The sequence below is a fragment of the Saccostrea cucullata genome, unplaced genomic scaffold, assembly GCF_032062105.1.
Source record: "Saccostrea cucullata isolate Sc308-1 unplaced genomic scaffold, CSIRO_AGI_Scuc_v1 ctg1596, whole genome shotgun sequence".
Classification (NCBI taxonomy): domain Eukaryota; kingdom Metazoa; phylum Mollusca; class Bivalvia; order Ostreida; family Ostreidae; genus Saccostrea; species Saccostrea cuccullata.
The window spans coordinates 50,910-122,998 of record NW_026918332.1 but is presented as its reverse complement, the minus strand read 5'-3'; the positions used below and the strand labels follow the sequence as shown (position 1 = coordinate 122,998).

Below are 72,089 nucleotides of genomic sequence, written 5' to 3'. Positions count from 1 at the left end.
AAGATAATTTTATGCATACATTAAAATTGGAACACAATGAGTATGGGCAAATTACAAATACCGTAAAACCTATTTCAAATTCTGTAGACTAAGCTTTGACTGACTTTCTTTGCAATTGATTTAAAATATCTATAGTTTCTTACGTCAATAGATAGAGCCCCTTTTACATGTTTATATACATTATTAACCTATTCATTTTCTCTTAGTACATAAAGGTTTTCCTATAGTGGTCAAAGCGTTTATTTTTCATTAAGTTCTAAACGCATAATGTGCTTCTATTTATTTATAAAGTTTAAAGTACTTTTATCAAATTCAAATGAATAGAGACATTAATGATAAAAATATTTTATTAACATTTAATGGACAAGGGTACATATTTCTTATATATACATACAGTATATATGTTAATTATATTTACCTTTATATAAGCGGTAATATCATATTTTACGAAATGATAACATCTGTTACACGACAGTTATCTAAAATAAATAAGTTGTGAAAAAATGTACTGATAAATATTTGTGAATGGGGCGACATCCGACAAGATTTTTTTAAAAATGTTAATAATCCAGTACTGCAAATAATGTAAATCCAATTGCACAATGTGTATAGTCGTAAAGCATTAAAGTTGCACATTACTACATGTACAGTGTATATACAAGACAAAGCAAGGTCATTCAGAAATGTTTTAAAGAAAAAAGGTATCGAATGAATAAATAACTCACTCTTTAAAAAATGAATTATTTGTGTACCCACGCCTTGATTGCTTCATTTTTTTTTTCTAAAAAGAATTAAACACGACATGAATTATGTAATATTCGTATGTTTTCTGTAGTGCCGACTAGTGCTTTTCTTTCTCCTTTTTTTACCATAGTTAAAAGCCTTTTAAACGCGTACGAAATTAAACATGAATGTATGTTAAAAGAGCTTTTCCTACAAGTGAAGTTTACACAGGAAATAGCTGACATCGGAAAATATACAATGTAAAAATGTACGGATAATATTAACCACTGTTTTTTTGTTATTCTATACATTTCATTTGTATACTTCGTGGCAACATGATTCCAGATAAAATTCATTTTGGAAATTGTAATCAAAAGATGGTAAGAAAAATATCTGCAAAGTAGCTTGGGATCTAGAGAAAAAAAGTGTATCTTTATGAAGTTAAATATTCTTTATTTTTTTCCATTTCGCGTTTTGAAACCTTTTCATATGATTTCATGTACATGTATGATAAACATAAACTCTATTAAATCAAAAATCTCGAATATTACCGACAAGTTCGAAATGCATGTACATAGAATTTACATGTTTATAAAATTCCACAAAATGAAGTCGCTTCCTACATTTATTTATTAAAGTAATGGATAAACGGGGTAAAGGTCTCTTCTCTTTAGTACATATTACTGTAGATCACTAAGTTTTCGCGACACCTATTTTCGAGAGATAGTCTTTGACTCTTGATAAGAGAGAAAAAAAAAATCACGAATTGTTGCTATTCCCCTATATAATCGTAAGGAATTCCATTACTAGTATACGCGAGAATTAAATTCTTTTCAATGAAGTTAAATTACATTGAAAATGGATTATGTCTCTTTCTAGCTGCATTTATACAGGTTAGGACAAATTGCCACTCTCCATAACCTGAAATGCATGAGCTATGGACATGCAGGAAGGGAGTAGCTAAATCCAAGGTCCCTGGTATATCTTTACATTCAATGAAGTTAAATTACATTGAAAATGGATTATGTCTCTTTCTGGTTCCATTTATACAGGTTGGGTAACATCGCCACTCCCCATAACCTGAAATGCGTGAGCTGTTGACATGTAGGAAGGGACTAACTAAATCCAAAGAGGGGGTGGTTAGCAAACTGAAGTGTTATTTTGATTGATTGATTGATTGATTGATTGATTGATTGTATGTTGTTTATATAATGTCTCTTTCTCTGCATTTATAATTTTTCACTCATATGGAGACGCCATGCAGGATACTTGCCGGTGGATATCTGAAGTTAAATTACAAATTTTGTCTCTTTCTAGCTGCATTTATACTGGGCTCTCAGAGCCATTGAGCAGGAGTTATCTTTTATCTTTACTTCAATGCATAAAATGGACTCTTTCTGCGATTTACGGGACCTCGGTAACCTGAAATGCATGAGCTATGGACATGCAGGAAGGGAGTAGCTAAATCCAAGGGAGAGTAGCAAACTGAAGGAGCGGTCTCCACGTCCCACAGTGGGATTCGAACCCGTGACGTATGGGTCAACTCTTTACTTCGCGACTCTAGAGCAGACGCTTTAACCACTGCGCAACGCGGGCGACGAATGTTATTTTGAGGAATAAAGGTTATTTTGAGGAATAAAGGAACATTCACTTTGCTTGGTCGAGACCAGGGAATGATTTCCCAGGGTCTTAAAACCTCTCACAGACAATAAGCAAACAATGATCCTGGAGTTAAAAATCCCAACTAAACAATTACAAAACAATAACGAATTTTATTTTTTTAATGAAAAAATAATGAAAAAGGGCTGTCATAGACGCCAAGATAATACATTTGAGGATGTTTTCCGCTTGTCGGAAAGACTGAAGTACATACATGTAGTTGTACTGTTTTTATGTGGATACGCGTAACATAAGACTAAGTCGCCTATATGGAGCAGTGGTTAGAGTGCCTGCTCCAGAGTCGCGGGTTTGAATCCAATGAGGGACCAGGAGACCGTGGTCCTTTGGATGAGACCGTATAAACCAAAGTCACGTGTCGCAGTAAGTGCTGGCGCGAAAATTATCCCTCACTGTTTAATGACTCTGAGTGTTGAGTATATGATAAAATTTATTGCTCTCCATACGCAAGTGGTGGCGACTCCATTTAAGTGTTAAATTCCTTTATGGGGCATGAACAACATACCAAAACACTGAAAGTGAACAAAAAATAACGAAATAAAAAATCGGACTTAATAGCGAGCTCTTAGATAAGTAATAAATAAAACGTTCTTTATTAAAGTCAGCACAGTTTATGCTTTTGTTTGGTAATGCAACTTACATTCGACATAATTTAACGTCAGAGTCTATACGTGCGGTTTGACGAGCCCGATCTAAATAAAAACTGAATAAGTAACTATGCTCGCACTAACGGTCGAACTGTCAACATATACTACATGTATCATTTTTTTTTTCAGATGAAGTCTTGTCTAATTCCAACTTCATCGTCCGTATCAGTCGTTTAGATGACAGTGTACGCGTAACCGGAAGTAGCACGTTTCATTGGACGGAAGTGCAAGACACTAGTAATTTATTACTGCAGCGGTTGTCTAACAACAAACCCTGCCTCAGTATTCAACGTTATCTCCCAGACACGAATACAAATTCTACGAAACATGAACTAAAATCAGTGATCAGTTACACGGGGGATCTGAATTCCAAAAATACAAAAATAATGGAACCGAACACCGAACCTAAAGTGGGACAAGACAACGTAGGATATTCATCCGATGACGAAGCAAGGAATCCAGATCCAGTGCCCGATGATATTACGGTTAATATCGAGGTTGAGGAAAAGGACAAGACGTCAGATGAGGACATTAGACCTGAACCTCAATTGCAATATGACGATTCTTCAGAGATTAAGATTTCAATCGAAGATGAAAAAAAGAATGGTAATAACAATACCGAAAAACAGGCCGAGCGCAAGAAAAGCATAGCAGTGCAGTAAGTATTCTCTCTCTCTCTCTCTCTCTCTCTCTCTCTCTCTCTCTCTCAAAAGAACCTCTAGTCAATAAATTAACTTTTTTAAAAAATGAAATAAAGAAAATAATTTTTTATCAAATCTTCTACACAGTGGGCATATTAATCATTTTTCTCTTTTAACGTTCAATAATTACTCCTGTACATTGTATACAATTGATTAAATAGCTCCTATCCGATGACAATTTTTATATTTGTCCATAAAAAGAACATTTTGACCGTTAAAAATTTGATACAACTCTTATTACTTTGAAAATGCATACTTTTCGAAAAAAAAATCTTTTTTAAAACAAAGTTTTTTAATGTATCAGTTTTAATTGATGATAAATTAAAAGTTATCAAAAATAAACACTTTCAAGGCACATGTTTTGTAGATAAAAGATTGCATGATATTTAGTGTTCATCCACGGACCGATTTGTCATATAGACAAATTTATGACAAGTGAGTTTTAACGGATTTAATTTGAACCCTATTTCATTTGAAATTTACGAACATGTGTTGTATGAGTGTATAAACTTGAAGATCGATACCAAAAAGGATTCAGAAACAAGTTTGAAGCTCACTTTAATTCTTATTTTGATAATCTGTTGATATTACCCAAATCTTTATCGGGTACAAGAAGTGCAGAAATAGTGCTCTTGAAATAATAATAATAATGATAATAGAATTTTAAATTCAACATGGACTGATTGATATACATGTAACCATCATAAAAAATAAATAATAATAAAACATTCATACGTGTGTATGTGTACAAAGCAGTTTATACAGAGAAAGCATGGATTTCTATCTCTGTTGCACAAATCGCTTTATGATGAAATAAAACGTATACATTTAATTCCTTTTTTATTTCTTAAAGACGTTCAAAATTGAAAATATATTATATTACGTTACACTTACACAATATTCATTTCATGTAATTTATATCATTGGTAAAGGACTCCCTTTTATGAATTCTTCTGTTTGTACCACGACAAAAGGTAAGGCGAGCTCATTTACTCCCACCCCATATACAGTAGTTTATTTGGGTTAAAATACTAATAAACAGTGGCGTATCAAGGAATTTTGAAAAAAAGGGCGGGACAGTTTGGGGTCGGGGTAAGGTCCACAGCCACACCAAAAAGTTGATTTATTAAATCTTATGTATATTTTGGATACAGACGGGGGTGGCCTGGCCCCCTGCTCCTTCAAAAATCCGCCAGTGTAAAAAGTGTATATACCTTGAATGTAAAAATAATTAGTTATTTTCCTCTTTACTTTCCCCTTGTTTAATATATAAAAAAATAACACCCCACCCCTTAATCAACCCACTAACGCAGGTTAGATAGAACCCGTAATTCATAACACCTATATAGAAAAGAATTCTTAGAGATTCGTATATTCCATCATTGAAACATACGTGTACCATGATACATATAAGGTCAATCATAAATATATATGAAAAATTAAAAATTATAAATGCGGAAATATTGCACCCATCTATTGGAGAAAAATACATGAATTACAAAATCTACCTACGTTAGTAACGTATCTTTTGGTGTTTTCAAAGAAATGGAGCGTATTATGCATTTATTGCATGATAATGAGGGAAATATGAAGGCTTATTCAGCCAAGAAAAATCATATATAATAATATGATATTTCTTGGCTTAATAAGTCTTCATGTTTCCCGGACATTCATGCAATGAATTGTTTATTATACCGAAACAAGCAAAACCTTTGAAATAAACATAAACTTTCAAATTCGGCACCGCTCTCAAATTCACTTTCACTTTCATTTTTTACCCCGCCAAAACATGGCTGAAAGATTGCCGACTTGGCGTTAAACAATATTCAATCAATCATTTTTTTACGTAAAGTTACTATCAAACCCTTTGGTCAACACATTATCATCAGTTTTGTGACTTAAACCAGGCTATTGTGACGTATACATCTCTCGGGAGTTTTCGTTCAACGAACGAGAGCTATATTGCGGGAAAATACACTAGGTTTTCCGAAGAGGTGGAATATGATGAAAAGCGTGCCGACGGCCGGGAAATATGAAGTTTTACGGCCCGATCACGTGATAAAATAGAACCAATCAGATAACGCGTTGTTTAGAATATTTATAATGAGGTATAATAATATTGCATGTAAATCTCGCATTATAAGAACTTTTTTTTGTACATATAACTTTTCACTCCACCTTTCCCAGAGTACATGTACGTGCGATGGTTGATCCCAAAGTTCATGGAATTTTATCATTTCGCGTATGTTACATGTACTTCAAAGGCTACTTCAAGGACATATGCTTTTATATTGCTATTAAAATAGAAGTCTCTTAGAAAAGGACAAACCTGTTAAATCAAGAGATTAGGATATTGACAAGTAGTTTTGAATGATATGCCTTATATTGTATTCAAAATAAACACAATTTTACCATAAGAAAATTATCGCTTTATTATGAAAATCGAAAAAAAAACCCTCATGTATTCATGTACACATATGGTTTGCAGAAAAGGAAGGAAAAGTAGGATGGAATATTTATAAAACAAATAAATGAGTTTAATTTTACTGTCTTAAACCACAAAATTCTAGATCAATATAGCAATGGTAACATAACTTTTCAAATATATTCCTTGCAAGACCTTCGTATGAACCGATATACAATGTATTTTGATACTGATATAGAAACTGTAAATTTATTTATTTATTTTCCAAAAGCATTGTATTCGGGTATATAATTAATGATCTTAGAACCTTGGAACGACCTTTGACCCTACTAAAATGTCACTGAACTCCTTAATGTATTTTATACCCCAAACCCCCTCCATCACCTTAAATGAATCAGATTACATGCATGTATCTAAAACCAGTAGTACATATGTGAAATGAGATCTTTCAACTTAATGGAGATGATATTACAATAATATACATATACGGACATTGTATGTACCGAGTTAATTGTTTATAGAAAATAAGTTAAGTGAAAAACGTATATAAAGATAAATATAAACTTAAACAACAAAGAACATGGGTGAGCAAGACGGGCGAAGTGCCTATAAAAAGGCTATAATGCGACAGCATGAAGTGAAAAATTAATCATCAATTCTATCATTTTTTTAATGATATTTCATCTACAATTTTAAGCATACTTTATATAATGTCTCTACAGATTAAACGAATCTCACACAGCTTGAAATTATTTGACAATGAAATAAGATAGACACACTTATAAGGAGGGAAAAAAGGATCATTTTCTTATACTTAATTCACATATTGAATATAATTATTTTAGTATCTGAATATTTCCATTTCTAATTTTGTTCTCTGTGATAACTCTTTGAAAGTTAGCGAAGTTGATTTCTTGATAATATTACCGGAATGTAAATTAGGCAGGTCAGTAGGTCAGGAGCTAAGGAGACCTAATGTGCATGCAAATCTCGTGCACATCTGTCTCTGTGTCTGACGCTAAGGAGGCCAAATATGCATGTAAATCTCTTGCGGCTGCCTTTGTGTTTGACGTCAGTGGGTGAGGACTATTGAAATCGGCATGGGAGTCCTCGTGTAATTTAAATCTATATCTACATTTTCAAAGTCTAAATCTACAATTTTATTTCACAATGAAATGGAAATATAAGGAATCACTGTCTTGTAAGTATAGTATGCAGAGGACATCAACGATAGTGGGAAACATAGGATAATTTATGCAAATTATCCCATGTTTCCCACTATCGTTGATGCTCTGGCATACTATACTAACTAGACAGTGATTCCTTAAATTAAGCTATAGGCATTATGCACGTCGTATTCGCCCATCTTCTCTCTAATGATAACGAAGATATATGTATGCTAGTATTAATTAAATCAAGGTATTTTGATTGAAGCTATAGTACAAAACGCACTTATATTCAATACTAAATCAAAAAAAAAATTGTATATGATATTTCGTTTTTATGGCCTGCAGAATACTAATACATTTTACAAGAAATGATTTAGCGGACAATCTTTTTGCAGGCTATTCCAGGTAAATGAATGTGATACTCTGAATACGTTATATGCATGTATGTTGTCTTTAGTGTATTTCATATTGTTTATCTATTCATACATGTACAGAAGGACTCTTCATTGTATCACCTAAAAATGTTTTCTTTTGTTGATAGTACAAGAATTAATATCGCAACTGTTACAGAAAAAATTAACCCGCTAACACATAACCCCCATAAGCTGGTTATGTAATATTTTTCTGCAATAGTTTCTTTAATTCCCGTACAAAGAAGAAAGAACACTTTATTGTTTATATTTACATCTGTATATGCAAAAAACCACATTCAAAGTAAAATTAAATATTGGTAAATATTGTATTACAGACGTATATGTAATTGTATGCACAAATGATGGAACAGCCATTGTTCAAGACGTCTTTGCAGGTGGCTTGTTATGCGTCGTTTATGGACTGTTGAACGATAATAGTCTTCATAAGAAATAAAGGAAGTAATAATAACCAGTGAATATTACACGATAATGTATACAATTATTATCGTGTTGTATATGACAGAACTTTTGAAATCTCATAGAATTTATTAATGTAGTCAAATAAATAAACACATCCATGTATATATAAAAATATTTTTTTTAAAAATGCTGAAGTTTAAAATATTAAGATTATTTTTTCTTTAAAAACAAGCATTGTGTTTAAACAATATTAAAATTTATCATTTTAGAAAACATTTTGAAAATAACTTGAATTTCCTGTTTCAGAAAGTTAACTGGATTTTGTTTAAAACAACAGACCGAAATATGTTTCATTGATGAAATAAATTTAATTTCTGTGTAGTTCATAAATGATGAGTTTGATTTTTCAATAATACAGATACTTTAAATCTCGGTAAGGATTTTCAACTGAGCCTGAATGCTTTGTAGCATGCGCTAGCGATAAAATGGCTCTTAATGATAGAAATTTCATTAAGCGTTGCAACGCTTATTGTAATAAATTACTGCATTTGTTGACATTCCTAACCGCGTAATGAAATATCTATTTCATTTAGCGGCGATTTAGCATTAGCGGTCAACTATATTTATGCAATTATTTTTAGCTTTACGTGTATACAGTGCAGTTGCAGCGTTTAAATGGCATTTCTATCATTAAGCCGGGTTTTATCATTAGCATTGGAATGCTTTGCTTCTAAAAATGCAGCACATGTTAGACGGTTTACCTTCATCTTTCTTCCCAATATAAACAGAGTTATGTATCTTGAAATTTTTCTAGATCGCTATGAAATGTTGTATTTAGAATAGTATTCACTTTACAGGAATGCATATTGCTTTTAGGCTTGATTAAGTGTTACACATTTTAAAATGGGGTTTTTGTAGTTTTTATAATCAGACACAATCATTAATTGTTATACGATGTAATGTATTCTTTTTCTTTTTTCTTTTTTCCTTTCACAATTTGAGATATCTATTTTTTACATATAAATATAATGCCTGTGTTCATATTTGGTGAAAAGAGAATTTACAATCATTTGTTTGCGCCCAAACTAGTTGATGTAGTTTTGCTTTTAATATCAAGTTGCTATTTTTTTTTTTATTAAATTGTGGTTTGATTGCTTTTACGTAAAGGTTCTCTTTGCTTATTTACACATGATTTGACTGTTTAATAGACCTCAACGGGAAAAAAATAAATCTAATACATGTACATGTATTTTTTTTCTTTTTTTTTTCATTTTTTGTACAACAAAAGTTATATTGATATTTTGAGGCATAAACATTTTCTGTTGAAGTATTATTTATCTATTAATCGAAAGTACCCAAGACAGTTTACAACAATATAACTTTCAAAGAACACAGATCTTTTCCTTGCATTATATATTTGTGTCATCAATACACTGTACAATATGATTTATTTTTCTATACATGTATAAGAATTACCTCACTTTTTCTTTATGTACACAGAATAACGGACAATTATAAAAAAAATCTTTGATCAGTTCATGTTTGATAGAAGAGAGAACCAAGAAAAATTTTATATTACATAAAGACTTGTCTTTTATTTAATGAAAGAGACCTAGACTTATACTTCAGATTATTGATATCAATTTTCAAAGAAAGTCTTCAGGCTCTAATAATATACCCTCATTGCACTCTTTAATTTCATTTTTATTCCGTGATGCAAAAATCATCGTCTTTTGTAAATGTCAAACAATAATCACCTGTTTTGAAACAAACTGATTCTACCTTTTTATATGAAAAAAAGATTTTCACAAAAATCATGCACTGACTTACTTGAAAGCGACATTGGCATTTCCTGGTTTAAAATCAGTATTATTAAAGACAACCAACCATTATTACTACTCTTAGCAGTTAGACGTTTTATAAGAAAGACGACGAAGAATTAAAAACAGTAATATTAAAGACAACCAACCATTATTACTGCTCTTAGAGGTTAGACGTATTATTAGAAAGATGATGAAGATTTAAAATCAGTCATATTAAAGACAGCCAGCGGTTTTCACTGCTTTTAGAAGTAGGGCTGATGATTAGATAGACGATGAAGATACAATATAGTTACTTCATGTCTAGGGACGAGGAACAGAAATGGCTGTCATGGATGGAGATCCAGTTTAAGAAGATTGCTGGCGACGATGGCGAGATTAACCTTGAGGAGTTCAAGGACGCACTCGGGGTCAAAAGGGTAAGTCAGAGTCTGCTCTATTCTCTACTCTTTAAAAATGTGCCAAAAATGCTTCATATACATGGAAGTACATGTAGCAATCTTTTTTCCAACCACAATAAATTATAGATAACCGAAAACTCTGCCAATAATAATTGCCCAAAGCTGCAGAACTGTAGCTCTCCTGTTAAGAAAATTCGGACAGAACAAGCTCGATCCGGTTTGTCAGTCTGAATTTTTGCAATAGGAGTACTATGGCTGTACGTTGTTCAATATTTGCGTGAAATTTATTTGTTTGTAGTCCTTCTTTGCGGAGCGATTCTTTAATTTATTTGACACGGATAAAAGCGGAAGTATTGAGTGTGGAGAGCTAATGGACGGCCTCCGGATGTTAACAAAGGGCAAGCCTGCGCAGAAACTCAAGTTCCTGTTTAACGTTTATGATGTAGATGGTCAGTTGAAATACTATAATGCGTTAAATTATCACATAATGTTTATACAAATTATGGACAAGGGAAAAGTTCCACACATTTTTTGAATGATATGCTGTGTATTACATGTATTAACAACAAATGTTCATGTATCTGTACTTCAACTACAAAATATTTGTGGGGCTAAGAAGTTAAATTGAAATACATTGAAATAGATTTCTTTTTATTAATTTATATACTTAACAAATCTTTGATTCCTGATTGAATTGATAGTTGCAAACATGCCCAAAAGTCCAGTTAAAGAATACACATTATGGCAGTGGAAACACGGACTGTATTTTGATGGATTTTCAAGATTTGAAACGGGTTTCCTTTCTTTATTATCGGTTATATTTTTTAAGGATCGGGTTCAATTGATCGAGACGAATTGAAAACTGTACTACGATCCTGTATGGAAGAGAGCTCGCTGTCTCTGGGGGAAGACGACCTGGATGACCTTACAGACGTACTATTTGATGCCGCGGATGAAGACAACAGCGGAAGCATAACGTTTGAGGAGTTAAAGGCTGAGCTAGAGAAACATCCGGGGGTGATAGAAAATTTAACAATTAGGTATACAAAAATCATTTTAAAATGAAAAAGTAGTCCAAAATTGATTTGTTTTTCAAAATCTACACGCAAACTAGCCAAAAAAGGAATACCAAAGTCAATTTACATAACTTTTAGCAAGAATTTCGAAAAAGTTTTGCGGGGTTTTTTGTAGTGCCGCCCAATGGCTGAAACCACCAGCAGCCAGTAAGAAGAAGCAGAAAGGATGGACAGAAAAGTTTACATTGAAGTATATGCGTAACAACCTAAGAAAAGTAATCTTCCTTCTTTTCTATGTCCTTATCAACTTAGGTTTGACAGCGTACACAGTGTACAAATACAGAGAATCAAATGGCTTTGTAATAGGTAAGAAATCAGTCTATTTGAGTTAAAAGTTTTTTTATCTGAAGAATTACCTTTATAATTCTCTAATTTTGAGATTAAACTACATTTCTTCAATTTGCCATTTCTTAAAATATATGTACAAGTAGCTAAAAGAAAAGTGACTTGCTCTGGAAAAAAAAAAGAAAGTTTACACTTTAATTCACATTCACTTTTCCAGTCGCCCATATCAGAAGAATGAATCAAATTTTTAACTGTATTTTTACTTTTTTCAGTCGCCCGTATCGGAGGAATGAATCTCAATTTTAACTGCATGTTCGTCCTCGTTCTGATGTTGAGGAAATGCCTGACCTACTTACGAGCCACGCCATTGGCTGGCTTTCTCCCCTTAGATCAGAACATCCAATTTCATAAAATGGTTGGCGGCATGATTGCATTCTTCGCAATCATCCACACGTTAGCACATATAGGAAATGCTAGTAAGTTTCAAAGCTTCATATGAAATATAGTTAATATTCGTTACCTCGAACTATGATATCTTGGAATAATGTCGAATTCATCTTTTTCGTTTTTTTTTATCCAAATATCTCGAATTTCCAGATACCCTAGTTTCCTCTCTATTCGATGGTGTTCGATTGAAAAGTTTTTACTACAGACCACATTTTAATGAAAGTTGTTACCCTTACAAAAATACAACGTTTTTTTTTTTTTTTTTTGCCCAAGTAAAATTTAGTATTGTTCATAAAAGGCTTGTTAACATATTTTGAGTAGATATTCATTTTCAATCAACACATAATTCTCTTCTACGAAAAAGGTCGGACTGCTTATCTTCAAGAACGGAACGTGTGGTTATACTTTGTAAACAAATACATAATTTTCTGTTGTAGTTTACATTGAATTTTTGACGCCAGAGAAGAACTTAACCACCATAGATATCCTATTTACAACTAAAGCAGGGATTGGTTGGGTTGAGGCCTCAGCATACATTACGGGATGGCCTATCCTGGTCATTCTGATTATTATGGTGATTTGTTCACTTCCGTTTGTAAGAAGAGGTGGCCATTTTCAGGTATTTCAACATCACTGGTTAAACATATTAATCCCTTGCCAGTAAAAGATTCACAAAATGGCAAAAATTATTTCTACTATGATAATGTCAAAGGAACTTGATTCGTATGCGATACCTAACTTGATCTCAGACACTTCAAATTCGTAATATATTTATTTATCAAGCATAACTCACCAGTCTTTAAACAAAACATATCAAGTCGCTTCGAATTATTGTTTTTCCTCCATAATGAATCATTCCAGACGCCTGACTTCAAGGCCATTAATTGTAAACCATTCATGTATTACTAAAAAAAGATGTCTGAAGACGTTATAAGACACAAGAATCCATCAACATTTGATAAGGCATATGGTGTTAGGCTTACGACCTCCCCATTCGGAAGTCTCTAGTTTTATTACTGTTTGTTATCTTAAAATCTTATGAAACATATGGAGGTAACGAACAGTATTCAAGATAAAAAGTGCACAAAACAAGAGCAGAGCACACAAACACCTCCAAAATATCAGAAGTTTGATCAGGTGTCATGGAGGAGTGAGCATCCCCTGCCGATATGGTATTATCGACCTTTCTCAGATTTAAAGATTTCTTTCCTTTTGCAGATATTTTATTGGACCCACATGCTGTACATACCTTTCTGGATTCTCCTGATTATTCATGGACCGATTTTTTGGATGTTTTTTGTTGCACCAGGTGCTTTGTTTATACTGGAGAAGATCTTCAGATCAAAGCTTATTAAAAGGGCACGATATGGCAATACTCATATAACAGAGGTTCATCTCCTACCATCTGGGGTAATAATAAATAACACATTAATTGGAAATAACTTATTGCATTTTCCTTTATAAGTTTTGATTATGAATTGGACAAAATAATCATTAAAATTTAGAATCTATGATTCTGCAGTATAAATGATCTGTTTCCCTCTTATGTGTACAGTATTCACATTTGTACATGATCTCAAATGGAGATAACCAATATAGGCCCCTAGCCTGCTGTTCAATCCATATTCATTGTAGACTGTGAAAACAAAAATTTTATGGGGGTTTAAATCTCGCTGTTTTCGAGGTATGGAGAGACCCACGAATTTATGACCACCATGAAATGTAAATTTTCTTACGCATCATTACAAAATATTTTCCAACCACGAAATTAAATCCCAACAAACCAATAATTTTTTCTCAAACCTCGAAAATTTTACCTCACGAAAATATGTGATTTTACATTATTTATTTGTATATTATGAATAAAATACTTCTTAAACAAATATATATTTCCCCAATTTTCAGGTTTGCCATTTAGTCATTTCAAGACCTGACAATTTTAAGTACCAGCCTGGGGACTACATCTTCATACAGATCCCAGTCATTGCAGCAAACGAATGGCATCCATTTACAATAAGCAGCGCCCCAGAAATGAAAGGTAAAGATTGTCTTCATGATATTGGCAGGAGCTATCTCACCTATCTGTCAGCAAGTTTTAAAATGAAACAGTCATCTATAATTAAAAGTCGAGGAGGATATTGTTTGATGTCTAGACATCTTTATTGCTATTAATATGAATGTCAGGAAACACTCACAATAGGAAATATTCATGGCCTGAAAGATTGTCAAATTGTTTTTACATATCTTAAGCATCCAGTTTCTATCGATATTTTTATATACTCAGATAACTTTATGTTTTTTGTTCCACAAGAATACGGTGTTATTTACATGTATACAGTTTATCTAAAGAAAGTGGGCGCTTTAGATGGCGATTCGGCAGGAAAATTGGCTCATAAAAAGAATAAAATAATATCATTGATTTTAAAAAAAAACTTCAAAACCTAGACATTGACTGTGTTGTACGTGAATGTAAAATGGGCAAATATTCTGTTGAATATGTTTGATTTTATTTGAATATTGATCAAAATATAGCTGTTCGAATCAAATGATGCAAAAATCGACTCTTTTATAGCCGTTTTTCATTAATTTTGTTGTTTCTGGGTCTCCTCTCCATGAATTTTAGATGCAATATCGGTATACTTTTAACCGTAAAATTTATTCCAATTGTTTAAAAAATGGAGAGACGACCCAGAAATACCAAAATCTAAACTTTTCGCATTTATTTTCTGGCAGAAAATTCACTAAGTCCAATTGTACAGGTCTTTGGCTTTAAATAATGATTTAAAAACCCACTAAATATATAGTTTCCCGTTAGCTACATTGGTTTGTCTCTGCATTCGAGCGACGTCGTAGCCGCATTTTAGGTTCGAATACAGTGATTTTTAAAGTTTATTTTTTTTCTTTTTGCTTGAAAATTTTGATTTGGAGTAAAAAATTACTCCTTGAATCAAGTTTCAAAGAATTTTTTATAAATTAATTTACATTGTTTTATTTTTAATGCGTTCACATTTTGTCATTTATAGTGCTAACGTTCCCAAATAGAAGTAAACATACAAGACTTTGTAACTACAGAATTTCACGTGATGAAAAAAAAAATGAATATATATAAAAGAAAATAGCAACGTCGACCGTTCTCTTACATTCAATAATATTTTCAGTGCATTTGAAAACTGAGCACAAAAATTATTTAGTGTTAGACTTCTATTATATTTTATTAAATGTATCCAGCATAGATGATTTATCTTTCTTGACACCTTTTAATTGAAAAAAATAATATTCACAAATAAAGAAACACAAGACAGAAATGAATATCCATTTCCATGAAGTATCTAGGTTCATTGTACAAGACAGGTTAATAGCATGGTGCTTGGACATTTAAATCTAAATTGTTTCGTGTCAAATCATTCCTGCCGACTGCCTATCTAATGCGCCCACTTTCAAATTTTAATCTAAAGAAATCCTGGATTTTTAAAAAAAGATATACTTTTTAGCTGTTGTATTCAAAGAAATCGAATTTATTATTTTTTAATTGGGGAGGGGGGTAAATACTTATGAACAAGTTTTTTTTTTTACAGAAACACTTATTACATATATGTAACAAGTTTTTCAGAAATCAGTTGCTTTTGGTTAAAAGAAACTGTGCAACAATGAAATAAATCTTCCACATCATGCAAATTATATCTTGTTTCCGACTATTATGGACGCCATGGCATACCAAGCAAACTAGACAGTGAATCCTAAAATTATTCTTGTATATACTTCTTTACAGGTCATATTTGGTTACATGTGCGGTCAGCGGGCCATTGGACAAACAAGTTATATGAGTATTTTTCAGAGTTAGATCCGATTAATTTGGGTAAGCCCGAGGTAGTCCTTCAAAAAAGGCGCTCTACAAAATCACCTGCACTACTTAATTTCAAAGGTATTTTCATTTCTACTATCATTTAGTTTTCTTTTTCTTTTTCTTTTTTACATTATGACACGGTTACTGGAACTTTATTTACTAAAATAAGTAATGCAGTTTGATTTTCTTATAATCTGCAATTGAACAAATAAACATTTATATGAAAGGAATAAGGGGTGTGGATACAGATCTAGAGGGTAAGAAAGCACAAGGTGTATTTTTAAGTTGCTGTATTATTGCTTTTTTCATACTCTAATTTTTCCATTAAAATACCTTGGCATAGTTACAATTCAGTTTAGTTTTTGTTGAGTAGCGTGAAAGAATTTTTTTTATATCTACTAGTATTTAGCAAAATCAAACATGCACTTATGTTCATACACTGTCTGAGAAATTAATAAATTGTATTAAGATTACAGACATTGAAGTTCATTATATGTTGTGAGGTCAAAAAAAATTAATAACCTTGTTTCCTGATAACAGCTTTAAAAAATAGGGTACATGTAGGTAGGTAGGAAAATTATTTGTTTTTTTTTACATTATTTATTTTTTCCAAAGGTTATTTTTTATATGAACTACTACAAAACCAAATAAAACATATCATACCTAGGTCAATATTATTTTCTCAAGTAAAATTCCATGTCTTTTGATGCACAACTCAAGTAATATTTTATGAAAGTCCATATTTTAAACATATATTTCATGAAATTCAATATGAATATACGTAAATTTTTTTTTTGCATTTGGAACATAAGTTTCCTTTAATTTCCTTTTTCCCCCAAAAAGCCAAAAGAATTTTAGGGTTGGTGCAAAAAAGTGGGGTAGGTCAGGTAGCAGGAAACAGGACTTTTTTTGGCCTGAGAACATACACTCACGTATTTGATGTTATAAATGTATTCCAGAATTACTGTGTTGCATACATGTTATGGAAAGCCAACGGGTTCAACATTCCAACTCTGTAATTCTTAAAATGTAAACATGTAAACCTGAATTTGTAAATTGTAAATCTTAATTTCATAATTTGTCAATTGTTCTTTCACAGTTTGTTAATTGTACATGTAATTGTAATTGTCACTTCAAATAATTTTTAATTTAATTTTTCCGTATAAACAAACTAATGTGTACTTTACAAAGACATGAATGAGTCTGTCAATATATGTATATTTTAAAAATGAGGGGGAGCTTCATGTCCACTAAAAAGTCATTCAAACGAAAAAAAAAATCGTGTGTGTGTGTGTTTGTGCGGGGATGGGGGTTGGTGAGATAATGGAGAATTCTTGTTGATAAGCTGTTTCAAAATAATATTTATATGACTCTTCTACTTATTTACGAGAGGTTCATAACTCCTGAAAAGTGGGGTGGGGGGTCCAATGATATTTCTTAATCGTTTTATTGTATAAAATCCATGAATAAAAATCCGAGGGGGTCGATCCTGGCGTCTATAACCCAACCCCCTCCTGCCGAATCTGCTAGTAACACTACAGAAAAGGCTTTTTAAAAATTTTAATGTTAAAATCGAATATTATTCAGAATTGTTGGGAGTTTTTACTAGAGTATACCCCTGTTAATACATTATTATTCACATATAGTCTTAAAAACAGACGTGAAATTAATTTATAAACATTTCTTCAGCCTCTCTTTATATTTTTGCCTGGTGGGACTTATTCATCATCATCGTCGTCCTTTACACCCGGTGGTGTGTAGGGCAGCGACAAACTGCCTCCATTCTTGTCTATCCTGGGCTAGTCTCGTCAATCATCCTCAGGTCTGGTGCATTGCTGGACGTTGTTAAGCAACGAATTAACCTGCAACCCTTATAGCGCCCCCTTTCGTCTTAATAGATGTTACCATAATGCAACCTTGCATAATTTACAAATCACGAAGGTACAATTTACATTTCACAAGTTGACAATTCGTAAGTCTACAAATTACAGCATTGGCAAAACTTGAATTTACATCTTAAACTGGTCAAATTACGCATGGATAATTACAACTAACAGACTGGAAAAACAATTGACAGATTATAAAATTAAGATTTTACAATTTACAAATTCAGGTTTACATGTTTACATTTTAAGAATTACAGAGTTGGAATTTTGGACCCCGTTTGCTTTTCATAACATGTACACTGAAATAAAACATGAAGAAACGGACATCTTCACCGAGTCAAAGTTCTGATATTGTGAAGATGTTTTTAGAATATTCTGTTTTGAAAATAAAATAGCCTTTCAATTGAATAGAACAGGGAAAAAAAATCATAACTAAAACGACTTATCATAGATGTGCTCTATAAACTGTTCTTTGTCTTTCTAGTTTTGCACCCATATAGAAAGATTCAAAGTTCAAGCACAATGGTTTTAGCGCTTCCTTATGCTTTGTTATACTTATGTCTGTTTTTTTTAAAATATCTTACAACAAATTAAGATTCTGTTTGACAAGAAGAAAAGATGTCCTTTTGGAAATCACGTGAATTTTCCTCCTGTATAATAGTTTTTGTATTTTTTGAGATCCTTGAAATTATTCAATCCTAGCATACAATGTAGTTCGTGTTAATATTAGTTATACTCAAAATATGTCTTTTACATTTATACAACATATTCTCTAAATAGTTTTACTAATGTAGATGTTATATTAATGACTTTTAGCCTCGGGAAAACATTCAGGACGAAAAGGATCACAATATTTGGCAAAAGGCCAGGTATATTTCCATTTCATTTTTCAAAAGAAAAAAATAAACTGATATACATGTAGACTTACCCATATTATCACATAAGAATATTTTTGTTTCATTGTAAAAAAAAAATTCAAAGAAATGTTTAGATAGAAATAGCATGACACGATGAAATAAAGATAAAAGAATTAAAAATGATATAAATGTTCGTCTCTTCCTTTTGATCAAATTTAAAAGTTATTTTATTTCCTTAACTTAAGTTATTTTATTTCCTTAACTTTTCTGTCACAGAAAGAACTGGAACATGAGAAGAGGGTTGCCCAGAAAGTCAAGAAAGTTCACGTCAAGGTAAATCCTTAAATCCTTAAAGAGGCTAGGTGGTCGTCACCATTTCAAGATTATTTTGATCTCCTGTAGAAGAAGAGCTCCATATAAAGATATTATAAAATGATCAAATTTTGAAATTAAACTTTTTGAAATTTTTCTTTGCCAAATAAGAGTTGAAAGCTTAAGTTGTTAACCACCTAGCCTCCTTAAAGAACATTTCTTAAAGATTTTACTAACTATTCGAAACACCTGATTTAAAATGATATAATAAAATCACTGTTTATTTAAAAGTCAAGGCTTTCTTAGAATGATTCTGAATGACTATATGATATTAGAATTGTTGTTATAAATAAGTGAAGAAACATGATTTAAGAAAATACTAATTACAATCTTATTTGCGAATATGTTATAGCCTATCTGACAATACACAATATTTTTTGTAAGTAACATACTATTAACTAACATATGAGATTCCGCGCAAAAATAATTCTTTTTAAGGTGATTCGAACCTGTCGCCAAAGTAATTGGATTTTTAAAAAAAATGATAAGAATGATACTAGAGGATTTCCTGTCTTGAATAATGACAGTTTTGATATGGGTCAATGCGCTAGTTTCCATGGCAACGGCCTCTGAACATGAGAGTGTTAAACTTGACTGCTATCCCAAAATAAACAAGTGGTAAACATAATCAAAATTAAAAAATAAGAAGATTTTATTTTCAATCGTATTTTTATATCATGGAAATGAAAGATAATAACGTTGTCTTCCTACAGAATAAGTAACAGTATTGAAATAATAAATGAAAAAGTTAATCCGAATTTCCTCAGACTGCTCTTAAAAATGCCATTTTCAGCATGACTTTCAATTAATTAAATGGCAAAAAATCCTACGAAGAGTAATTGGAATTTTTTCTTTTAACTTTCTTTGAATAGCAGTGACACAAAGCTTTAAACTTTGCAAAAAAAAATTGGTAGGTTCATGAGTCCGGAAGAAAGATACAATCATCTGACTTTCATTGGGTCTTGCTCAATTTTTAGCCTTTTCCAAAAAAAAAAAAATATGTATGAAAAGATAAATATAATAAATCTTAAAAGTTTGCATAAAATAATCAAATACATTGTATAATTTATCAATTCTAAACATTTGATATGAAAATATTCAATGAAATATTCATAAGCTTCAGAAACATTAAAATAATCTCTCAGTTCGAATTTCCTCTTATATATTGAAACTAAATGCATTTTACATGTATGCCATGTAATATTTAGGTCAGCATTTTTTTATTTTTAGGTTTACAAACCCGCCGCTCAAGTTTTTGAATTATCAGAAAAAAAATGAGGAAAACAATTTGTTTTTCTTTCCGATATCAAATTTGAGTCGGGATCGAAATTCCAAATTTACGAACTCGTATTTCCGGTGTTATGAACATGGCGGGTAAATAAAGGGTGCTAAACACAGTTTTATGTATTACGTTATCAGGACGTTACTTGGTGAGGGACAAGCAAAACTGTCTTTTTCTAAAAATGATAACCTTCTTGTACATCAATGCATTTATATTTGTGTGCACTACTGTATTTCATTATTTCTGCCCTGAATTGATAATAAATCGTTCTCTAATTCTATAATGAAATTATTTAATAGTTTATTTATTTATTTTCATATTTAAAAAATCAAGATGCTTCATGTCCATGCTTCATTGATGAATATTTCTTCATTTTTCAATTGAAAACCCCATATGAGGCCCCCAATTTGAGAATCTGACGAGGAGTAATTTCCCTTCTATTTTAAGATATAAACAAAAAATGTACTGTAATTTATCTTTTTTTTAAAAAAGTCTACAATTCTTTCATTCTGTAATAATTATAGCTTAATTTTATGTCTTCAAATATGTCCTTAGTTAAGGAATATTAATCAGAAATATGAAAAAATAATAATCGTTTCACTTATATTTGTAATATCAAAAACAAATAAAGTTTTCATTTTTTTAATGACATCTCTTAAAGCCACATTGAAACACACAAAACTTATCAAAATATTACGGATATAGTATCCTTCTTTATTTTCATTTTACGTTTAATGTCTGGTAGGGTAACTGTGTACCTTGTTTTACGTACATACAGCATTGTATGTTTTGAATCTTCCAAGTACGTATACGGTATAGCGTAGCCTGCACACATTTAACAGTTAGTGTTCATGTTTCAACGTAATCGTAGGTGTGTTTGGTATTTGTAATGTGAACTGAGTATATAATTAGAACTGATCAGGATGTTCAGACTTCTTAGCCCATCTTGCTGTTTGAATACTGGACACCCGTTGGTATTTACTTGCTAATTTAGCTGTTGTAAACCCGTGTTTACGGTATCGTGTCATTGTTTGTAAACATTTCTTTTCCTGTCGTCTGTCAAACCACATACGCCGTAAATCAGTGCTATATACGAAACGCCAAATAAATAAATAGTTTTGTTGCTAAGATACATAAACGTGGTCAACTTAACAAATTGGCTAAATTTAAACAATATATAAGAATTTAAAAAAGAAATTGACAAACAACATTTTAACAACATCATAGATCGAATAACGGCATTTCGCGTTGCGCAGTTGACGTATTTTCCTCACGTTCGAATCACCTTAAAGATAATGAAATAATTAATGATGAACCACGTAGATTTAAAAACTATAAGTAGTCTTTTATTTATTTGTGAAGATGTAAATTTTATTATTATTTCTTGAAGACTTGAATTTGGTATCATTGTTACGTTCTCAATGGACAAATTTTCTAACAAAATGGTAAAATTGCTCCTTAGTGTCATATTGATGGGCCCTATGGTACTGCCACTAGAGAGATCTTTGAAACAGAGCACGCGGTCCTGGTGGGGGCCGGTATAGGGGTCACTCCAATGGCTTCTATCCTCCAAAGTGTCATGTATAGATACAAGGAATCCAAAAGAACATGTCCTTGCTGTAAACATAGTTTCTACGGTCCAATTTCGGACCATGCTATGAAACTGAAAAAGGTACACAACATAAAAATCTGTGAATTCATTTGTATTTGTTGAAATCTGGACTGATATATTATGAAATTATTTAAAATTTGTTTAATTTAAACATGTAAAAATCTATTGTAAAAATACTGCAAGATATAGTAAGAGTGACTAACTTTTAACTTACCAGTTTTTTTGCAGATAAAATATACACGTGTATTAATATTTTATGATGCTAGGCTTTTAAAATTTACTAGCAAAGTATTTGTATTGGTCTTATTCAGCGCATAATATGCATTTAGGTGGATTTCATATGGATAAATCGTGACCAGAAATCATTCGAATGGTTTGTGGGATTACTTAACCATATCGAGAAAGAACAGATCGACGTAGCTTACGAGGAGGATAAAGAACCGGAAAAAGTTATAGAAATGCACATGTATATGACTGCTGCCCAGGGCAAAACGGATATGAAGGGCATAGGTCTGCAGATTGCCCTGGACCTCATTCATAAGAAGGATAACAGAGATATGATAACAGGACTACAAACCAGGACCCAGGCAGGCAGGCCAAACTGGAATCAGGTAAGACTTCACCATCATTATGCTTAATCCAGTTATACCCTATTCGCTGTATTGAACAAGAAATTTATTATAACTTTATAAATATTTTGATATACTTTTTTAAAGAGAGGCATCTGCGATAAATATTTCTTTTAAACTGTGTTTTATTTAAGTTCTATTTTCGTTTCAAACTACAAGTATCCAAATAAATCCTTATTATCATGATAACGAGGTAATTCTTCTAACTAGAGAAAGGTCTGCATACTTTTTTTTCATTTTTGAAGGATATTTTGCATTGAAAACAAAATTAGACTTTTCTCATTGTGAAATAATCAATGTACGTTTTAAGAGGATAATCTTTCTGCTAACTCGTCTCTTTAACTGATCTAATTTTTAGAAGAAATCTTTCGAAATCATTATCTAGTTTAACGTGCAGTAAAAGCTTAAGGGAATCAGCTTTAAGTAAAAACTTCCTGAAAACAGCTTCTGCTTTATTAAATAACGGTGAAAATGTTTATCTTTCTCTTGTAGATTTTTGCCAAACTTTCGGAACAAAAGAAGGGAAAAGTCAAGGTATTCTTCTGCGGAGCACCCCAGCTTGGAAAAATAATCAAAAATACTTGCATGAAATACAAGTTTAATTTTTCAAAAGAAAACTTTTGAATGAAAAACAACACAAACATGGAGTTTGTTCATAGAATGCCGAAGATAAAAAACATTGTGTTTTGTACCATTCTTTGCTTATTCCTCTTCATTTTATGTCGAAACAAAAATAAGGGCTTTCAATAGCAAATAAATGTAAAGTTTTATTAAAAATACGCTCAAATCAGCAGACTTCATGCTAGAGTGTGCTTAATGTGCATTTTTGTTTTTGTTTTTTTTCAAGAATAATTTGATTTTTTCTCGTGAGAAGTACATGCATCTTTTTTGTTATACGAATGTTTTCCTTTTATGTATCTATAAAGATCTGATATAAAATTGATGTTAAAATAAGATTTCATTATAGATTGCAAATATAGAATGTGATACAGACATTTCTGTGCCATATAAACATTTTTCTTTATCCTTAAGTATTTTCAAATCGAGTTGTACATGTACTTATACTTTTTGTGATTGTATTTTATTGAAATACAATTCGACATGCACTGGCTGCACTTGTGTTATGATTTTCTTATTAAAGAATTAGGAACATTAAGTGTTTGATCTGTCTATCCCCTCTAATTTCCTTTTATCCGTTTTTGGCAAAAAACTTTAATATTGCCCATTACTTTTAATTTAATTTAGTCAAATCTTTCATATTTTACAAGTTTATACCTTGTGACAAAACCTTGTTTTGGATACCAACCCAATATATTTGATTTCATCACCCTCAAGTTTGACACACCTTTACAAAATTTTACTTTTGTCGTACATGTACCTTTTGAGCGACTGATGCTTAAGCGTTATTGATCACATGTGTATTTCATGATATTTATAAGACAATTCCTTTTAATAAATTAAAGAAATGGGTATTTAATTACAATTCAAAACCTCATCAATTGATATTTAAACATACTTTCAATAAATACGCAGTTAATTGTTGTTAAATGCAATGTTAACTTAAAATATGCAATTTACATTTATGAGAACTTTACAAGACCAAAAGGTGAATGTCAACAAGCTTAGTCAGTCATTGAAATAGTAACCCTGAACTCTGTGCACAATTCGTATATACAGACAAATAGAAACATAACAGAAAAGGAATATGACTTAAGTTTACATGTACAAACACGTGTTTATTAGAAATTACGAACTAGAGGTATATTTTATAAACTCGAAATTAATAACTATGTCCTAATCAGGAAAACAAATAATAATCCTCATGAGAATAAAAAAAAAACGAAAGAATAAAGAATAAATTATTTATTTAAAAGAAAACATTAAGCAAAAATATTACCAGGAAAACAAAACAATCCATATAAACTTGTAAAATATCTATAAAAATATAAAATGTACAATTTAGGGAAATATAATCAAGAATATAGGTATAAATTTTACCTTAAATAAGGCACAATGCCACTCATTTGGTCAATTGAAGTAATTTTCAAGTGTACGGAGATGAATGAATGACAGATCTGCAATTCACGTTGTTGACGAATTCTGATTGTTAATGTGGCACACAGTAGCGATTACAGTGAGAGTTTTTGCTAGTTGTTTACTTATATATTCAATATTAAGTTGGACAATTGTCATACTTCGCTCATTTAACTGAAATGTCCACTGAATATTCACACAAATGCAGAACTCTCTCCAAATCATTTAGTGAGTATTCAATAGAATATTCATAGACTTTGTACGTTGCTTTAACATGATGAAGATTGACATTTTTTATGATTATTATTAATATTCAAATGAAATATAGTACGCACGAACAAAGCCTTGGAATATTCAAATGAATACTCCCTGACTGGTAAGGACAAAGTTAAATTCTGTATTTCCGTGAACATTCAGTAGACTTTTAGCCAAATGAATGGCAGAATTTTATCCTCTGATGGACACAATACATAATTAGCCTCTTCTCGGTAACTGCGGTACTCCTCTCCTGCAGGATAAAGAATGTTTGGTGGAGTTTTTGTTGATACAAGCAGATACCCGATTATTAAAATTAAAATGGCTTTTACGTTAACTTTCACCAAGGCATACCATTTTGTCAAGTAAAAGAGCAGTACCGCAGTTATCTTGAAAGGTCTATGTTTTCAATACACATACTACATGTTCTACAAATTATATGATCATATGTAATTATTTGTCAAAAATTAACAAAGTTGATATGTTAATACATGTGCACGGATATTGACTCATGTTTTCTACACATTTCGGTAAATATATTTGAAGAACTGATTTACAGGATATCAACATAATTATGATAATTTCAATGTGAAAGTTGCTAAATTTTTTACTGTAAGTTACAGCATACTTTCCCTCAGAAAAAAATGCATTCTGGTTTAATTTTATAAATCCACTTCAAGCTGTTGTTCATAAGAGCTTATATAGCTGTTCATTGTTGTTGATGCATGTTAAATATTCATAAGATGGACATTCTACAAATAAATTAGTATTTAAGAAATTGTTTTCCATCTTTTGATAAAAAATACATTGAAAATCAAGTTTACAAATTTTTAATTTGAATTTCTGTCCTTTTGTCTTTTCAAGCAAATACTTATTATTAACTTGGATATATTTATCAAAATATGAAACTATCAAATGAAGAACAAGTTTTGAATGATCTCTGTTCTCATTTCGCATTGAATAATCAAAACACTTATTTTACAAACGCGTTAATTGTTTATTATGGAGACCACGATGATTGATTTTTCCCTTGCTTTTAATACCATCATCACAAGGCAGTGCATATTCCACTGACATGGTGAATTTTTTGCCTTAGATTTATGTCAAGCCTCAAATTGAATGACGTATTTTTTGTAAATATACTCTATTAACTGAGAGCTCCGGCTTTTAGAAGCTCCTTAATAATACAGCTATGATTGCCTTTAACTGCCGCTATCAGTGGTGTTTCATTATTCACATATAGGTTTATATTGGCTCCGTGCTCTATCAATTCCATCACCACATTCATATGACCTTCTCTACAGGCAACTATCAATGGAGTACCGTTTTGGTCCTGTGAATTAGCATCCACTCCATTCTTTAACAGATATTTTACCAGATCAATGTGCCCACCTCGGCATGCTGTTGTTAATGGTGTTAAGATTGTATCTGGATTTACAATAGTATATAACTTCTGTAATTCCCCCGAAGCAATGATAAGAGGAATGCAATAGAAATGCAGATTTTTCTCATCTTTCGATTTCATCAAGTTTGTAACTGCTAATAAGCTATCCCTGCGAATTTGGTGGTGTTTTTGAATATAGCATTTGTAGCAGCGACATCGCGATCTGGATCGCCATATCCTGTTAAACCGCACATTACGCCTGCATTTCATTGAAAATGTCATGTGCAAATAAAATTTACTTTGCAGATTAATATCAGCCCCATGTTTGCACAGTTCCTTTACCACATCAAGATGGCCATTGTCACACGCAGCAGAAAGTGATGAATAGTTGATTCCATGTAGATTTACATCAGCTCCTGCTTCAAGCAATTTCTTGACCACATTCATATGACCATGATAACAGGCAGCTGTAAGTGGTGTATGAAAAGGAATATACCCTTCATGTTTTGGATTGACTTCAGCCCCTGATTCCAGTAGGTGATGCACAATGCTCACATATCCACATTTACAAGCTGCTATCAATGGGGACTCGCCTACACTATATGCATTAATATCGGCACCTGCCTGTAAAAGCTCCTTTACAACATCTATATGCCCGACCCTACATGCAACTACAAGTGGTGTCAATACTGTATTTACATCAATACGTGCCATATTCAGATGTTGATTAACCAAATCCAGTCGATCAACGTTTAACTGTGAAGGTTTTGGGAATAGATGATATGAATCACGCATTAAGTTAACATCAGACTCATTTTTTATCAGCTCTCTCACGATTTTTTCATGTCCTTCTTGACAAGCAGCTGTCAGAGGCGTATCCTGCCGCCAATAATCAAAAATATATCCTTGAAAACGTGATGTCCTATTTAATGCATTTTTATTCACGTGTTTCAATAAAATTTGGACAGTCTCAACGTCACCATTATAACAACCCAAAACGACTAAACGGGTACTTTCAGCAACGAAATCACTATTGTCCCAGTTACTTTGAATATTTATTTCACTGGAATTTGTATTTGATGTTTTATAATGAAAATAAGAGTTTTCTGCCTCCTGTTCAATAGCATTAATATTACTCACTGAAAAACCCGTTTCAGATAAAGATTTCCGTAAACCGAAATTTTCTGACATTTGAAAAAATTCGGACTGTGTTTCTTTACTTTGCTCTGTTTGATTAATTATGTATTGAAGAATCTTAGAGTGGCCATAATAAATGACCCAACTGATTACTCTTATGTTGAATTTCAGATTATCTGATACATCTCTCAGACCAAGCAGCAATTTTTGTTTCGTCCACTCATTATTTTTTAGCTGCAAAATTTTCTTCTCTACGTTTTTCCTTTTCAATATTATGTTTTCAAGTTCATTATTTTTTACAGACAGAAAGAGGTTTTTTTATACTCATGTATCCTTTGCTACTCAACACATCAATGAACACTTTACAAAGTTTTGTGTGTTTTAAAGTATTGTTCATAAATACATCATACAAATGCATGTCCTCGATGTCTCTATACAAACGTTCAGCTAGTAATGGATAATTCTCCTCGTCTAAGTACACACAAAGATCAACTGGTTTTCTGCTGTTATCGCTCTCATCAGCACAAAACTGACTCTCACGCATGTCCTTGATTTCATTTTCATTCCTTTCTCTATCATTTGGTTTGATTTTGCACTTCTGAGGTTTGACATAATTTGAAATATAACTGCTTTTCATGTAGTTTATTATGAGTTCTGGAAAACGCAGTCCTAAATGATAAGCAAGTATTTCTAGCATGGCGTCATGAATGAAAATATACTCTCCATCATTCAATTTTGTGAAAGTTCCCTCCATGTCACATAATGCATCTACAAACTCAAAATTATCAGTTTTCCTGCTAATTTTCAGCTTCTTGCAAGCATTTTCTTTTATTTCAACAAGGTTTTTAGTAAATGGTTCTAGTCCTGCATTCTCTAACATTTCCTCCGACAGTTTGTTTTCATTCATCATGCATAACACCAATGAAATATACTGGATTTTGTTTTGTTTATACATATTGTCAAATTCCTCCAAAACGCAAGGAATTGGGCATTTGAAAAATGAAGAGCCATATGATTCAAATTTTTCGGTAGAAAACAGTTTGCAAAGTAATGGAAACATTTTCGAAGCGGTGTCTAAGTCATCCGTGGACAGGAATTTCGAATCAATTCTATAAGCTTCCATCAAACATATTTTATCCTCCTGATTTAATTCATTCTCCACACTATGAAGCAATACTATGTTGCTTTCGTCAGAGAAAAATCCAATTGTTTGCCTTGCTTTTCTAAAAACTGTTTCTCGACACGTCATGAGTATTTTGGAGTCTGGCACTTTAGGTTCTAATATCATACTTTCTAAATCGGACAAAAGATTAATTTTTGCCTCCTGTACCCCCAAAACACCTACCACGTCATCAAGTAGAAATACCTGTCGATTCCGTAAGTCACAATATTCTTCTATTTTGTCAATATCTTTAATTGGCACAATCTCGTATCCTTCTTTTAGGAGCAGAAGTGCAATATGTTGAGCTATTGCAGATTTTCCAGATCCAGGACCACCGACAAACACTACACACGGCTTATTTTTTACCTTTTCAAGGATTGAAGGAAAGCTGTGTATTTCATGAAACACTTTATCCTCTTCCTTCCATTTTGAAATGTAATATTTTTCATGTAATTCTGGGAAATAAAGAATCCATAATAAATAAGAATTGTTCATTTAAGAAAAATATTGTAATACAATATTTCATATTTTGTGTACATAAAAATTTTACTCATTAAAGGAGGATAAGATAAGGTGTTCTAGCGTTGAAAGGATTATGGAAAGAAAAATTAGCTAGTTGATGGGTAACCGGGCTATCAAAATACTTGTTGCATTAAAATAAATAAGAATTGTTCATTTAAGAAAAATATTGTAATACAATATTTCATATTTTGTGAACATAAAAATGTAAAGTCTTACCTTTTATGTTTTCTGGGATCGGATGCTTTAGTTTAGTTATCTCCTCTGAAATGTATATGCTTGAATTATATTTGCATTGTGTTATATTTGAGCATGCATGTCATACAAATTCTTTCTGTACTCATGGCAATTTACCGAATAAACAGTTAAACTTTTTTAACTCTCATGATAAGGATCATTATCACATTCACAATATTGTATAATTCCTAATGGATGAACAAATAATAATTGATCGTTTATAGCCTAAATAAAAATTTAATGGAGATAATTCGGTAAAGATTTCAAATAAAACATGCTAAAGGTAAAGAATTTTAATTATATCAAATACTTTACCATTTAAATTAACAGCAAATTAACTACCAGGTAATACAATAATTATTCCTATTCATGCATATAACAGTACTCTCAGTGCTTTGATTTTATATCTTTGGTTACTTTAGAGCACACTTGAAAGAAGCGAGAAATTTTAAAACAACATATATTTTTGTCAGAACAAGAACAATGGAAACATACTTTGAATTCTTTTAGTGAAGAAATCATACCTGTAAGACTTTCAATTTTTTCAAATAATTCATCGATAACTGTTAATTTCTGGATATATTTCGTTTCATTTTCTGGATCCATGGAACATGTCTTTATCTCTTTCACTGCATCCTGGTAAGCTGTAGTTGTCCCGAATGTCATCTCTAACTCTACAACAATATCATGGATGTTTCGCCATTCCTGTCTAAATTCTGAGTCAGTGATGGAAAATTCATTGATGTGCCCATAATATTTGTTTCTTAAGACACGAACTCTTTCAATGTTCGCAGACACACTTCTGTCCCCCGGGTCTGGATCTTTCCCCCATCCTTTTGTGTGCGGTGGCATTTTAGATATGTTACGAAGTAGTTGGTATAAGAGGCTAATGTCAAAATCTGAGTAATTGCCACCATATTGTTTTGCTGGCAAAGGAAATATAAGATCCATATATTGTTTATTGAAACGATTACGTGCCGTGTGATTTGCAGGATCATCAAACCACTTCTTACATTCCTTTGACAAATCTCCTGGAGAAATCTCTTTCTTAAGAACGTCACGAAGTGCATCTGTACAGGGCCCCAAAATTAGTCGTGCTAGTCTTGCTAGGTTAGTCGTTTCGGTTGTTGATGTGTACCGGTATTTTGATAAAGACATCCTTTTCTGATAAATAAAAAAAATACAAAAGTTCTATATCATTAATATAACAGCGTAAATTAAACACATACAACCACTAATCATTGAACGAACTTTTTGCAATTTATCGCATTGTATCCTTTTTTATGCGACAAGTGGTTGGGGCACTTGCTACAGATTCCTAAGAGTGCTTTTAAAGATTATTATTCCTAGAAATATCCCTAAAAATGTCTACCAGTGGGTAAAGTTTTGATGGGCAAAAGAGTACATTAGGATGTACTTTTCCTTTCATAAGATTTATTGAAAATATTGCTGACTCATAAGAGTCATAATTACAAACTCATACAGGAATATAAATTTTTGTGACAAGATCAAATTAAACTACTCAATGAAAACAAGCACTCACCTTTTACAGTATAAAAACTGGCCCTTGTATAATCTTGTGTAAAACAACAACGATATTCCTCGTCCTGTTATTTAATCATGATATTAATCTCTATTTTTATTTAAAAAAATATAACCTTCAGCCCGAACAATATACTTTATTTAAATCACTGTCGTAATGCGGTAAAAGAGATTATGGAGATAACGTTGATAAAGTAACTCATGCGATAATTTAGCCTGCAGAATATTTAAAATATCTTGCAACAATTTTATGCCTTTTTTTAAACTTCTCAGATATACAAATTTGTTTCAAGGACGTTATTTAAAAGCAGAAAACGGGTTGCATAAAGGTGCATTATTTAATGAATTTAAGAAACAATTAAAAACAATTAAAGACAAAATTTTTAGGTCATTTTTATGTAAACATTTATAGCCTCTTGCAATATTTATGCGCTGATTATATTATAAACGCGGGTATACATTGTACAGAAAAATCTCACCAAGAGGACCGAAGAGACTGATTTTGGTACAGGACTATGAAAGAGTGTGATTTTTTTTTTTTCATTTTTTAAAATCTATTTAACACTTCGATAACTTGATATTCATAGTTAGACGTAACCACATACTGGGAGACGGGGGACTGCAAATTTAAACCTCTATTTTACATTTATGGCCTCCTAGTAGTGAATAGCTTTTTTGTGCTTGTACAGAAGGTATCTCCGTTGCTACGTAACAGTCTAAAAGAAAGGACCAACCTTCACCAAACAAAAAAACTACGGTTAACTATAGTAAATCAAAGTTGGAAGAACAAACTTTTGAATATAGCCTAAACCATTCCATTTTGTTTGAATTTTTAACATCCTATCATCCGACTTTTTTTCTTGAGCTCGCCAGAGAGGCCCGAGCAGATGCGAGTAAAACATCAATTGTCTCCTTTAATCCGTTTGGCGAGGCCTATAATACGTTTGTGTCTTCATCCTAAGGAGAAAAGCTTTTTCATTTAGCAAACTATATAAATGTACTTCAGAATTACATTATTGTAAACATTTTAAGCTGTCTTCGATGCATTGGTTTATATGATCTAGTCCGATCGCTTCTGTTTATGATTTTATCCATGTGCAAGTATTTCCAATTCTTTAAGATATCTCTGGCTATAAGTTTTTTGTTATCTCCCAATGATATATACAGGCAGCTGTAGTTACGTACAAAGACCTTTATTTCCTATCTAGCTTGTAACACGAGCTTTGATTGGTTACAAAGTCGGGTGTAAATATCCGTGCATCCGACTTGAGCCGGGTGTAAATAAAACGTGACGTCACAATGCATACATTCTCTATGATAAATATCTTATCGATAGATTGAGATACACTCTGTATGGTTACAAAGCATTTTATGGATACAAAGGAAATAAATTCGTTATCCAGGTTCAATCAAGGGTGTACGGGGATTTACCCCCGGGGTAAATCCCCGTACACCCTTGATTGAACCTGGATAAGTAATATTATTAGCGATTATTACGTACACTTCCAGTGTAAAAATTAATATGGAAAATCTGTTTAATGTAAGGATATGATACAAATTATCAGCACATTAATTATAAGTGGATGAAGTAGGGTTCGACATCAAGAGTGGATTAATTGAAAAAAAAGAGACTTCAAGATGCATTTTTATTTTTACTCTCTATAAAATTGTTATTGATTTTTTTCTTATATATTTAATTTATTCATTTCATTAACGATAGCTTTCTTTACTATGGATGTTTATTTTCCGCACTTGATTTATGCAGCATTTATGTTACATGCATCTTTACTCACTACTGAGGAAACACACTTCCGTGTATCAAAATAAATGGAGAATAATAACTTATAAATAGGGCATTTGATATTTAAAGAAAGAAGAATTATAATAAAGATTAACAGGACATGAATGTGATTCATAAAATCCGACCAGCAATCGTATCGGATTCTAAGGTCAACGGACCGGAAACTGCTGCGGATCTAATAGGGGAGTGTTGTCCATTGTGCTATTGACACGAAAACAATGTCTTTTATATATATCATTTCCTTTTTGCAAGCAAAATGTTACAACTCACTGTAATTATCGAATTATGTATATCTTGTCAGGATTTTAAGGTCTTTTTCTACAGTCAGCTGGGGTGGTACACACTGAACACATATGGCTGATAAGGAACAATTAGTAAAGAAGAGCAAGGACGAAAATGATGATTCCCAAGATATCAAAATCGTTATCAATGATGGTCATGGAGGAACAGAATTGGAGGAAGTTCCTGGCATGTCAGGAGAGGGGAAACCTAATGTATCGTATGTTTTAGTTTACTTTTTCCCCTGTGGTACATGTAGATGACTGTATAGAAAAAAAGATGTATGATTGCGTTTTATAATATAGACCATCTCTGTGACAGAAAACTCTATAAAGTATTAAAATAGGTTACATTTAATGTAAGAATGTCACATTTCTATTCACTAAACGTTATTTGCTTTTTTAGTAGCATTTTTTATGTTTAAAAGAAAAATCTTTGTGATAAGAATCGTTTCCGATGACCTTCAAACAACATATCATTTTTTAAATCATCACCATTTTTAATAATATCTTACTGAGTAAAAAATAGAAAATTTACTTTAAGTTTAAGAAGGGACAATAAACCATAATATTTTAATCTTTGCAGTTGTTGATCATGACCTGCAAATGCATGCAAAATATGTACCATATTGTATCGACAAGAATTGCAGATGTCGTACATATTTTTATTTAATTTCCTAAATAAAACAAATAGGCAACTAATCCGTCCTATCATATCACCAATGCGTATACCTCTTATATCTCTTTGCAGTTTTTTTTGTCCAAGCATATGAACAGACTTGAAAACTAAATTAAAGAAAGTTGTTTTGTGCCATTTATCTTTTTTTTAAAAATATCGTTTATAATTTGAGAAGTAAAGCATATATAAGGTATATTTAAGGAATCACTGTCTAGTTTTGAGGGTATGCCAGGGCATCAACAATAGTGGGAAACATGGGATAATTTGCATAACGCCCGTTATGCTAAAATTATCCCATGTTTCCCACTATTGTTGATGTCCCTGGCATACCCTCAAAAAATAGACAGTGATTCCTTATATTTTCATTTTTTATTTGTTTTTGTACTCGTCCAGTGTTTGTATAGATCTAGACTTGAAATACACATGGCATCCATCATGTTTTATATAGGCCGACCTGTGACGTCAAATTTAACTTTAAAAAAATAGTCCCATAAAATACGAAACAAATTAAATGATTTTTTTTTAATTACTGTATTCTAATATTGACATTTATAAAATAAGAAACAATAGAATTTAAATCGTGAACAAAGTAATCTTGTTAATTATCATGATAAATATGTGACCTAGACCTATAATAGATTTAGCGGAAGCATAAACTCGTGTAAGCTACTTGTCCGCAGCCATGTTGAAAGTCAGAGTACAGTTAATAAAACGGGAGCTGGTCAGGAAACCGGTCTGCGTTGATGATAGAAAAGAGGAGGAGGTTGAGTTGTCGGAATTAAATGACTGAGTGACGATGGCAGATGATGGCGTTGCTATAGCGATTTGTCGGTCGGAATTAAAGGACTGAGGGACGATGTCGGATGACGCTGTGGCGATTTGTTGACATGATTCAGTGTTGACGGAAGTGGAGTTCTCATTCTCGGCCTCGGTGATAGTTGATAAAGTTGCACTGGCAACTTGCTTTTGATCCGAGGATAGCTCTCTACAATAACTCCGGATTGAAGCCTCATTCCTATGACCGGACATGTACATGATGTGGCGCGCCTCAAACCCAGCATCATTCATGGTTTGGATTGCTGTTGCTCGGAGGCTGTGTGCTGTGTAGCGTTGACATCCTGCCATTTTGCAAATATCAGGTAAGAAATTTACAAACGCTTTCTGAGAAAGTGAGTGAGTGTTGTACCAAAGTTCTTGATCGGGATTCGAGATTGCCTCCCTCACACATTTGTTAAACAGATTTGTAGCAGTAATAGGAGTCTTTGATAGGAAGAACTTCAACATTTGAACTGGGCAAATTTTTGATTGTGTTTCATACATTCGTTTGTCAGCCATCATCTCATGTTTGTCTAATCCACCTTGGTAGTTTTTCTGCTTTGTTTCGTGAGTGAGACAGACATAGGTCAAACCATTTTCGTCGGTTTTGAATTCGAACGAGTCCCTTTTAAGTTGGTGGTGAAACTCAAGTCCTCGCGATACAAAGTGAATTGCTATGGTATACCACATTGCCAAGCGAAGATTTATTGGTGAGGAATATGCAGTCTCTAGAAAGGATGAGATTTTTTGGAGATCAGGTTTGGGAATTATTACCTTGTGTTTTGTGGGGCGAGATGCTCCTTCTGTCATCCTTTGTTTTAGGAGGCCAGTCAAGCATTTGTTTGCCATTTTGAAAGTTTTATCATTGACAATATCAATATCCCTTCTCAGGTCTGATAGCCGACGGTTGATTGCTGCACGTATGCCTTTCAAAGTATTTTTATGGTACTCTTCATTTGGTGTTTTAGCTTTGCTAGGTCTAGCTTCACAGTAGAACCGTTCAAGTTTAGAGGCTAATTCTTCAGCGCTTACTGATGAAAGGTCAATGTTGTCATTGAAAGTTTCCAAATGCCAATCTACAATACATGTACATGCACTATGTTACCCGTTAACTTTTATTGTTTAATTTTTCTATATTTTTATCATACTTTTTATACATTTTATACATTTTATTTGCTTATTATTTGTTTTATTTTAATTTTTTAAAAATTAAATTGATTTTTTATCTGTGATTCTTTTTTTTTTTTTTACATGTATATCTATTTATACTATAATCTGCACATGTATTATGTTTATAAATTTGTATTCAAGAATCTGCAGAATAATTAACTTACCATCTAAAATTTTGATGCCCCATTTGGTGTGTTTTTTGGTGTTTTTGGATTGAGTCATTTCTTGATAAGTTTTTATCTGCTTCTCTGTAACTTTTCTAAATCTATAACTTGTACTTGGCGTTTCAGGGGGAGGCAAACCAGGATCTGCAGGCTGCTGAAGATCCATTTGAAGTGGAGTTTGCGATAGATGTGGTATTAGGTCCGATGCAGTAATTGAAGCAAGAAGAGAGTCATCATCATCATGAAAGGGATCCATGCCAGGTACATCATGGTCAGAGGGCTCCGGTTTCAGTTCAATTGGAACTAGCTCGGATTTGTTATCAGATATAAGTGAAAGCAATAACTCTGCATCTTCATTGGTTAACTCTGGTCTTTCAGATACTGGGGGGAAAACACTAAATTTTCCATAGGACTCGTCAGGCTCCATGCTTATTGACTGTGATTTTGGAAATGATGGGGAGTTGCAGAAGACTGTGTGATTTTAGCAGACGCTCAACAGAATTACCTTATGTATTTGAATAAAACCTGTAATCTACTTAAAGTTCAACAAATTTTTCTATACTTCATTTTTTATTATATTTGTAAAAAGAAATATTATATCTTATTACTTTGTAAACAAATTAAACAAAACAACTATATTTTCTTCAGTGTATTCATACGCCAGTGATATACATGCAGGTTGACACTTGACCTTTCAGTAATACAGAAATATACATACCACAGGGTATTATGATGAAATTAACAAGAAACACTTTTGTAGTGTTTATCATAGGGAAAACAATTGGAAATGGAAATATATAAATATATACAGGTTTGCAAAATAATCATTCTACATCTTCTTTAGATGTTCACAGGATGAAAAAAAATGGTTAGACTGTGTGGAAGAAAGGTTTACGAAAAAAGTTGACGAACATGGCAGAATCCAATTTGATGATTTCCAAGATGTTATGGGGGTCAGAGAGGTTGGGATGTTTCCTAATATTGTGCTTCAATTTCAAAATGCATTTAAAGGCGAAACATTGAACATTTAAAAATAATATTTTGATAATATATTTGATAAATAATCTTTTCTAACCATATTAAGAGCACAATCAAATAAAATTTTCAAGTTTAGAATTAATAAATTGTCTTATATTTAGCAAACATTACGTATTTCTTTTTTCAAGTCCTACTTTTTTGCATCTTTTATGTTCTCCCTGCTTTTGTGTATTGCCACTTTTACCTTTTTTTTTCTTTCAAACCTTATTTGTTTATTTTTGTGTCATATTTATCTTATTCTGATATTCAACAACTGTTTTCTTTTTTATGTCTATATACTAGTAAATGATGCCCGTTTATTTTCAGTCTTTCTTCGGTGACCGCTTTTTAAGCCTGTTTGACCTTAATATCTTTATTAATGATGTCTCTTTATTTCAGTCCTTCTTCGTTGACCGCTTTTTCGGACTGTTTGACGTTGACATCTATATAAAAAATGTCCCCTAATTTTCAATGTTTCTTCGGTGACCGCTTTTTCGGCCTGTTTGATCTTGATATCTATAAAACTATAGAAATGACATCCTTTATTTTCAGTCAGTTTTCAGTGACCGCTTTTTCAGCCGATTTGACTAACATAAAGTCCATTTATTTTCAGTCTTTTTTCGGTGACCGCTTTTTCAGCCTGTTTTGCAATTATATTTATATAAATGATGTACTATTATTTTCAGTCCTTCTTCGCTGACCGCTTTTTCAGTCTGTTTGACACTGATAAGAAGGGCAGTATTGAGATCAGCGTACTGATGGACGGACTGCGGAACCTGACCAATGGATCGCCCGTCCAGAAACTCAAATTCGTCTTTGATGTCTATGATATAGATGGTAGGAATTCCTAATTCATTCTTCTTTCAATCCTGGGATAGCATAGATAATGCAAAAAGGATGTTGTTATTTTCGAATTACATTTCGTTTTTTCCTATCTATTACGCTTGTACATGTATTATAATATTTTTTTTTTAATTCACATAATGTTGTTATTGCAAAACTGATAAAAATTCTAGTAAATTCAAGATTTGAAACTTGAAACTACACGTAGTTCTTTCATTCGGATTTTCTGTCATTTAATGGTAAAAACACAAAATTAATATAGTTCTTACAATATTTTATTAATAACTGTATGTTTCACCTTTAATTCAAAACAGCGAGATAAGCAATTAAAAGAAATAATTCATTTTACGCAGTTGAAATATATGTATTTAATAGTTTACTCTCAGTTAATGTGACCTGTCAACAGAATATATTCAATGTGTTATAACACTACGGTAACTGGACAGTAAGAACCTTCTTAAATGCATTGAATGTGATGATCACATAGTCAAAACAGCCATGTCTTTATTGACTTGTTGGATATTTTGTATCAGAAAGTGTATTTTGGAGTAAAATTTATCCTTTCTTATGAAGGATAAAGTTTTATATTTTCAGGAAATCAAATGACAGGTACACAAGAACTTGAAAATAATCGAAAGACATACATAATTGTTAATAAGATCTTGAATTGAGTGGACGAATGGGGTATTTAATAAAATACTAGGTAAATAAACTTCCCGATTAAGTGCGTTTTAATTTTGCATTTTCTTGAAAACAATACAGTTTTTGTAATTTACTAAAATTACAAGTAATCACAATTTTTCGTTCCTGTTGTTTCAGTAATTTCCTCTTCATTTTGCTTTAACATTTTATGTGCATGGAAGAAGAGTGTGTTGGGGCTGGGGATAAAAGCTTCAAACTTGACCAAATGCAACATTAGTAGCCCTTTTCTTTAATCAGTCATACCCGATGATAAATGAAATTTACCAATTTGATCATTTGTCAATTAAAAATTATGTTGTTTTGTAAGTTTTGATGGAATTTCAATTTTACCATTGTCTTCTTGTTTTTAATAAATTAACAAACATTATCAAAATCAAACCAGTCCCATGTTTGTTAGTCTGATAATGGAAAGGTAAAAAAGACGTAATTTCACTATCTTCATCACAATAGATTTGGTTTTATTTTTTGAAAATGTTATATATTTTTGAAAGTTTTGTTTAAAATTATATATTTATGTTCAACCGTAAGTATGTTGGGCATTTTTCAAAGATCTGGTGCTACTTATTATCCGTAGAATTAACAAATGATTTCAACAACTACTTTACATAATAGAATTAATGGATACCGAAAAATACAAATACATAATGATTTTATTTTTTCTTGAATAACAAAATCGGTATATAAAACACAGATAAAGGAATTTAATGAATGTTTTGAAGTGATTGTTAAGTTCTAGTCATTTATACTACATGTATATTTTCCTAAATATAATGATTCCTTGAATATTTTTTCCTTGGCCCACACCGAACGAGAGACTACAAAGGTAAGGTTTGACTGTAATTAGCTTTTTATCGTTGTTAGGATCTGGTGAAATAGAACGCGATGAGCTGAAGACGATTCTTACCACGTGTATGGAGGAAAGTTCTCTATATTTTGGGGAAGAACATTTGAACGACCTAACAGACGCCATGTTTGAAGCCGCGGGCAAAACCGGAAGTGACAGCATCACGTTCCAAGATTTGAGGAAGGCTCTAGAAAAACATCCTAGCATGACTGAGACCTTGACCTTGAGGTTTGTTTCACAATCCATATGTTTATGTGCATATATACTATTTACAATTTTAGTATTTAAACTGATCAATGTCAATTTTAGATTGAAAAAAACATCATATCGAGTAAAATAGCATATGTCAATCACAACATTAAATTCAAACAGAAGAATTGTGTTTAAAGATTTTAATTGCCTACACTTCCTATTTAATTGTTTGCCACAAGAAATATTTGATTTAACTTCATAAGACATTCTTTAAAATAAGGTTTTCTAAAAATTCTTTAGTGCGACTCAATGGTTTGGATCGGCAACGCCTGCGAAGAAAACAGAAAAGAGCTGGAGACACAAGTTCACCTGGAAGTACTTCCGGAACAATTTGCGGAAGATAATGTTCGTGATCATTTTTATCCTGATTAATATCGCGATCACTGTTTATACCGTACTAGAGGTTCTGGAAAAGGCTTCTGATGATATAGCCTTGACCATCTTTAGATTGGGTTGGTATAGATGTACTTCTGTTTTTCTTTAAAAAGTGAAACTGGTGAAATACTCTTTGAAATGGAACATTTGATGTTGAAAAAGAAAGGTGTCCGATTGCAGAAAATAAAATAGTATAAAAAAGAAGCACCAAACGCGATTATAAAAATAAATGTCTGACATTCAAAGTAAGATGTATTGCACAGGTGTTAATTTGGCAGATTTTCTTAATATACATGTACAATGTATACATATTTAAAAAAATATATAAGAACTTTTAAAATTAAGTTTCAAACTCATATCAAACAGATATCTGAGAGTGGACAAAACTTATTGATTTTCTTGGAAACTTCGATAGATATTGAAACCATTGAAGTTATTCTGAATATATGTTCACTTAAAATTATTCATCTAATTCAACAAGTGAGCAATCCATTTCACTGTAAATTTTCATTCTATCTAACTTTCTTTTGTCTTTTGAACTCACAAAATTTGTTTCCCAGAAGTGTTCGATTAGACAGCTTTCGCCGAGTTGACTTTTGGAAAAATGATTTTTGTAGCTGCTGGAATCTTTGGAATGCTTCTAAACTTCAACTGCATGCTTGTCCTGATTTTGGTTCTCCGGAAGTGCCACACCCTGATAAGATCCACCCCTCTTGCTGCGATACTTCCTCTAGATCAACACATTACTTTTCACAAAATGGTCGGAGCTGTCATTGGCGTATGCGCCATATTCCATTCTGCTGGAGCAATTGGGACTGCGTGTAGGTCATTTTGAGAAGCAGCATAATGATAACATTAATTTTGTTTCTCCACTTTCTTAACATGATCCCTGAATTTACCACATAATTTCTGACAATTGAAATGATAGATGAATGTAGATGGTTCATTATTTATTATTTTAGCTGAATTAATGCAATTTAAAATAAATTTTACACATTTACATGTATATTTATAAATCTTTTATTTCCAGATATAAAATCTGAAATGCCAACAAGTAATAATACCATTGTGACAATACTGTTTACTACGAAGATACCAATGGGCTTGATTCCAGGATCGACCTATATCACGGGATGGGCTCTGTTGGCAGTTCTGACTGTTATGATCATTTTCTCACTTCCGTTTGTTAGGAAAAGTGGTCACTTTGAGGTAAGTTACAAAACTGTAAAGTCGATTTAACATGAATTTTGAATTTGCAAAATACATATAGAAAAAAGCATAACTCGTATACGAAGGGTAATGAAAAAGTTCGCAAACAACGTAATATTCTGCTAACCTTAATGTCAGTTAATTATTTAAACATACTGTTCGAGGTGGATGAGGCTGGATAACAGGAGATGCCCATTCCTCCTCGGCACTTGATCCCACCTCTGGAATATGCAAAAGTTCAAGATTAATGCCCTTGTTCAATGGTCATTTCGTATTGTTTAGAAATCGACCACTGTTTTAAAAAATCTTGGCAGAGTTCATTTGTATTAACTTTCACAGAAAGAAATATTAACTGGTGTCAAAGTTTATGACTTGTTAAACTATACCCCTTTGGATCCTGTGCACATATATGACCACTTTGCAAAAACTAGTTGTTAATCTGGCCCTTTGCATGCTTCATACTGTGTTTTGCCGAAGACTAATTTTTCTTTAATATCCATATTATTTTAACAAGGATAGCCCATGCTGTAAAATGCAAATCTCGGTCATATGATTGATATTCATTAGTGTCTATTTGCAAGATAAATATGATATTATCACAATTCAACTCTCCTGTCATGAATGCACCTTGCATCCCGTTTGGAGACCTTAAAACCATTTAGAGAGTTCGAATATGGACGCTTCCACAGGGGTTATGAGTTTTTTTCATAGTTATCGCACGTTTTTTTTTTTTCTTTTCTTTTTTTATGTACATTGTATGTGGATTTTTATGATCAAAACATATTTCTTTATATCCCTTTCAATAACAATTAAACTATAATGGTTGATTTTTTTTACGGTACTTGTAGCACTTACATGTACATGTATTTAGTGTTTGGTTTATACTCAGCCCAGGAATTGATTTTAGCTTTTATTTCAATTTTAATTTTAAATAAGGATATGGTTGAAATCTTTGTCTTTCATTAGTTAAATCATTACTATGAAATGGTAGTTCCTCTTGACAACAATAAACTAATAAATCAATATGAATATTATCATTTTATTAATACTTACGTTTTATGTTAAATAAGTCCATTCAATATATAAAAAGAATTTATTACATCAATTGCAATAAAATTCCCGATCAAGGCAAGGAGCACACGGCAGATGTGACCATTCGTCAGGGGATATTCACTCCTCCATGGCACCTGTGATGCTTTGGAGGTCCGAGTTTGCTCTGCTACTATTTTGTATTGTTTTATGGATTTCTGAGCTTGAATACTTCATCTCCATATGCTACTTCCACTTTACATAGGTTTTCTACTGGACTCACATGTTGTACATACCGTTCTGGATTCTCTTAATTATACATGCACCGACCTTCTGGTACTACTTTATCATGCCCGGAGTGTTATTTGTCATCGAGAAGATCATTGGCTCCAAGCTGTTTAAGAGAGTCCATTATGGCCGAACCTTTATCACAGAAGTTTGTCTTCTGCCTTCTGGGGTAATTTTAATCGTCACATACATTTATATCTCAGAAAATATTTATTCGAATTCTTGGATAAAATAAATGTCACTGAAACATTTTATTATAATTTCAATATAATTACTCTTATGTCACCGAATGTTTCATTGACATATGAGAAATTATATTGAAGAACAATTCATGAAATCTATTTTTGTGTTATTTTTAATTCCAAATAGAACAACATATGCTAATATTTATTTCTTTGAAATATTTTAAATGTGTTTATAGTTATTTTGAATTTATTGAACATTAATGAATTCATTAAAACAATCTGATCCCTAATTGTAATCAACTTTTGTAAAGGTTTGTCATTTGGTTATTACTCGCCCTGAGAACTTCCAGTTTCAGCCTGGTGACTACATTTTTATACAAATTCCGGATATTGCACATTTTGAATGGCATCCGTTCACCATAAGTAGTGCTCCGGAAATGAAAGGTAGCATGATTCAAAAATATCATTTTGCTTTGATATCACGATTAGTTCTTTATATCCCGAAAAGTATTTTTATTTTTATCACTTACCATATACTGATCTTTAAGGTCTTTCCATATTTAAGGTACTTCGATACTCTGATAAGAGAGGTTACTCTTTATGACAAAATATGTCAAGTTGAAATGTCTTTTTAGTCCAGTTTGCCCCGTGAGCAATATTATAACTGTTTGAATTTTACTTAGCATATATATTTCCTTTAGAAAAAATTATAAGATTTAAGAAACAATTAATTTGAGTGAGCAGAGGGTTTATGAACATTAAGTGCTAATCCAGTCCAATTTTGCATTTAGCAGAGTATTTATAGTATGTTTCGTGGAAAGCAACTTCTGCTAAATGAAGTACATTGTTAATTTTCTACAGAGCATGCTTATACATCTTTATGCATATCAAGCTCATATAGAATGCGGTAAATCAAATCAAAAATCAAATTTGTCATAACTGGGTGATTATTAATTTCCACATCATACATATTTAATAATTTTTCAATAAATTTGATTTTATATTTAATGCAATATATAGTATATTCTTAAAGCAAATCCAATTTTACTTTGCTTGATATCTCCAGGTTATATTTTGATTCTTTCTAACATGGTCTTTTTTATATCTCGTAGGTCACATCTGGATTCACGTACGGTCATTAGGTCACTGGACTAAGCGCCTGTATGATTATTTCTCTGCATTGGACCCCATAAAAGAAAAACCAGATCCAAACGTGATGAAACGAAGAACTCTAGCCATCAGCCAGGCCAGAGGTTACATTGACTGCAAAATATCTCTCTCAAAAAAATATAATGATCAAGAATAAAATGTGCTCTATGCAAAAATTAAATTTATTACAGAATATTGTTGGCAAAATAACGAACAAAATTATTTTAAAAATTAGGAAATGCTTTTTGACAGAAAACTTTATTCTGAAAAGTGACATATAATAAGGATATGCTTTTTGACAGAAAACTTTACTCTGAAAAGTGGCATATGTTATATTACCTCCTTTTTGTAATAAGTACTTCATATAATTTCTTCAGAACATCCGTATTTTCCAATACTAACTATAACTGAATTTAGTTACACGTTTTTCTTAATTTATTTACATTGCAAATTATCATCATTTCTGTGCATTGCTCCCTCTACAAGTGACCAAAGACAACTTATAGCTTAAAAGGTATAGGTCAAAAGTATATAAAATGAATTTACCTTAAGACTTAGTTTAAGGAAACTTTGTTCCATAAAAACGTGTTCTACTTTACATCTTTACTCTTTTAGCTTCCTGGTGGCCAAACAAACGACAATCTCAATACAGACCGAAGGATAAGGTAACTGATGATCCTATTAACGAAAAAAAACTTGAATTAGTTATCTGTTTCCTTGGAAAGACAATGATACTCTTTTCTTAAAGTGTAATAATTTTCGTTTTAGGAAGAGCTAAAAGCCGAGAAAAGAATGGCACAAGTTATGAAAAAGGTTCAAGTTAGGGTACGTTTCAAATAACTTTTGTACCGTTTTAAAACTTTTAAAATAATCCAAGATTCAGTACCAGACTATTCAGTTTCCATTTAAATGATTAATTTATTTAAAACAAGGACATAACATTACATCAGATAGATTATATGTATTTGACATAGGAGATGTCCTCAATTTCTTAATCTTCAACTTACCTTATAGATCAAGTAGTAACGGTAGTATACCGCTCTTACCAGTATATGGTGATGATATCTCCCTTCTTATTAGCTTGTTGTTAACATGATTAAGTTCAAGAAATATTGCCAAATGTATATCATCTTTTCAAGTACATTTGTATTGTAAACGGAAATGTATATTAGGCCATCTTTTAAAAATTGTCGGATGTCAGGTTTCCCTTTCAATACCGACTGACAAAAAATATTTTTTTATAAATTCCAGGACAAGATATATATATATTGTTTTATTTTTATTCCCCTGATTTCGTCAACAAATATGTTGATATTTCCAAGAAGAAAGATTTTTACACATATCTACCGACCCCAAAATTTCAGCCTGATTCGGAAAGGGCAAGCAAATATTTCTAAAGATAGCCTGAAGTGATGTTTAAATACTGAATTCTTACACTTTTCCCCTTTTAGTGTTACATTGACGGGCCGTACGGGACAGCCACAAGAGAAATCTTTGAGACAGAACACGCTGTGTTGATTGGAGCCGGTATAGGGGTCACACCTATGGCCTCCATTCTACAGAGCGTCATGTACAGATACAAAGAATCCAAGAGAACCTGTCCTAAATGTCATCACAGCTTTTATGGTGTTATACCCGAATCGGCTATGAACCTCAAGAAGGTTTCTATATGTTTTTTGACAGAATAAAATTAAATCTTTACTTTTACAATAGAATGTCCAATATCGAGAAAAAATAATGACGATATTAATGAAAGAATGGATTTTTTTAGACTTTGAAGTGTTTTTGTTTGTTAAAAACGAATTGCTGAGTTTCCTGTGAAATTTTAGATCCCTTTGGTTACAAGCTATGCTACATGAATATTGAGTTTATCTTAGGAAAATCTTGTTCTATTATCTTATTAAAACCTACAACAATATTATTCATTAATTTGGTACATTGATGTTTAAGAATTTCCCGTGTTATTTTTTTTTTCATATGAGAAATAGTTTGATCCATTACATCATTTTATTTGTTTTCTCTTTAGGTGAATTTTATATGGATAAATCGGGATCAGAAAAGTTTCGAGTGGTTCGTAGGCCTCCTAAATAAAATCGAAAAAGAGCAAATCGACGTAGCTTTCGAGAAAGGCAAGGAAATGGAGAAAGTGATTGACATTCAGCTCTATTTGACAGCTGCCAAGACGAAGAGTGACATTAGAGGGGCGGGGCTTCAGATGGCCCTCAGTATAATACATAGAAGGGACAAGAAGGATCTGATCACAGGGCTATCTACACGAACACAAGCTGGGCGCCCGAACTGGAACGAGGTGGTTCCTATTTATAGGTCTTCTAAATGCAAGATTTCTACTAAAAACAGTCTCTGTATTTCAATACCATGAAAATAGAAGTTGTTATTTAGATGAAGTTTTCATTTCGAGGTTTCTGGATGTTTTTGAAAAACTTTGGAATAGTTGTCTTTTGATAAGTGTTTTTATGCTATACAGTTTAGGTGGCATCGCTTTTATTCATCAAAATACGTTTATTAATAAAAATTTCAATTTACACATGAAACTCGAAAGGTGTTATTTAGATAAGGTTTTTATGTTGCTTAAAATAACTTGAAGCAAGATGTAATATTGAGGACTGAATGTTTTTGAAATACTTTGCAAAAAATGCTCGTTGTGAAGAAGTGAATCAGTTTATAGGCCTAATACTGATATTTTAGGTGTAATTACTAGACAAGTATTATTCATGAAAATGCATTGATTACCTAAAAGGGTTGGGTGGTCATGGCCATTTTCAGACTATATTGATCTCTTTTAGCAGAAGAGCTCTAAATAAATTTATTGTACAAAAATGATCAATTTTCATGAAATTAAAATGTAGAAAATTTTTCTTTGCCAAATGATAGTTGACAGCTTTAGATATAATATTTCAGAAACTGGGTTATTTTTTATGGTAACCGTTATTTTGTTGACATCCAGCCTCCTTAAACGCTCAATCTTCCCGATTACATGTCATTGTATGTCGTATTTCTTTTTTCAGATATTTGGGAAGATTTCGGAGGAAAGGAAGGGAAACGTAAAGGTCTTTTTCTGCGGTCCTCCACAGCTTGGAGGAATAGTGAAGAAGAAATGCATGACATTTGGTTTCAAATTTAGAAAAGAAAATTTCTAATACTACAGTACTTCTATGGTTCTTGACGATCATGACTTATACACTGTACAGTTAACTTCGGTATTTCGAATACGAATATCTCAAATATCATGTATATGAAGTTCCAACTACTGTAAATGTATTTAGCGCGTACGATATTTGACTGAAATTGATTTTTGAATGTGTTAGCGTATATTTGATTTAGCGCATTTCTCAATGTTATTATTTATATATGAGCAAGACATTTAGCGTTGTACTTGAATTAGCGGAAGTCCCTTTCCGTCAAAAGCGCTAAAAAGAATACACAGCCAAATGTAACACGTTTTCAGTATCTATTTCTTCAGTACTTTTCATTTAAAATGAAATCCTTAAATTCTTTCATTTGGTAATGAAATTTATAACGTATATCTTTGAATTATAAAGAAAATTTTATTACTTTAAAAACCTGTCAATGAAACTACTATAGTGAATGAAAATTCTAATGAATAGCTACTCGTTTCATATCTATAATGTCAAATTAATTATTCTTTTCTTTTTCAAATTGTTTTACCTTACCTTCAGAACTATTTATACATGTAATGGAAACAATCTAAATGTTCTCAATTATTTCCATTTTAATACGAACAACAGAAATGTCCATAACTTCCTCAAATTAATTTTTTTAACTTAGATATTCTGTTTTTGGATACAGAATCTTCTTTGTACGACTTTCTAAGGCTCCTCAATGGTCCAAATTTTAGGTCATGATCAATGATTAATTTATAGTTCAGGATATTTTATATAGTTCAAGATATTTTTGTAAGAATGAACTTCAAGTTTGTTTGTTGGTGTAGGATTTTAATAGTGGGTGTGCAATGAAACATGTATCTGTATGTATTATAAACATGCGGTTATTTATGCCTTTGCTTGTAGTTATAACTAATGCTAGAAATGTATATTGCTTTATCGATATTTGAAAAATAAATATACTGCCATTGTCTTTTGTCCCCTACCTTCACTAAAAGCAAGGAATATTGTATATGTCTGTCTGTTTTTCAGTATCATTATAGCTGTCTGTCACAAAACACACATCTTTTGCGAAACAATATCTCAAAGCTTTTAAAAAAAACGAAACAAAGGAAAAAAACCTTTCATTCACTTTTTGGTTTGAAGTACGTTTTAAAAGAGAAGAGATATAAACTAAGAAAAATTCCGTTGCAAAGCATTGGGTCGTTCTAAGTAAAAGTAACGATTTTGGGGGAAAGGCACCTTAGAAACCAAAGAAGATTCTTCATTGCTTAATTGCGATGAGTACTAAGTAAAGGTTTAAATTTGAGGCTGGTATTGGATTGCAAATATTTTCTTCTGGATTTTATTTGGAAAGTGAAATATCTCTGAATTTTATCTACATCAAACATTATGGGTACTGATTTGTATTTAATATGAAATGGCTCGATTTTGTATTTGATGAAAATATTATTCCACTTGATTTAGATGCTAGGGCCATAGACAATGTACAGTGCAGGGAAATAATTTTGTTACAGCATCAATGCTGATTTTGGTGCTTCCTATGCTTGCTGATTTTGATGCTTCCTTTGCTTGCTGATGTTGATGCTAGTTATCCTTATCCTGATCCTGGTTTGATCCTTATCCTGATGCTGGTTTGATACAAGGTCAATTTCTCCAGTGTTAAAGTGCTACTCGCGAAGTAGGTGATTATCCTGCTTGGAAATGGATAATTCAAAAACAAGATATATCTATTTTAAGCCATAAAAAATAATTTTTGGGGTAATTTTTATTTGTAATTTGTATTAAATGACTTTCCTTTATCTGTTTTCACTTTTGGTCAATGCTAAATGTATTCTATCCTTTGCTTGCTATATGCTATTGGATTGCAAGTAATGCTGTTTTTTTAAGTGCTGATGCTGATGCTATATTTTATCCTGATCCTACTTATGCTTGATCCTGATGCTGGTTTATGTAACAAAATTAGTTCCCTGCACTGTATAATAGTGTAACACAATCATCAAATATTCCCATCATATCTCGTATACACATCTACACACTATCCTATAAGAAATGGCTTAAGTTTGTTAGTGTTCATTTAATATCAATCGTCTATGCATGATGTAATTCAATGCAAACAAATAACAATGTTAGGTAAGGTTGTAATTTTGTTTTATTTTAACACAATAAGAAATTTCAAAAATCTCAATAAATAAAAACAAAATGAAAACTAACATACACTTAAATAACTCTATGAAGGAGAAAAATATGATGCCAATTAAATAAAAAAAATTCTTTCTCAGTTGTATCAAATGATATTAAAATATATTTCTCAGAAAATAAAACACTGCTTCAGAAAATTAAACAACTTTTGTTTTTTTTTTTAAATTATAATTATTCATGGCGAGACACAACAATCTGCGGGAAAGAAACAACTTGTAGATTGAAAGAACATTCAACAAAATAAGATAACAGATTATGGTATTAATAAAAGTAAATACATAATTTTTACCAAAAGTGGTAAATCTTGGACGGGTAATTCTTGTATCACAGACAGGCTTTCATTAAATGAAAAAAAAAAACTTCATAATAAATTCTTCATTACCGATTGATAAATCACCAAGCTCAGTCTATCAACGGAAATTCCACTTTCTGTTGTTATAAGTCACAAGTTAATGCTGTGTCAGGAAAATTTTAGAAAAAATAAAAAAATATATATCTTTTAAAAAAGATTTTCAAATCCACACCAAAATAAAAAAGTACATTGTATATTTATGAAGAAAAAAAACTGGAAAAGTATTTAAAAAAAACAACACATCTATCGTGTCAATGCATCGTCAGGAATTTAAAAGCAATACCTGATATATCAATTAACAATTCAGTATTGTACATATAAATGATTAACCTCACGATAGATAAACTGTAGGATGTATTCTTAAAAATATATTAAACTCCCCAATACAAACAACAACTTTTAAAAAGTGTGTCTCTTCTGTTCTTTTAAAGATATAAAAAAAAACATGCTATCTGAAGAAAGTTAGTTCGTGCTTTTCTTCAGAACTACCCCGGTATTTCAAAATGTCATCAGAATTGACCTTGCCACATCAATTCGTCAAATGAACATCGTATCACAGTGAAGCCTAAATGTTGAAGCATTGGAAAGAGAGAAAAATATATTCATAAAAATATTGAGTCAACAGAGTCTGTAAAAACAATCTGCTCAGTCAGATATAATAAAAAGACTTCCAGGCGACTGTGAATAGCCACTGACAGGAAGTTAAAACGATGTAAGAAAGACAACTCTTATCACATAGTTCAGGGAAGATAACTCCCATCATTGTCCCATCAAAATCTCCTTCAAATCTCGTTACAGATATTGCAGATCAGCACTAGAACATATGTGGATTTTAATTGACCCTGGTTTTTCCATGGTGGCTTCTTTCTTTCTTCCAAACAATTGTAACTCTTTAGTAATTCCTTCTTCATGACCATTCTCCTCTATTCTACCTTCTGCAATGTAATCATCCATCAGTGTGTTGCAGTTCCAAACCTTGAAAGAAAAATAATTATTGTTTAAATGATTTTCGAAAAATTTAAAATGAACGAATAACTGACCTGCCTTTTTTAAATAGATTTTTGAGATCAGTCATCGTTTGCTATCTGCATCATTAAATATGAATTGTAACTGGTTATATCGAATAATGAATAATAAATAATTATCAATGTGTGTTCTCAGTCATTCTCATCAAGATTATCAAATTGGTTGAAATTGTATAGAACTCTTTCAAAAAGAAAGCATGCACAAACAATATATATCGTGTTCATGTCTTTTGATACATATGTTAACTATCTCAGCCATCTTAAAATTAAAGAGCTCAGTATATTCCACATTATCTAAGTATAATACCTCTACAATGATCGGATCATCAGGCTTTTTCCTGTAGAATGTGGCTTTTGTTCCAAACTTCGGGTTCTTATCGTTGCTTCTTGTCACACTTTCCACTTTTTCGCCTTCACATATTATTTTCACGTAGGGATCCATTGCTTAAAATGATAATATATAGTATGTGTTATTGCTGTTCAATTTGAAACACCAAAATATTCATCAAATGATGATTTCTAAATGTACGAGGGTTGATCCAAAAGTAATGTCACAACTTTGATGAAATGGCTATAAATCGACGTAAATCAACAAAAATTATATTTGATGAAAGCTTTATTCATTTCAAATCAGACCTGAAAAATTCAAAGGAATATAATGTATACTTTCAAAAATATCGGATTTTAAACAATGCGCGTTTATGGTAGTCGCCGCACCTAAATATAACGTCATATGACGGATACGCACCATCATACTTTTTAGTGTTTCTCCTTCATATCAGTAAAAGATATTTGCGATTCGCAAACACTTTCACCAATTTTAATTTCTTCAAGAATTCTTGGTACCATTTTACACTCACTCTTTTCATAATTAACCCCTCTGTCAAAAGTTCTTGAAGAGTACATGTAGCTTAAGACAAACTTAAAAATTCACATGTCACTCTATATGGCTGTCTTTTTTGACAACGTCAGACACCATTGAACGTTTCGGTCCTATATCCCATCTTTCGTTCTTCTTGTCCTCTGCTTATCATTCAGTGACCAATCACCCGCCAAAAATTGCTGAAACCATCTATTAAGATGTATCTTATTTACATTCTTTATTCTGTAAGTCTGATTAATTAATGCAACTGTCGCTTGTGATGATTCCCATATTTTGAAGTAAAAATGCATTACAACTCGTCGTTTTTTCCCCCCATTTCGACAATCCCTTTGTTCAATTCAACAGAGTACAACAACAATGTTTATGATCACAAATACTAATACCGTCATTTAATTTTCAATTAAAGACTAATAAATGTCGAGAATTGTGTCTTTTAAAAAATTGGGAGATTAGGTGCTTTTTTTAGAATCTTCTTAATGTGTTTGTCTTTTTTATTCTAAGAAAATATACACTTTAAAATGTGACGTTCCATTGTGGCGCGGCGATACCCCCAGGTATGCTCTATGTTTTAAACATTTATAAAATAAATTCAAATGAACATTATTAAATTAAAATTTCAATGTTAATTAGATTTATATTTGTGCATATTTTGGTATATTGTATTTGATTATATGACGCCAAATATAAAAGAGACGGACACTGTAAATTACTTTTGGATCAACCCTCGTATGTCGATTTTAAATATTTTTTAAACTTTAAATTTTTGACCAATGAAAAAAATACAATTCTGCGTTGGTTCTGTTTGTGTAATTTTATGATAGAGAAATGCTAAGACATCTTCTTGCTTGACATAAAAAATAGTAAACGTATAGCATAAACGACAAAATTTGAGTTCATTTATTACTGAGTTTGAATAATAAAAGGACAAAAAAAAGAATGTATTATGAGTTGATTTTTTTACAGAATTATCTCCCTTAGCAGATGGTCTTATGACATTAAACTTAATACTACTTACTTTTAACTTTAGATTTAGGTGGAATCTCGAGGTCGGAGCAGCTTTCTATGGTAACCGTGGACACCAATACGTAGTTAGCTGCACAAGGACAACCATTGGATGGGCATTCCATGGTCAATTCCCTGTCAAAAAAAAATTCTCAAGTACATTCTAATTTCCTCAAATTTTTTGCATTGGAAAGAAAAAATTTAGGATATACAATGCTTTGATGATTAAACAATTGAATTTTTTGTTTTGTCTTATAAAACATATATAGAACTCTTCCAAGAAAATTAAACATAAAAAGAAAATTGTATTTGGATTTTATCCTCTACAAATGCAACTTCATTTTCGTACATTTATATCAAAAATGCATTTAGAATTATATGCGCATATGCATGTATATACTGGGTTTTACAAAACATTATACACTGCACATGTAAATGCGATCGGTTAGATTTTGAGAAGCAAGTCCATGCAAAGGGTCTTCCTAGTATTGCTGGCATTGGAATACAGATACAAGTTCAATTATTCCTCGACAACGGCATGCAACTGTCAACTGGAATTTTTTTTTTTTCAAAATTAGTGATTTCGTTGATTTTATTAAGCTACCTATAGCTACATGTACCGATACATGTGTCTTGTCTGGAAAGAGTGCCAAAGGTAATACACTGAACCCTTTACAAAGAGGGAAAAAGGCATGGCTTTTAAAGAAAAAATGTTCCCATGACAAAAGATTATATGAAGTCCATCCAATGTGAAGATTCGAGAAATGAAGTTTGTCCCATTATTCTCAAGCATTGTCCATTATTTTGTCAATTGGCAGGGGTAAGCAGGTTTATAACATCAATATGCATTGATTTGGGTACTGTAAAGCTTGATATTTGAATGGTTTATTTGCATACATTCCCTTTTAACTGGAAATAAATGAAAGCAAGGTTATGGGTATTGATCAATAGGCAATGCTTGAGAATTTCCTATAACAACATGCATGATAGAATGAATGAAAACCTACCTGGCACTGTTAGCATTAAAAGAAAGAATTTCACAGTTAGAGAATATGTTGTATATTATGTTAACATAACCCTAACAACAGTGATAACTTTGGCACTATGAAAACTTTGATTTACTATAGTGATAACTCTGATTAACTATAAAAACTTTGATTTAATACAGTGATAAATTTGACACTTTGATTTACGAAAGTGATAACTATGAAAACTTTGATTACAGATCTCTATCCATGGTGATTACTATGGAAACTTTGATTTACTATGGAAAACTTTTGATTTACTACAGTGATAGATTCGAAAACTTTTTTTACTATAATAACTATGACTCTAGAGTAATCACTTTGAAAACTTTGATTTACAATAGTGATAACTTTGACACTTTGATTTACTATTATAATAGTTAACTATAGATGACTATAGTATCTCAACGATGACATTAAAAAAAATCTGCTTTAAATATTTCTCATCAAAGATTTTTTTCCACATTATACTTATGATAACTACATCCAAATTATACTTGTTTGGTTTCAAAAAATATTCTTCCTATGATTTTACGACTAAATTAACAACTCACTTGGCCCCAGAAGAACTTCCGGTGTAAAGTCGTAACATGAATGGTCCGAGTTCATCCGAACTAGTTGTGGTAGGAACTATTACATATCGACCTTTCTGTAAAATCATGATCCCAAAAACGCTTCTAGATTTAGCATACTCGGAAGTAAACACTTTCTCTCCTACTATGTGTACCCTGAATTTCCTATTCTCTTCCACCTGAAATGAACAAAGATGCATTACAATGATATTTCATTTCGTTTTTCTTAAAACCGACTTATTTTCATAGCCATATCATATTAATAAACATTTTATTGATCTGGATTCCAGCCTTTTATACCCGTACGAAAGTTCGAGGCGGAATAGGCACGGCTTGGGCACGGCTAAGACACGGAATCCGCACGGGTTTTTAAAAAGCCACACGGGTTCTGTATGTCCAAGACACGGACACGGCTCTGAGTCTGAAAGTGAGGAATCCCCGCTCACAGAAACCCGTGTGAAGGCACGGAATCCGTGTCTCAGGGAGACGGTTTTTAACTCAAGCGGGTTTTGCTTCAAACTATTTATTTATATCTCACGGCTTTTTACTGAGCATGCTCAATCATAACTTCCTTTATTTGAATATTAAATCGGAGGGATTCATGGTCATGAGCTAAGAATGTGTCTTTTTTAGTCTAGTTAAAGGATATTAAACTAATAGATGTCAGTTGGAATTGTATTTATGTCACTCTGGGATGATTTCTTCACTTTTGAACTAAATGCAGTAAGTGTAATATAGAATAAATTAGTCATTTTTTTCAATTTTCATGATCTTTCTGTATTGTTGCATGTTGAAAATGAACATGATGAAATAGTCTTTGTTTATTTGAATGACTTTAGTGGGACTTTTACTATTCCCTTTATATTTTTTGTGAAATTCAGTGCTAGTGAAAGTTATATTTATAAACTAAATTCTCAGATTGTGCAAACTTAGCTAGATTAAATATTACAATTGAATTGCACATTATCATTAAAATCTTAATTAAAAACTTAGCTTGGATTGTAACTGATAAAGTTTATAAACAGAAAGTAAATGGACACATTTAATAAGATTTTTAACTTTTAGAATTCTAAAACTAAGCTTTAATGAATGTAAAGCATTGTGTAGTTAGTTTGGTCACCATTTTGGCATCCACAGTTACATCAGGACTTTCTCCAAGTGCCATGACCTAGATCTAGACAAATGCACAGATCCCGTGACTCCTTATATGGTATGTCACACGGCTTTTTTGACACGAGTTTCCAAAATCCATGTCTCCATATATGGAAAAAGACACGGGTTTCAGACACGGGTTTACAGAATCCGTGTCTCCATATATGGAAAAGGACACGGGTTTCAGACACGGGTTTACAGAATCCGTGAGGCCATATATGGAAACAAGCACGGCTTTCTGACACGGGTTTTGTAAAACCGTGTGATCTAATTTAAATAATTCGGCCAATATCCCGTGCCGTGTCCGTGCCTCGACCAATTTTAGGTACGGCTTTCCATACATATTTTACATAGGAGCAGGAATGTCATAAGCACGGGTTTCTGGAAACGGAATCCGTGCCAGAGCCGTGTCTAAGCCGCCCGGACTGTTTCGTACGGGTAAAGAACGCTGTAAGACTTAATTCAAAGATTCGAATCTGTGTAACATTCGAATTTTTTATGCCCCCGTAAACGAAGTTTCAGGGGTATATAGTTTTTGTTGTGTCTGTCCGTCTGTCTGTCTGTCTGTTTGTCTGCAAAATCTTTAACCTTGCTTAAAACTTTTTATTTAGTGGAGTTATTACTTTCATATTTCACATATGTATTCCTTGTGACAAGACCTTTCTTTGGGTACCACCAAATTTGACTTTGGCCATATCTTTTGAACAGTAGATATTAGGACATTTACACTTCACATATGTATTTTTTGTGGCAAGTCCTTTTATTGGATATGAACATCCTTGACCTTTTGACCTTGACCTTGGAGATTTCCTACTTTCATACTTTATATATATTTAATGCCTGTGAAAAAAACTTTCATTTGAAAGGAAGACCTTTGATCCTATGACCTTGACCTTGAAGTTTGACCTACTTTTTAATTTTTTTTTTAACCTTGGCCACAACTTCTGAACGATTAGGACTATGGCTTCCATACTTTACATACGTATTTCTTGTAGCAAGACCTTTTATTGGATACCAATTACTTTGACCTTTTGACCTTGGAAATGTTTGGAAAAACTTTAACCTTGGCAATAACTTTTGAATGGTTAGAACTAGGGCTTTCATACTACACATATGTATTTTTGTGGCAAGACCATTCACTGGATACCAATACCTTCATCTTTTGACCTTGACCTTAGAGATTTCTGGACCTATGAAAATCATTAACCTTGGTAATAACTTTTTAACATTTAGGGCTAGGGCTTTCATACTTCACATATGTAATCCTTGTGAAACGACCTTTCATTGAATACCAATAATCGTTACCTTCTGACCTTCACGTTGAAGTTTGACCTACCTTAAAAATCTTTTTTACCTAAGCCATAACTTTTGAACGGTTAAGACAAGGTTTTCCATACTTCACATATGTATTCTTTGTGGAAAGACCTTTTATTTGATATCGATAATCCTGACCTTCTGACCTTGATTTTGAATAATTCTGTACTTATGTAAAACTTAAACCTGGCCATAACTTGAAAACAGATGGTGATAGGGTTTTCATGTTTCACAATTGTATTTCCAGTTAGGAGACCCTATTTTTGGTACCAATATCTAAAATTTGCATTTAAGAAAAGTTTAATCTTCACTATGTTGCCATACAGGGGGATCAGTGTTTCACAAAGACATCTTGTTTTGATAATGATACAAAATTTTTTACATACATGTATGTCTGATTTGAAATGTTAAAGGAAATGACAAAATGTCTAAATAAATAAAACTCATCATATAAAAACATGAACATTTTGTCTTGAGTCTATAGTCAATATAGTCGATAGTCTTGGGATCTGATTCATTGACATAGTCATTATTGCTAATCAGAAGTAACTTTTAAAAGACATTTATTTCACACAGAATATTTATTCATAAAACGTGATAAAAACTGTATTTATAAAAGCTAATAATAAAACGGTTCTACATTGGCATTATTCTGGTCGATATTTGATCTGTCTCTCTTTTTCGTCAGTTGTACCCTTACTAACATGTATATGATACCCGAAGTATTCCTAGAATGTTTCTTACACCAGAATATTTTTTGTTCCATACGATCATGATGTAATTTTTTGTGCCTATTTCTTTTAAGTGTTTGTCTGTCTGTGAGTATCTTTTACCTTCATGATGTGGAATCCTATATTATTGAGCTGAATACCCAGTTCCTGCCGACCTGGTTTTATATCGTGCTGTTCTAGAGACACCATAACGCGATCTTGGGCACCTCCAATATCAAAGACATACTACAAGATATAAAAAAAATGTCTCATTTGAATTCATTCGGTTTACTTTTCTACTATTTGTTTAATGGCCAGGGCAGTCGTGAAAAATTCACTATATCAAGAGAAATAAAGAAGGAAATTTCGTGCAGTAGTAATTGTAGAGTATAAAACAATAGTCAGCTCTGATTAAAATCAAGTTTTAGTAGTACAATCCCTGTTAAAGGTTATATGCAGTCAAAATTCTAGAAGAAAAATATTGTCCCAGTAAATGCATCATTAAATTTTTTTTTATATAGCATTCTTAAAATTATATTTATATGCTCTAACATGTTAGTTTTGGTCATTACAATTTTCTCATAAATAAAAAAAAAACTCTTTCTGCATACAAATATTACATCTTTCCTTATATTTAAATAAAATACAATAAAGAAGCTTAGAACTAAAAAAAACAGGGACGGCCGATTTTACTACGTACAAAATGCAATTCGATTTACAGTTACCTTATAATACGTTTATATGGGGATTTAAAACACTTCGCTATAATCGTCAATGCATTATAAGTGTATTCGTTATAAGCGTTCTATACTGTGTATACACTGTACAAGTAGGACAAATTCACCCCCTTCTTCCTTCAGTACCTGGGGATTGCTGAGGAAGGTAGCTGAGTTATAGTCGTTCCCGCCATTTCTGCCAGAGACGGTCCACTCCCCGTGGAACATGGCTTCACTCCAGGTCTTCTTTATACTGATAATACTGGTGTTCACGAAGTGACAGATGTCTATGTGTGTGAAAGTGTTCATAAAATCAGGAAAGGACATCCTGTAAATAATAAAAAGGAGAGATTTCAAGTGATGAAACTGACTGAAAGCAGACTGAAGTTTTACTGTAAGGTGACTGAATTTCTACTGAAAGGTAACTGAAGGAAAAAGTTTGGTCGTTCAGTCAACTTTCAAGACCTTTCTATGAACAATTAGTTGACTGAATCCCATCCCGTGTTTTTTTTGAAGAATTAATGAATTTAAACAGATTTATAGTTAGATTTATCTTATGTTTTTGATACATACCAGAATTCGCCCTCTTGTACGAATTTTAGACCCATCTTCTCCCATTCGGATTTGTTGATTTTCGACCATTCGGGGGAACTATACCGAAAAAAAAAATAAAAATAATGCATCAACTTATTTTGAATCTTCAATATGACTTCAAACTTATGGTTTCATTTTAAATTGCTACATAGACTACCATACTGCAAATGCATAAAAACGATCGATGCAGTAAATATTCACCCCACCCTTTCAAAGTTTTCGTTCACCTCTTCTCTACATTATAATTAAAATGACAATGTAAATTTCAACTTAATCAAAAAAAAAAAAAAAAATTCAAAATGTTGCCATTACAATTTCTTCCATGAAATGCAACACAACTAAAGCTCATTCGGTATTTCAAAGCGACCGCCCACCTTCGTACAGTACATGGAGACGTCTTTAATATGAGTATAAAATTCTCAAACAAAACAAAAAACAACAATAAAACAAAAAATCGATAAAATAGTACTCACTCGTCCGACCAGGGACCGTTCCATTCCTTCACCCCCCACGGGTTTGCAAGGCGGACCATCATCAGTTTGGCGCTACCCACGGCCCCTTGTAGCTTCTTTTCCACCTTTATGTCTAGCACTTTTGTTATGTTATAACCGTGACCAAGAATCAAACCATTGGGAAGTTCTTTACCCACTTCCGTCTTTTGGCACTGAAAATTATACAATCTTATTATTTTAGATTTTTTTGTTTTGCTTGAGTCAAATTGTTGTTAAGAAAAAAATTGGATTTAAGGATCAATGATTTCGCAAATTGGTGCAGACATGATAGTTGTCATTAGTTTACTTAGGTATTTCCATCCTCACAACTTTATGGGTTCAAAGGGAAAAATGCATTTAATTTCACTGAATATAGTTTCAATTAAAAAATTACTGCTTAAAATGTATTAGTTGCCATATTTATTGAGATTTAAGAATAAATAAACAGAAGTACAGAATATGGCAAAATTAAAAAAAATATTTTAGGTAAACAGTAAGGTTAAATTTAGGTTAGAACTGGTTTAAATATAAAATTCTGATGCAGACAATTCTAAAAGAACTGTTTCTGTACATCTACAAATACGTTTTAATTGTAATTTTGTAAAAAAATAACACATACATTATACATTTAAAATACAGCATGAAGAAAAAACTGAATGAAGGTACATGAGAAGGAATTATTGTCCTTATTTTTTTGGTTAGATTGAAATAATGAATGAATATTTTGGAAAAATTATTTTTTAATGTCTTGAGTTCTTTTACAAAACGACAAATTAACATTTAACCTGTTGAAAGGTATTTGTCTAAAAAATATACAGGTATTTCTTACGGGTATAAATTTAAATTGACAGATTCTGCGAAAATCAATGACATCACAGGAGGGTGGAAATACTTTAAAGATTTTTTTGAAGGAAGAATTCGTACGCTTCTTCAAACCAAGAAAAGGTTAATTCCAGGAAACTTGTAGATTTAACAGTTTAACTTTTTTTTATTTATTCAAAGAGGCTTAACTACAAGTTCCGATTAAATAAAGTTCAATGAAAAAAATAAACATTTCCCTTGAAATTAATTTAAAAAATTGGCGCCAATTATTGAAGTCCAAAATAACGAGAAGGTCGTTTTTAAATTGATGAATAAAAGATTGACAATTCAAGCAGGCTAAAGTATTTTTATACATGTATATAGAACATAAATGAATCAATTTGACTTTGATGAATACAGATTTGCGAAAAATTCTACTGGTATAATTTAGGTTTGCGATCCTTCTGAACATCTCGTCAATTGATTTTGCTTAATCATATCTTAACAATTCGTCTATTGAAGTACAAGTTAGCTTCGTGAAATGTCAGAATCAGCAAAAACACATGATCAAAAGCTAGGTTATCAAGTACATGTTTATATAATTATATGAACGATTCAATCAGCCTCATTTTCAGAGGACAAAGGCAAAATTACAAGTATTTTCATGTTGGGATGGAAATGATATGACTATGGTCAGTCCCCTTAAAGAGCTAGGTAACAATCATGCCATCCTTCAAAAATGAAACTTTTCCAATAAATAAGAAAACATGGGTACAGTATTTAAAAATAGTGAAAAAAAGATGCATACATGTAAATTCTTAACAAAATAAGTGCCTTGTAACAATAAGTCAAGTTCTTTGTTGAAAGAGATTGAATTGTCAAATATTAACAAGTTGTGGATCCTGATTTTTTTGACATTGGACAGTGCTATGTGATGAAAATAAAATAAAGAAGAAAAGGTTAACAAAAGGGTAACATGTTCAGTCCCTCTCAACTCTCATGATAAAAAGATCACAAATAACAATAATAATATTGTTCAAGGCAGTCAACTGCAAAAACATACCTCTATGTTGCAATTCATAAGGGCGGAGTTTTCACAGGATTCCCTCAGTTTATAAAACAGCTGTTCCACAATCTTATCGTCGTTCAGATCCAGCCTCGTAAGGACAAGTTTCTCCGCCACGCCCCCTGTGAAGTCTACCAGAGCGTCCGCCGTCCGTCCGTCGTTCAAAGATTCATAGTCACCGTATAACCTGTAGACAGAAAAGAAGATCATCTATAGTACTATTTACATTTAAAACTTAGTAATGTTATTATAATGTATAAACGAATATATATTTCAAATCTGAATAATGTTGGACACATCCCTTTTCTTTCATATTTGTACCGGGTACATGTCACTGACTGTATACTAAATATGCATTCATGGTTTCGTATTTTTTCACGTTCGATTTCAAAAGAATGAAATCTGTATGGCTTTCTATGATGCTCTTTACAAGTAAGCTGACATGACTTGATAAGATAAACATACACTGTAGATAAGTAAATTACAAAATTGATTGACTTTGAGCGGACTTTACGTCACTATCCTGACCAGTGACCACCATACTTACTTGGCGTAGGCTTTCTCCAGAAGAGCGCTCCAAAACTCGTTTCGAGATTTGGAGTGACAGAAGACCAGTTTCCCGTTCTTGGTTGGCAGACGATCGTCTATAACAATATCCACCCATTCTCCAAACCGCCAAAAGTGAAAGTGAAAGGCTCCGCTGTATTTGTTTTTCTCGGATTTTTCGTCCCATTCCTGTTCTTTTATGCTGGGAATAACCTAGTAATTGAGTCAAAATTTATCAGCACGAATCTCCTTTTTTTTTGAGGGGGGGGGGGGGTATTTACATGTAGAAGGGTGGAGATGCTTTTAATTGCAGCGTTCTCTTTTCTCTGGCTATATTCTTAGACACAATATTAAAATAGTCTAGCTCAGGGCCGGGAGAGAAATAGTATATTGGTCTCAAACTGATTTTAGCTTACATTTTATATAGGTAATATGTTGAACTGATGAAGGTAAAAAACTTTTTAGAAATAATGATCAATCCACACCTTTTCAAACAGCTTCTTCTCTAGCGCCAAACTTGCGCACGCAGTGACAAACCACGTGTTTCCGAGTTCCCCTTGGTTGAGGTCGTCACAGCTGACTCCATCCACCACCAGTCTCGGGACCTTACACAGCTCCTAGAAAAAGGAACGAAAAATAAAAATTGGCGAATTGAAGGGAATTTGATCGAAGAAAAATAAATAAAAATAACATTTAAAGTTAGAATAAACGATTGAAAAATGAATGGGTTTGATGGGAAGGCTTAGAGCCCATGAGTCTTCAAAAGAAATTGAGTTCCTGGAACAATGACCTAAGGGGGTGGGGGGGGTGTAACAAATCTTGTGACCTTTAACAGCTCCTAGAACAAGGAATGAAAAATAATAAATGGAATGTTTAAGAGTGAATGGAAGTGGGAAAAAAAATGTGACGGGAAAAATAAAAGTGAAAATTCAACATAGATTGAAAGCATAAAACAAAAGGTGCATGGGATAGGGAAGCCATATGCACATACGATTTTAAAGGAAAACATTACAAGTTCCTAAAGCAATAAATTGAGGAGAGGGATGGTTAAACAATGTCTATATTCAATGCATTTAGAACAAAGTATCTATTACACTTGTCTGTCTTAAAATAGCATTCTTTCCTCTCTTTCAAAGGGTTCAAGTAATGTTTTTCTGTATAGCTTTTTCATGAATTCACGGTTTTCTTTTTCAAAAAGTATACGTGGTTTCTTTGTATAATAGCATTCTGAATCATGTAAAAGAATATAGCCTATTTCTTGGCCTCATAAATATCTTTTACATTTATTACATGAATTATACACGTACGAACAAGTTGCATAAAATTTATTGAAAGAAATATGAAGAAAGATAAAATAAAAATAAAAATCAAACATTCAATATTATAAAACCAAAGAATGAAAAATGCGGGGGGTTATATGGGAAGGGTTCAAGCCCACGGGCCTTTTTAAAAGAACTTGAGTTCCTGGAACGATCGATGATCAATTTAAAGGGGGGGGGGGGTAACACTTAAAAGCTTGGTTTAAACTACACCATTTTCTTTGAAAGTGACCATGAATAAATGGGATGGTGTCTCATAAATAAAAGTTGTTACGATTTCACCCTATTTATTTTTAAGTAAAACCTTGGTACGTTCAATAAAAGCATTTTTAGCCATTCAAGATCGAATAAAGCTTTTTTATCTCTCCTCAAAAATATCTTTCACAGAAATTATTTGACATGTGCGAACAAGTATACCAAAAGTTCCACAAAAATTGTGGCGACGAGCATTTATTAGACTCCTTTCTTTTTAGACAACTTGGTCGATTTCTCATTGTTAAGAAACAAAAATCTTTAGAAATCCCTGACAGAAATTCCTACAGATTTCAAACATACGGCAGGTTATAAAATCAATGAATTGTGAATGATTTTAGGACTGACTTCTACCTTTATGCTTTTACTTGTCTAGTATTTACATACACAAAATATGGTTTAACAGAAATAACATGCTTACATGGTATTTTAAATTTACCTGGAGTTTACTAAATACCGGATTTATATTCAATTTTTAAATAAAACTTTATGTTTGCTTTTGCATTTAACAGTTGTAATTTAGCTGCAAATAATGTCATTGTATTTCCATTTCCAAAATCCACACATTTTGTACATGACAATTTGCATTTTTATTCAAAACTCTCAAGTGTTACAAGTGTATTTACACATCAAGTACCCTGAGTGCTATTTAAATGCAACACCCAATTTACCTTGTCGACATTTCGCAATAAATTATCTTATGATGAAGTCCTTTGCACTTCTTATAGAGTACTGGGATCAAAACACTCGAAAAATATCTCTCCTAACGCTTAGTAACGCTTACAATTATGAAAGATCTCGCAAAAAATGAAAACTGAAACTGCTTGTTGCATGTACTGTTTATATCTGAACATCGTGTTTGAACAACATATATATTTTATTCTCTAATATTTTCGGACATTAAAAACAATAAATGTTAGAGTTATCTAGTTGTAAAAAAACAGTGACACCTGAAGCGTGTTTATTATTTATCTGCCTGTCCTTCAACCCTAACCCCCCCCTCCAACGCACACGTAGTTAAACAAAATATTATGAGTCTATATGTTTTCTCCAAGCACGTGTATGTGGTTTCCCTGCCGATTGCATCAATTTGTTACTCTGTGTAGTTTTTAAATTAGAGATTGAGAATTTTGCCATTTAGGGAATTAAATAATATGAATATACCTAAAATGACCAAATTCTAAATCTGAAAAAAAAACTAAAATAATTATTGAGTTTAATAAAATTGGACTTGTTAAAATCTTTAAATCAAAGAAATGAGTAATGAATAAACGTAAAATGATATACAAGGCACCCCATGTACATTTGAATTATTTACAAATTCCTTATAGGGTCACATATTACGACTTTCTCATATTGCAAGCTATCATGCACTTCACATATTGACCTCCATTCAACTTCATCTGTTTACCTGTCGTTCTGTTATTTATATGGGTCTCCGGAGAAGTATTTAACCACGAGGGGTTTATTTTACACGCTCGTCCACTTGTCATTGACATCTAGTGGATGGCTTTATAGATTTTTGCTCAATTACACTGAATTTTCATTAAAGGGATCTTTGTGTAATGAATTAAGTGAAAGTTGAGGATAACACGGTAAGATTTACAGTGCTTAGGTGGATCAACGGGGTGCGGAGGGGTGTCAAAATTTTCAGTGATAATACATAAGCAAATTAAAACTCTTACTTAAGATCCACTTGGGAATTTTTTTTTTTTTTTTTTTATACAAAATTTTATTCACATAAGTGAATGGGATTGGGCAGCAGGCAAAGCCTATTTTAGCCCTCTCCCTACAAGGTCAAAATGAACACACAATATATAAATATAAAAATAAATAGACACACATAGTAGCAAAAACAAAAGAGAAAAAAAAAGTAGAAAGAGAGAGAGAAAAAAAAATTTACAATGAAATACATGTACCGGTTATAAAGTGTTGGCATGAGTAACATATATTACAATTCAAATAAAACGTTTGGTTGCTGCGATGAAAGCATGTACTGCTTCAAATATTTGAGTATTAATATTTAGTCCATGATTGGGACTACCATACAAAAGTAAATCAAGTTCATGAGTTTGATCACAATCAATAATATTTTGAATTGTTTGGAAAAGTACATTTCTTGGAGAGTTATATTTTGGACAAGCAAAAAAATAATGATGAGCATCTTCAACAGAGTCAATACAGTATTCACACATTGGTGTTTCTGATAAAAATTGGTTATATAAGTCTGCCTTTAAATTACTTGCATTATTTCGCAATTGGCAATGTATTATATTGTACTTTCTTATTCCAAAATGATAAATTTCTTTACCTTTTTTACAATAATAAGAATTTAAAAGACTTTTAAATGAAGATATTCCAGGGGCATTTCTGATATAATCAGGCAAATCATTCCATAATTTAATAGTTGATGGGAAGAAACTTTCCATATATGATGTAGTTCTAATAGAAGGAATTTTGAATTCTGCATCATTATTTCTTAGATTATAGGGGTGGTTTGTAGGACGAAAAGGTTCAATCAAGTCCGTTAAATATTTAGGTGAATAGCCATTTATGATTTTATATAATAGTAGCAATTTATGAATATTCCTCCTAGTTTGTAAAAGATCCCACCCTAATTCATCATACAATTTTGATCTAGAGGAATTTGATCTTAATCCAGTAATAATTCTACCAGCTTCAACTTGGATATCTTCTAAAAGTTTTGCATCTTTTTCAGAACAATTGTCCCAAACAACATCTGAATATTCTAAAACAGGTCTAATAAATGCAAAATATATCTTAATAAGTGTTTTTCTTTTCATCTTATACTTAAGCATTCTGAGGATATTTAGTCGTTTTGTAGCTTTTTCATGAATTAATTGTATATGCGAAGTCCAGGTAGCATCACTTTGAAAATGTAATCCTAGGTGGGTATGAGATGCATTTTGAATAATGGATGGGAACTTGGGAATGAAAAGTACACCGAGGATTTTCACATTACTATTCATCAGCCACAGAAAAACCATGCATGCATGTTACATGCACCACCCACTAGAACCTTTCACCTAAGATTTTGATAGTCGATAAAAATCATCCCAACCCCAACTTTTTTTTATATTTTAATACCTTGCACCAAAATACCCAAACCGAGGCGAACGGGGAGGGGGGGGGCAAGCACAGGGCAGATATGCTTCATTTTTTAATGAAAACTACTATTAGAATATATTTTTTTCTATCTCTTATAGAATCAGTTTTCTGATTTTCACTTCTATGGATCCTTTGCAATGTATTGTTCTCAGGTAAACGTTAAAACCAATAGTTGTCAAGTTTTCAGGGTTGCTTTATGTTAATCAAGTGTATCAAAGATATGAAGTATTGAACATCGTTGCTTGGCTTTTAATCTCAAACTCTTCACAGTTCTGTGACAAAAAATATCAATCGTACTCTTTAAATATTGGATAAGACCGTGTATTTTTTGTGTGTAAATAAAATCAATATAGAATGTAAATAGGTACAACATAAAAAATGCGGAAAGAAATCAATGAATATCGGTATGGTATGCACCATAGGTAAATAAATCGAGACAAGAATGGTGATAACAAGCAACGAGAAACAAGTTTACATTTTTAACTTCCTTTCTCTTTTGTAAAGAGAAAAAGTCGGTCACCATTTGCTGAAAAATAATGTATTTTGGCGCTATGTAAGATTAAAACTAACCTTAATTCAATTGGAGTTTCCGACGACGTCTTTTATTGATTAAAAAAAAAACTATGTTTAGAGAGTTCTGTAAATAATTGCATTTTTCCAATGCAGTTTTTAGCTTGTGACATGCATCCATTTTTTTTAAAAAATGTTTCAAGAGGAGAATAGAGAGAGTAGCTTTTTTTTGGAAACAATTCTAAAATGTTAAAGTAAACGAATTCTCGTCAAAAGAATTTCTTGAAGACTTTTGCGTATACATCAATTTTAGTTTCTATATATATGAACATGTACATTGGACCTTCAGAAATCCGGATGCTTCAGTATCCGGACGATTTTTCATCGGAACGGAATTTTTAACGTTATTTTGTCTTGTTTAAATGGCAATTCAGATATCAGGACGCTTCACATATCCGGACAAATTGACTGGGAACCAAAGTGTCCAGATAAATGGGATAAATAAGACTCCACTGTATGTGCTTTTATTCTTTGTCCATGGATTTAAATAAGAGAGATTTGTCCTTTTTCTTAATTACATGGATGAACGATGCATTTGAATCACTTTGGGGAAACAATATAAATGAATTATCAATACGTAAACTAAGTTTTACCTTTGGTCGTTTCCATTCTATTTCTTGGTCTATTTTTGAGTAAAATATGGATTTGTTATTTGCCGGAAATTCGGGATCCTCAAATAAGATTCCTTTACTTAGACACTCACTCCGTATAGAGGAGTATTTCTGTTTTTTGAATGCCGTCGGCATAATGCTGGTCCAAGTCTGCAAAAGATAAGGAAACTTTGTCATTTCATAAACTTTAGCATTAATACTTTAAAGGGTAAATACTTTTAAACTTGAGGTCATATTTAGAAAGTTGTTTAATTGCCCCCTACCAACCGATCGACTAAAAATGGACCGACTCAAAAATTTTATATTTAGTACATGATAGTTTTTTTTTCTCTCTTTCTATTCCTCTTCTCTTGTAAACAGGTATAGTGAAATTTTCTGATTATTCCACCTACTCACGGACCAAATAATTTTACCCTGATTAGGGCGAGGGTAAACAAACATTATGATCTAAATGTGCTAGTATTTATAATTCCATTAGCTGTATATTAACAACAGGAAAATGAAAAAAAATAATGTATATTTTTATGCCCCCGCCGTTATCGAAGATAATAAATTTTCTTCGTGTACGCTCGTCTGTCTGTCTGTTTACTTGTATACTCAATGCAAACACTTAAACCTTGCGCATAACTTTTAAATGGATGGAGCTATATGGGCTTCAATATTTTACAGATATATTAAAATGAGACAAATCTTTTCGGTGGTATGTACACTGTATCATCATACATATATTTGATCTCTTGTCCTTCATCTTGAACGTTTGGTGCTAGAGTTGTAACATTTTCACAGGTAAAATTATATTCGTTTTGACAAGGCCTTTCCTTGGGGAAAATTGATTTTATGAAAAAAAGCTAGCACTATATAAGCAGTTGTTAATCAGCACGTCTTTCATTCTGAGCATATGCATCGCGATTGTCTCTTCAACCCCACCGCCCACCCAAATTCTTGATCCCCATACATGTACATGTAGCTATTACCAACTACAATTCCTACTATAATTGTAAACAGATATTTGATAATTTATATTTTTTCATATTTTAAGCCTTATGACGATTACATTAAATGTTACAGTTATACAGGGCCTGACTGTAAGTTGGTTGAGTTGAAAAGATACCAACATGACCAAACAGACTGATCATGAATACATGTATAGTGTTTCAGTCGTCTTAAAATTATTCTTGCTTTTCGTAAACATGAATATCTATCAAAATCCAAAATCTAAGATTTTTTTTTTTAATTAATCAGACTACGAATGAAATTCTGAACTCAAAGGTGATTATTATACATGTTAATAAGTAAAACCCGCCATGCGAGAGGAAAGATCAATGGTTTCATTGATTGTGAAATACACCTGAAATCGATTCGTAAATTGAAACTCAAAAACTAATTATAAATCAGATACTTTCAAAAGAAAACAAAAAGATCTTACCTCTTTGATTGGCATTTTGTTTATGTGTTTAATTGATTCTCAATTTCACTAGAAATGTATTATTCCAAATTTTCACCAATACATTATTTACACTCGAGAATCGAAATCTGTTTCCGACTATTGTTAGAAATAAATACACCCAATTACGTACTCCTATGGCCGTTTTCAGACAATGCTAGACTTAGATAATCGCTTAATGCGTTTTGAACCGTGCTAGTTTTTAAACACATGTAGAGAGTGTGTATCGGTAAAGATCTTTTACTTTTTAACATATAGAAAATCGTTTTTCGTCTCTGTGTGTATTGCTGATCACCAAAACAGACAAAGCTATTTGATCTCTCCTTTTAACCTATTTGGATACAAGATACTTACACACTTGTGTTTTTCTGGGAGAGAGAGAGAGAGAGAGAGTAGACTGCACAGATGTAAAAGTAAATAGCAAGATCAGTATTGTCAAACGTAAACTATTCCTACGTGAAACCTGAGATAAAGAACACTCATTTGTAGTGGTTAATTTGTATCTAGATCTAAATATTCGTAAGATGCAGAAAGAATTTCATTAGATGACTTGCCTTCAATTTTCACCGTAAACTTATAAAATTGAAGCTTCTTACACTATAAAATGAAAATAAAAAGTTTCACAAAATTAAAAAAAATATATTTAAAAAAAAATGATAATAAACTGATTATTTTTAATACATTTCCTCCTTCTCTACATTAATAAATAGGAACTAAAATATTTAAATATAAAACTGTTTATTCTAAACTTACTCATTAATACTAAAAAATGTTTAAATTATATTTGGCATATTATAAATCTAGCTCGAATTTGATTTGTTTATAGACCCAATATAGGAAAGATACGATTACATGGAATTAAAGTCGACTTGGCAAAACTGTTTCTTTATATATCTAAAATAATGCAGGTTCTCTTTTTCTACATTTATCAAAATTAAGGTGTTTTAAAATGAATCATTTGAATTATTACTATAATATTATTTTTCAAAAGGACTTCTTCAGATGAAACACACCAAACTTTGAATTTCTCGGCGCTTCCATCAACACGTTTGTATAGGCATGTCATTAAATCCCTCGTATTATTATTCAATGGCCTTAAAGAAAGAGGTTTCTATAAAAATTCTACCCAGCAAAATCAAACAAATTCAGACACTGCGTGTTTTATTGGTGATCTTTAATCGATACACATAACATCATAACATAACTGGGTCATGGGGGTCAAAATACACAACCCAGCGATTCCTTACAATTGAAAGTGGTCCAAATGCTTTGTGATCATTCATGTGTCCTTTTAAACATAATAAAAAATATTATGAGAGAATTCTATAGCAAAAACACGGTCTTTAATCATTAATACATTTATATTGAAAAGACATTCAAGGTTTACTTAAATAGCGATTAAAATTTTGGCATTTTGAAATGATTTTCAAAGAATTCTCAAGTTTGAAAAAAAGAGAGAACATAGTCATGGCATAAATTCTAAGAATTCTTAAAAAGTAAATTTGTATAAACCGGCTGCCCCCCCCCCCGGTCTACAAATTACTCTAAGCTTTAAGACATATTGTCAATATATAATACGTCACATATATACTCTTAAATATACCAATTTTGATTCTCATTGGATGTTCCTAGTGGAATTGATAAAGGTTGTGTGTCATACTTTAAAAACATCCTAATATACGACGCAAAAAATTCAAAGATACAATCTCTGATTGGATTTAAAGGTCTTGTTTTCCGTCGACCTGATGAAGTTATCTAACATTCGGATAAACATCACGCCATTTAAGAAGTTAAACAAATCTTTAGATCAGTAACCCCTGCTATATATTGATTATTTTTTATGTTTTATAAGTACGGGTACACATATACATGATTTTTTTCTATACTAGTAATCATGTCATTTATGAAATAACAAGGTCGTGTTTTGAAATGAAGAGGTCAATATCAGGAAAGGGTGCAAGAAAATTCCTGGGAGCTTAAACTTCAAACTAAAAGTATTTATTATCCAATGCAATGTCAATTGCTCAATTTACGTAAGTATCCCGTTTTATCAGAATCAACATTGAAAAGTTCATGGCACTTTAAACGATATAGATATAGACTTCACTTCTATATTGAATGAAAGTGCTTTACTGTACACCATTAGTGCATGTCAGAAAATTCACAGTAAAATTAATTTCTCAACTTAAGACAAAAGAAGATTTAATTTTAATTCGACCTACCTAAAAACTCATTAATCCAAGTCAATTAGACCCGCATAAAGTGGACAGAGATTTAAACTTAATCCTAACGGCTGAGTTGGATAATCCGACTGCACATTTATCAAACGCCGTCCGTCAAGGTGGGAAAAAAATCGGCAGGTGATTTAGAGTTATCTTCTCTTAGTTAAAGTTCCGGGATAAACCAGTCGTTTTAAAAAGCGCGTGCTAGCAACGGGATAAATATTTTTATAAAGTTAAGTAGAAATTATTGACAGATTTGTCGGCTGATCGTTGACAATGTGCAGGACATTTGCGAGCTGTAAAAACAGAAAGGAGGAAATTTTGCAATTGACTATTGAGTTAAAAATTGCGGTCGAGCGATCGATGTTTTATTTATTAACCGGCCTAATTTTAAGTTCACAGCGGGAACGTAGAAAGTGTCTGTGATCCCTTTATTTTTTTTCAAAAGCGCCGTTCTCATGCACTGATTTATCACCAGGTGTAAATTTTGCAAACATATAAGCAAACCAATGATTCTGATTTATACATTTATAGTTTGACCTTCAGAATTTGCTAATAATTGAGGTCCAAGCATATCAATAATCCCGAAAAATATATAATTCAAAATCATTGGTTTACTTTTCTTGAGAAAAAAATCAAATAAGAAATTGATTATGCACCTCATGTTCTGGGTACATGGTTTATAGAGAATGTTTTGATGAAAATAAATTTTCCAGAAAAGAAAGGAAAGATTTACATGTATCATAATTGAGATCAACTTTGTTCAAGAAATACCGGTATGACGTTACCATTTCTCCGCAAGCAGGGTTCATTGCGGTGTAAATGTTTCTCATGAAATTTCAAATAATATTATGAAGTGATATTATAATAATGAAATAACTTTTCTTCTTTTATTAGATTTAAAATAATTGTATTAAATAGATACGAATTTAAATATTTATGTAAATGATATTTTTAAAGTGCGTGAATATGCGTGATTGCGGATAAACGGTATATTGATTTTGTTAAAATAAGAAATGGTATTTGCGTTAAAATGCGTGACGGGGAAGGGATTACACCTAAGACAAAATACCTCTTGAGCAAAACAAGTTTAGATTAAATTCTTGGAATTCGTGGTTACAAAGACAGCCTTGCACTTTGTAAACACAGATTTGAAAATTTTAATTTAAACTTGAACGCGTACATTTAAAC

The 72,089-nt window shown here is 32.0% G+C and overlaps 4 protein-coding genes across 4 annotated transcripts; 2 read left to right on the top strand and 2 right to left on the bottom strand.

Moving 5' to 3' along the window:
• The first annotated feature begins 3,281 nt into the window (after positions 1 to 3,281).
• On the top strand, positions 3,282 to 23,624 carry LOC134263390 (NADPH oxidase 5-like). The gene is made up of 16 exons (XM_062745727.1): positions 3,282 to 3,705; positions 10,303 to 10,414; positions 10,695 to 10,845; positions 11,226 to 11,436; positions 11,588 to 11,778; positions 12,030 to 12,233; positions 12,642 to 12,823; positions 13,423 to 13,614; positions 14,110 to 14,242; positions 15,974 to 16,126; positions 16,276 to 16,305; positions 18,751 to 18,803; positions 19,068 to 19,124; positions 21,908 to 22,117; positions 22,387 to 22,668; positions 23,179 to 23,624. Exons 1-16 carry the CDS (start codon positions 3,434 to 3,436, stop codon positions 23,308 to 23,310), a joined length of 2,565 nt encoding a protein of 854 aa, XP_062601711.1. The 5' UTR covers positions 3,282 to 3,433; the 3' UTR covers positions 23,311 to 23,624.
• Positions 23,625 to 26,122: 2,498 nt separating this feature from the next.
• LOC134263416 (uncharacterized) lies at positions 26,123 to 30,572 on the bottom strand. The gene is made up of 3 exons (XM_062745754.1): positions 29,939 to 30,572; positions 27,900 to 29,113; positions 26,123 to 27,238 (listed from the first exon to the last, which is right to left on the bottom strand). The coding sequence occupies exons 1-3, from the start codon at positions 30,570 to 30,572 to the stop codon at positions 26,123 to 26,125; spliced, it is 2,964 nt and encodes a 987-aa protein (XP_062601738.1).
• Positions 30,573 to 33,030: 2,458 nt separating this feature from the next.
• LOC134263382 (NADPH oxidase 5-like) lies at positions 33,031 to 47,873 on the top strand. The gene is made up of 15 exons (XM_062745714.1): positions 33,031 to 33,256; positions 36,709 to 36,826; positions 37,568 to 37,718; positions 39,288 to 39,498; positions 39,763 to 39,974; positions 40,515 to 40,718; positions 40,928 to 41,106; positions 42,401 to 42,592; positions 42,920 to 43,052; positions 43,721 to 43,861; positions 44,373 to 44,422; positions 44,526 to 44,582; positions 45,209 to 45,418; positions 45,784 to 46,065; positions 46,784 to 47,873. Exons 1-15 carry the CDS (start codon positions 33,111 to 33,113, stop codon positions 46,913 to 46,915), a joined length of 2,418 nt encoding a protein of 805 aa, XP_062601698.1. The 5' UTR covers positions 33,031 to 33,110; the 3' UTR covers positions 46,916 to 47,873.
• A 2,142-nt stretch (positions 47,874 to 50,015) lies between these two features.
• LOC134263372 (calpain-5-like) lies at positions 50,016 to 71,024 on the bottom strand. The gene is made up of 13 exons (XM_062745706.1): positions 70,899 to 71,024; positions 67,215 to 67,382; positions 61,837 to 61,968; positions 61,353 to 61,564; positions 60,803 to 60,992; positions 58,921 to 59,111; positions 58,427 to 58,504; positions 58,001 to 58,181; positions 57,261 to 57,383; positions 53,944 to 54,140; positions 52,378 to 52,499; positions 50,787 to 50,923; positions 50,016 to 50,429 (listed from the first exon to the last, which is right to left on the bottom strand). Exons 2-13 carry the CDS (start codon positions 67,365 to 67,367, stop codon positions 50,247 to 50,249), a joined length of 1,899 nt encoding a protein of 632 aa, XP_062601690.1. The 5' UTR covers positions 67,368 to 67,382; positions 70,899 to 71,024; the 3' UTR covers positions 50,016 to 50,246.
• Between the last annotated feature and the right edge of the window lie 1,065 nt (positions 71,025 to 72,089).

Bases quoted from the DNA above. Each gene is read 5' to 3' on its own strand.
- LOC134263382 (XM_062745714.1), top strand. From the start codon at position 33,111: ATGGCTGATAAGGAACAATTAGTAAAGAAGAGCAAGGACGAAAATGAT. The intron at 33,257-36,708 runs GTATGTTTTAGT...CATCTTCTTTAG, and splicing joins GAGGGGAAACCTAATGTATC to ATGTTCACAGGATGAAAAAA. The intron at 45,419-45,783 runs GTTTCTATATGT...TTTTCTCTTTAG, and splicing joins CGGCTATGAACCTCAAGAAG to GTGAATTTTATATGGATAAA.
- LOC134263372 (XM_062745706.1), bottom strand. From the start codon at position 67,367: ATGCCGACGGCATTCAAAAAACAGAAATACTCCTCTATACGGAGTGAG. The intron at 59,112-60,802 runs GTATGTTTTTGC...TATAATTTTCAG, and splicing joins TTATGAATTGCAACATAGAG to TGCCAAAAGACGGAAGTGGG. The intron at 50,924-52,377 runs GTAAGTAGTATT...TATCATTTTAAG, and splicing joins ACCTAAATCTAAAGTTAAAA to CAATGGATCCCTACGTGAAA.
- LOC134263390 (XM_062745727.1), top strand. From the start codon at position 3,434: ATGGAACCGAACACCGAACCTAAAGTGGGACAAGACAACGTAGGATAT. The intron at 11,437-11,587 runs GTATACAAAAAT...GGTTTTTTGTAG, and splicing joins ATAGAAAATTTAACAATTAG to TGCCGCCCAATGGCTGAAAC. The intron at 22,669-23,178 runs GTAAGACTTCAC...TTTCTCTTGTAG, and splicing joins GCAGGCCAAACTGGAATCAG to ATTTTTGCCAAACTTTCGGA.
- LOC134263416 (XM_062745754.1), bottom strand. From the start codon at position 30,572: ATGTCTTTATCAAAATACCGGTACACATCAACAACCGAAACGACTAAC. The intron at 29,114-29,938 runs GTATGATTTCTT...TTTATTTCCCAG, and splicing joins AAAAATTGAAAGTCTTACAG to AATTACATGAAAAATATTAC. The intron at 27,239-27,899 runs GTATTTATGAAC...TATTGGCGGCAG, and splicing joins AGGACATGCATTTGTATGAT to GATACGCCTCTGACAGCTGC.